The sequence below is a fragment of the Coffea arabica genome, chromosome 2e (genome assembly GCF_036785885.1).
Source record: "Coffea arabica cultivar ET-39 chromosome 2e, Coffea Arabica ET-39 HiFi, whole genome shotgun sequence".
Taxonomy (NCBI): domain Eukaryota; kingdom Viridiplantae; phylum Streptophyta; class Magnoliopsida; order Gentianales; family Rubiaceae; genus Coffea; species Coffea arabica.
Window position 1 is genome coordinate 24,608,111 of NC_092313.1, and position 70,224 is coordinate 24,678,334.

Consider the following 70,224-nt stretch of genomic DNA (forward strand, 5'->3'; position numbering starts at 1 on the left):
AGTTAGAGTAGGAGTAGGAGCAGAGTAGATGGTGACAATTGACCCACAAAAAAACTACTATTAGTGAATGCCGACCTACTATTACTGCTTTTGCCTTCACATCATTTTGCTAGGGCTTGATTTTTACTCTAAAAAATTGTTGCTCACTAAGATTTGGACTAAGGGATAGTGATGATGGATCAGTCCTCAACGCTTGAGGCTAAGTAAGAGATCTGTATGGGAAGGGGTGTGAATTTTTGAGATATGAGAGCCTCAAAGAGAGAAAAGGCGGCAAAGAACGAGAAGGAGAGGCGACGAAGAGTGTGATTGCGAAAAGTTGCTGCAAAAGAAAAGAGGAAGAATAGACTAGAACATCAGGTTTCTTGACTTGTCCACTATAATGTGTTAGGAGAGGAATAGATTGGATGGTTCGGAAGAAAGGAATGTGAGCGAAAGATCATAAGTTCGAACTCTCCCACTTACACTAAAATTTAAAAAATAATTGTTAATATATAAAATGATATATACTCCCGCATCACGTCTTATTTTAACCTGAGGGAAAAAAATTCCCCCCTCCCCGATTTCCACCCTTGCCTCGCATTTCCTCCAATCCTATTACTCATACCTGCTTCAGTGCCATCTCTATTAATGTACGTTAAAAACACCCTTTTTGGAAAATTGAAAATGTGCCAATATAAAATAAAATAAATAATATGAGTGCCATCTTTTTCTTAGTACACTTGATTGCATCTCCAAGCTCACTAAGTAACAAAATACAACAAAGCCGTCTAAGTTACACTACTGTTGGTCTCTGCCACCTTTTTGATGCACTAAAAATAATGAAAATATCACCAATTTAGTCCCTAAACTTTTTCACTAACAACAATTTGATCCTTCAAAGTTTTTGCATATGTAATTGGTCCTTAAAGTAAAATGTCTATACTAATAAATAAAGGACCTTTTAGGTGGCGCACCCCAAACATCTTTTTCTCACTCGGACGGGCGGCTATTTAGGACATTTTTTGAAGAAGATATTGTGGCCTATCAATGATGAGATACTAGCAATAATAGTAATAAAAAAAAAGTACCATTAAACGATTCTTACTCTTTCGCTCTTTGCAGTCTCAGCCATGGTTCAAAGTCTCGGTTGAGTCGTCTCGTCACCGTCTCGGGCCTTCCGATACGATATCGGGACGATATGATTCCAAGATACTCGACTCGCTGAGACGTCACCGTGAAGGGTTAGAACGGCCGAGTCACACCTAATCACTCCGAGTCATCCCGAGTCAACTCGAATTTTTATTATTTTTACTAATTTTTTAATTATTTTTGTTTATTATATTTTTTACAAATTTTAGAATATTAAATATTTCAAAAATTTGCGTCTCGCCGAAACCACGATCGATATGCCGAGACGATATGGAACGGTCCGGACTGAGACTGCAACCGCTACGCGACTTTGAACCATGGTCTCAGCAGCTCCAAGCAGATCTCTTAGTAGCTCTAAGCAGATCTCATCATAGGTAAGGTTCCCAGTTCATTAGCTTTGTGTCGTTAAGGTGAGAGGTCAAACTCCCAAGGTCGCAAAGCAAGATAAGAAGAAGCCCTGCCGTCGTGCCTACAAACGTATGCAATACAACTGCTGCTTCGTCACTACCATTGTTGGCTTTACAGAGAAGACAGAGGGGGGCCAAACCCATCGCAAAAGTAAACATGAAGACAGATGTATGGTAGTTTTAGTAGGCGAAATTCTATTTTGAGCTTGTTGCATTGTTATGTTGATGACGTCATAGGTATTGGGAATCTTGAGTCCACTTACTGTCATGTTCTGTTCTCTAGGCCGGAGAATTGATTAGAGTCATCGGACTGGATGCTACAATTTTCCGTCGGTGCCTGTTTCCATTTGTCTTGTCCACCACTCAACTACAAGACTAATAAAATAAAATAGACCACTAGAAAGCTGTCATAATTCTTATCTTAAATCTTGAATTGGTAAAACAATGGAGAAGTATTCGTTTATCATCGTTGGTAACATTTCATAGCTCGGCAAGTCCTTTTTGAAATTAGAATCCATCCTTCAAAACCTGAAAGCCAAGTACGGTCCCCTCATCACTCTCAGAATCGGGTCTCCCCATTTCATATTCGTTGGAAGTTCCTTGGCCCATAGAGCCTTTGTCAAGAATGGCACCATCTTCTCCAACCACCCGAAAGCTCTTCACATAACCAAAATCTTCAACAGCAACCAGCATAACGTCAGCTCTCTTACAGCCCACTAGACATTTTCTCTATTTAATGGTGCTGTTTTTTTTTTTTTTTGGTATCTCGTTAGCAAAAGGGCCCCAATATCTTCTTCCTAAAATGCCCCTAAATGGCTGCCCGCCTAGGCGAGAAAAAAGATGTTTTGGGTGGCACAGCCTAATCGGTCATTTATTGGCACGACATTTTCATTTAAGGACCAATTGCGTATAAAAAAAGCTTTCAAGGATCAAATCGGTGTTAGTGAAAAAGTTTAGGGACTAAATTAGTGATTTTCCCAAAAGCAATTCTCCCTTATAGTATGCAAATTAACAGAAAGGGCCAACTGTCCTCTGGTGCCAATTTGAGACGACTTTAAGGTCACTTTTCATCAAGAATTCAATCTTCTCCCTCCAAATTCTCGTACAGTGCTTGGTAGAGACGGAATTAATGGGAGTGTTTGATCAGAAAGATTTCTTGGGATGCTGTGGAAGCACCAAATTTGCCAAAGAAATGGTCTTGTCCGGGCCTTTCTCCAATTATCAGCAAGCTGTTGAGGCTGCCAGAGACATCTGGTTCAACAAGGTCTCTCTTTCTCTTTTCCATATTCATATATATATATATATATATATATATTTTGTTGGGTATAATATGGGATACATGATAGAACATTTTTTCAGGTGGATGTAAATGGGTGGCTTGAAGCTTTTGCAGCTCATCCAAAAATTGGTGAAAGCCCTTCACACTCTCAGAAAACCAAAAGCAGTAGCAGTGCTCAGTCAGTTTTCCCACTCTCTCTCTCCCTCTTTTTCTTTTTGTATTTACATATTAAGTACTAATTACCATTACAGTGATGAATTTAGGTGAAATTATGTGAATGATTGCTAGGATATCAACAGATAGTAGGATTAAGTTCAGAACTACTGATTGATTGGATTTGGCCATGTTGGTTAGATAATACGCTATTCTTATGCGTATTACAAGAATAAGGGATAGTAGTTAAAGTGAACAATTTCATTTGAAGTTTCATATTTCGTACTATAAAGATTCGTTCTTTGTACTCATTGTAGCTCGGACTTTGGTTCTAGACTTTTAGGTGATTATCCAGTCCATTCTTGAAATGATTGTGGGTTGCCTTGGAGATTGAGATTTTAGAGGGGGTCGGGATCATTTAGCAAACTGGGATGGGATAGATGTTAGGCATCTAACTGGTACAATGTGCTTCCACGAAGTCTTCATAAATCGGTTCATGCCATGGATCGTTTTGCAACAGTTTATGGAGTATTAGAACTGGATCAATTTCATATGGTTAGTTACTTTATAATAGTTGCAGATTTGAGAGTTGCATAATAAGTTCCAGTTAGAAACACAAACTGATTTATGGATTTTCCCCCCCAATTTGTCTCAGAAATTAGGAAAGAAATGATGAAGAAATCTGTGTAGTTGACATTAAAAACAGAGTCAAAACTCGTTTGTATTCAATAAGAACAAGCCCTTTTGTCAGAAGTTAGGTAAATTCTGTTATGAGAAAAGAGAGAGGAGTGAAATCCATATATGTATATAATTTTTTTTGAGTGATTCTCACACTAGGAAATTATGGCTGAATTCAAAACTAAGAGAGAATGCTGCTACCTGTTACTGTGAATCAAAGAAGAGTTGGATGTACTAAAATGATCTTGTATTTTGTATTGCTTCATTACACATAGGCAGCTGCCTCATGTGATTCTAAGAAAGGTGAAACCCTCTTTTGTAGGTGGAGTGAGGGGGAACAATCAACAGCTTTAGCCAGTGCTACAGATTCTAGCTTCCAGGTGTTGGCATATCTCCAGACCACCTCTTCTATTTCAACCTGTCATGAAATCCCAACTTCTCTGCCAGAACATGGTTTGAGGAATACGACTTATTTTGATGGCCATTTGCTGCTTTTCAAGTGTTAAATATTGTCTCGATTAGAAGTCAGATTTTCAGTCAATCTTGTTGGCCACTGGCTGGCTGCTTGTTTTGCTGTAATAATTGTCTTAGGATGGAAGGCTTCACTGCACAAGTACATGATTAATGTTCTTTTGGGCTTGAGTACCATTATTTTGTGTTTATCTTATTTGTTTGTTTCTGTATTTTTCAGGAACTGATCGAGTGGAATGCTCGTTACCTGCAAAAGTTTGGCATTGTCTTTCTCATATTTGCATCTGGAAGGACTACACTGGAAATTCTTGCAGAAATGAAGGTGAAGTTTGAAAGTTACAAGGCCATAAGTTTTTGTAGCAGAGTCTATTTTCTCCTGCAGAACTTGCTGACTCAGTTGTCCTCCATTAATTGGAGAAATTTTTTGAATAATTTACTATGTGTTCGTGAGTTTAAGGGAAAAGCAAAGGGCAAAAAGTGTGATGGTGAGAAAAAAAAAGAAAGAAATTAATGAAGAGAACCATTTTTCATGCAATTTGCTAGCTTTAGAGTTAGAAGAAAAGAAAGGATTTATGTCTACATTACTCAGATACCTTTGTATATTAGATTTTTGGTGCATGTGAAATGGACAAAGCTGACATTCAGTAATTTGTTATTAACTACATCTGGTTTCTCAACACCTTCATTAAAGTTTTCAAGCCCATTAATGGCCATTTAGTGTAGGATTAAGTTTGAGCCAATATATTGATTTTATTGCTCATCTCTTCTCCTTGTTTGCAGAAACGCTATGTGAACAGGCCTATAGTTGAGCTCGAGATTGCTGCGCAGGAACAGATGAAAATAACTGAATTACGACTTTCCAAGCTATTTTCTCTTCAAAAAGATGCTTCTTCTGAAGCTAAGACAGACAATGCCACTGACATTGTTAACAAAGCAGGAGGTAATCTTGCATTCAACCACTGCTCAATGCATTAAGATCTATTTGTTACCCCTTATGTCTCTCTGGGTATTGCTACATTTCCTTAACATGTATGCATTTTGACTCCAAATTATAACTTCTTGTTTTACTTTCTATATTTTACATATTTGGTCAAAATTCTTTCTAGTGCAGTTTTTATCCTAGTTCAAGGAATAAGTTTGATGTCTTAGTTTAACTTATTAGGCTTTGGTACTTCAAAAAACTTGAACACTTCTGCTTCAAGCTATCTAAGTATAGATGGCTATTATTTTAATTAGTTACTTATTGGTATGTTTAGGTATTTAAGAGTTTGAAATTGGTTATTTTGTTACTAAATCAGGGCTTACACGTTGTCCGCATCACTTTAACAGTCATTTAACAAATAATGATCAGTACTCTGCTAATGAGGTATGGCTTAGCAGACTATTTTGCAAATATGGTGTGTACTCAGCGATTCTTTTTCCAAAGACACAAATCACAATATTACCGTCAGGTTTAGAGCTGCCCCTGAACCAAGACAAATTTGATTGCATTATTGAGCTCCAGTGTTCCAGTTAAATTCACATTCTGGACATTTGGTTTGTTGCTGACTTGACTTATGCTTGAATCCGGCTGAGCAGATAGGAAAGCTTGTGTATGTCGCTCCAATTTATACGTACATATGCATCTATTGTCCACACAATTACATGCCAATAGTGAACCCAGTAGATCAACAATTGTTCAATGATAAGGTTACAAAAAGTAAAAGGAGAACTATCAGACAGTCTTCTATCTTCTCTTGTACAACAGTCAATTTGAGGTCATTTCATACTCTCTGGATTTATCTGATGCGCACATTCCATTCCTTCTTTTCTGAATGACATTTGTCTTGCATGATTACTCTCATCTGTAACCCACCTCTGGTTTGTGGACTATCTGCTTGCAGATTGGGGATGAGTAAACAAAATAGTTCTAGCCAAAATCTGCACTGTCATCTGATATAGATATGGATTAAATTGTCATAGTTTCTGTGTTAATGCCTAGTTCTGACATAAACTGTGAGCCCGCTGTAGACTGTTACCGTGCTAGTTTTCTTCTACATCTTAAAGTTAAATTTGTGTTCTTGGATATATCAGTCTTGTGTGTTATAAATGACTACATTTCTTGAATTATAGAAGATCGAATAAGTGTTATTGGGGGACATTTAACTAGTGAAGCGTCCACTGGGAAACCTTCCCAAGCTACTACTAGGACTCGGCCTCCCATCACAACCCATGTCCTGGATGTTGCACAGGGCTCTCCAGCTGCCGGTATTGAAGTTCAATTGGAAATTTGGGAAGGCAATGAACCACCATCAGCTTTTACTCAGTCTCATACAGGTCACTGGATACTTCAAGGGACTTCAATGACAGATAAAGATGGAAGGAGTGGTCAGTTGATTAGTATGGTTGACAATCTCAACGCTGGGATCTATTGCATTAGCTTTAACACTGGCAAATATAATCCTGCTGGTTTTTTCCCCTATGTCTCAATTGTCTTTGAAGTCAGGGAGTCTCAGAAGTTGGAACACTTCCATGTTCCTCTGCTGCTCTCGCCTTTCTCTTTCTCCACTTATCGTGGCAGTTAGTTGTAGTGATTGCTTTGGCAAAAGGAAGACAACATAAAGCAATGAACCCTTGCTTATGAAATGTGACCTATACCAACTGTTCACTGATCATCCAACTCAGTTACCAAGTATAAGATTCTCTCTGTAAAGTTGGCATTTCTATGATCCTCATTTTACAGCTATTGCAGACTTCAGATCGTGTTGATATGACTTTGTGCGGGCATTATCAACAAGTAAAAAAATTCATATGTTTGTGGAACTAACTTGATATTAATGTAAACAATTGTATTCTTGGTTGTGAAATACCTGTTTGATTTTCTTGTATCTGTCATTTGGTGGATATCAGTCTAGGTAAGAGGTGCCTTACAATGTCTGTGGTCATGATTACAATGCAGTCCGGGCATTCTTCAAGGACAAATTTTTCTCTGCGAGACAATGAATGAACAGTACAAATGAAACATTGACTTGGTTTTGGGGAAAAGCATTCTTTTGTGCCAATTTCTGTTACAAGAATCTGTTAAACAAAAAAGGGCTATTAAGTTTGATGGAAAAATCTTATTTGGGCTGGGGCTTTGGTCATAAATTACAGAAACTTGTGATTTCCCCAAAAAATTGCTCCTAGGTTCTGCCGGTAAATCTCTACTGGAGTACCTATGCATGAAAGTTCAAATCCAGATGTGGCTCTTAATTATGGGGAATCTAAATTGGGCTGGCTCTTAGGTCTACCACAGGATCTACTCATGAAAGTTCTGGTTGATCCAAAAAATTGGTCCTTAAACAAATTTGTTACTTTATTTTGTCTTAATTAGGCCGGAATGCATTAGTTTCACATGAATGACTCTAAAAAGCTTCAAAATATTCCAAGTAAAGTAAAAAATTTTTGCACAGTTAACTTTCAAGTTTCAAGAAGTGGTTATAGATGGACTAGTTTAATAGGAAATGGATCAAATAGTGCAGCAATCCATCTACAGTTTCACCCTCTCTTGTATACGTATATATATATGTATATGTGTGTGTGTGTAAGGCCCGAAAACAACTTAAGAGGGGGTGAATTAGGTTGATTATAAAACTAATCAAATTATGGGTACTTTTTGCTCAATATGAAATTTTTCTTCTTTTTTAAGTGATCACACAATGAATCAATCAATGAATGAATAATATCACTTGAGAGAAATAGAAAATATAAGCAATTTAAAGATCACAAGATAACAATAAATAAATAAGAAGGGAAGAATTGCAAACCAATTGACTACCAAACTTCTCTTGAACTTGTAAATCAATTCAAACAAATTTCTTCAAATTGATGAAATACAACCAATCTTATGTACAAAGGAAGGCTCACTTCCTCCTTGCCCCAATCTCCACTTGGTCAAGTTAGGAAGTTTTACTATCTCTCAGGACAACCCTCACAGAGTTACACTATTGAAATATTCATTCACAAATGAAAAGTTTACAATGAATTTCACACCACTAAAACTACAAATCTTCTTTGGAGTGTGTTTTCTCACTAAAACTACTCTATATCTTTTGTATCTTTAGTGTGCAAAAGTTATTTGAAATTTCTGACCATACTCTATTTATAGGAGACCAAAAAAGTGCTTCATTAATGCTTCCAACGGATAGAAAGTAACTGAAAAATCAACTAACCGTTGGGAGTATCGGACGTTCGGTACATCCGAAGCATGCGTCCGACAGCAGGCAGTGAGTTTGAAAAATCTTCTTCAATTCTACCGGACGTCCGGTGCTTGCATTCGAAAGCAGACGATGAGTTAGAAGGAATATCTCAATTCTATCGGACGTCCGGTATTGTCTTTGTGAGCGTCCGACAGCTATCGTCGAGTTTGAAGGATCTTATCGGAAGTCCGATACTTGCGTCTGATCGAGGTCAGTGAGTTAGGGGAAATGTCTTATTTCCTTCGGACGTCCGGTGATGGAGTTTTTCATGCATCCGAAGTTGCGCAATAATTATCGGACGTCTGATCCAGTCTTCACGAGTGTCCGACAGCTTTCAACACTCTTTGTCTCTTTCAATTGTATTTAATTTTTGAACCTGATTTGTTTCATTGCTGAAAAGATTTTTGAGGAGATATTAGTACTATCCATTTGTTTGTGAATATCAAAAGACAGGGATCAAGATCAACATTCTTCCCCTTTTTGATAATGACAAAACAATGGATGGAAGGAAGGAAAATGAGTAGAAACTCCCCCTTACTCATAGCATCCAAAACTATTAAGTACCATCATATAATATTATCAAATGAACTCCCCCTTACTCATAACATCCCAAACCAGCATCCATTTTGTAATTTCTCCCTCTTTTTGTCATCATAAAAGTAGAGAATAATTACCATAAAAAAAAATAGTAGTGGCAACCATCATCAGCCAATGACAGAAGAATAACATCAAAAGACACCAAAAATTATTAATGAACATCAATGAGACAAACATTCATATCAACCAACATTCATTAGTCATTTAAAAACTATCAAAGGAAACTTAGTTCAGGACATCAGAAATATCAAAAGCATTACAAAATACTTGTAGCGATCATACCTCTGTATTTCTTCTCATCAATTTTCGTACCTTCTTGAGTTTGAAGCACTTGGAATCCAAGGGAGAAATTCAAATTCCCATCATATTCATCTCAAACTCATTCAACATAATAGTGGAAAAAAATTCTTGCACAAACACTCATTAATAGCATCAAAGATAATATCATTCACATATATATGTACAAATAGAAGATCATTTGAACATTGTTTAGAAAAAAGAGTGGTATCCACAATGCCCCTTTTAAAAACATTCTCAACCAAGAGATTTGGATTTTTGAGAGTTAGCATCATATCTAATTATCCACATGCATTTCATGCCTCTTCTCATGTTTTTCCTCACATAGCAATCACTTTTCATGTGACCTTTTTAACAACAAAAATTACATATAACCAAAGAGTTATTTGCAAAATCAGGTTTAATAAATCTTACAAAATCATTTGCACCAGAATTTAATTTCTTCTCATGAGTGCCAAAATGAGTTTTTGTTCCATTTCCTTGAAAATGGTTTTGTTTCTTATGTTGGAGCAATTCATTTAAATTATTCATTTTTCTTTTCAAATCACCTTACTCCTTTTTGAACATTTCACAAAGACTTATTTTTCTATCAAACTTATTTTGTAAATCAATCTCATTTTTTTTCAAGAAATCATTTTCAGTTTTCAGCTTCTTGTTTTCTTGAAAAAGGCGTGTGTTATCCTGAAGAAGAAAACTAATTTTGTGTTTCAATTCCTTGTTTCTAACAATTCTTTCAAACTATCATGCAATTTTTTAATAAAAGATTCAAGATCATTATCAGTTTCATCATCATTATCAAATTGAGAGTTACAAGTTGTTACCTCATTATCTTTAATGGTCATAAAAGCCAATTGACTAGATTCTTCTTCCTCTTCAATTTTACTATCGGAATTGCACTCATTCCAAGTGAATTGGAAGTTGTTGAGTCTTGATTTTCTTCCTTCTTTCTTCTTCTTCATTGGACACTCACTCATGTAGTGTCCAAATTGACCGCATTCATAGCATTTGTCACCTTGCTTTTTGTTGGCCCTATACTTTCCTTTGTTTCTTACAATGTTGAATTGATTAGAATCTGAATTGGTAGGTCCTCCTTTTGTGAATCTCTTTTTGTTGAGGATTCTCTTGAAACTTTGTATGATGAGAGTAAGATCATTGTCATCAACATCCAAATCTTCTCTATCCAATGAAACCGAATCATCTACATCTTGAGATGCTTTTAGAATAATGCTCTTTCTTACCTTTGCATCTTCTTCTTCTTGTACCTTAGTCTTAAACTTCAGCTCATAAGAGATTAGAGAATTAATAAGAGATTCAATAGGTATAGAATTCAAATCTTTTGCCTCTTCAATAGCAGTCACTTTACTTTCCCAATCATTAGACAAAGCATTTAAGATTTTTCTGTTTTTCTCTCCTAAGGTATATTCTTTTTCCAAAACCTCTAAATTCTTAATAAAATTATTAAATTTACAATACATTTTATCAATATCTTCATGAGATTCCATCTTAAAAGACTCATATTTAGTAACTAAAATAGATTTCTTTTGTTCTCTAACATTCTCATTACCTTCATGAATTTCTCGCAGTTTGTCCCAAATTTCTTTAGTTAACTTACATCCCTTGACTCTAATAGATTCATTTGAATCTAAAGTACAATATAACACATTCATAACGTTTGCATTTAAGGTGAGATGCTTTCTATCCTCTGCAGTCAATTCATTTCTTATTTTTGGTTTAGATCTATGAGTATTTTCATCTACTACAGAGGTATCATATGGACCTTCATTAACAATAAATCACAATTCAATATCAATCGATTGCAATAAGATAATCATTTTTTCTTTCCAACTCACATAATTTGATCCATTAAATATTGGAGGTCAAATCATAGATTGTCCTTCAAAAAATATGGCATTGTTGGTTGTCATCTTTACTCCTAAGCCGTTTGAGTTTAATCTCTAGGAGACCAAATTCTGATACCAATTGTAAGGTCCGAAAACAACCTAAGAGGGGGGTGAATTAGGTTGATTATAATACTAATCAAATTATGGGCACTTTTTGTTCAATATGAAATTTACCCTCTTTTCTAAGTGATCACACAATGAATCAATCAATGAATGAACAATATCACTTGAGAGAAGTTGAAGATATAAGCAATTTAAAGATCACAAGATAACAATAAATAAATAAGAAGGGAAGAATTACAAACCAATTGACTACCAAGTTCCTCTTGAACTTGTAGATCAATTCAAACAAGTTTCTTCAAATTGATGAAATACAACCAATGTTGTGTACAAAGGAAGGCTCACTTCCTCCTTACCCCAATTTTCACTTGGTCAAGTTAGGAAGTTTTACTATCTCTCAGGACAACCCTCACAGAGCTATACTATTGAAGTATTCACTCACAAATGAAAAATTTACAATGAACTTCACACCACTAAAACTACAAATCTTCCTTGGAGAGTGTTTTCTCACTAAAACTACTCTATATCTTTTGTATCTTTAGTGTGCAAAAGTTATTTGAAATTTCTGACCATGCTCTATTTATAGGAGACCAAAAAAGTGCTTCATTAATTCTTCCAATGAATAGAAAGTAACTGAAAAGTCAACTAGCCGTTGGGAGTATCGGACGTTCGGTACATCCGAAGTATGCGTCCGACAGTAGGTAGTGAGTTTGAAAAATCTTCTTCAATTCTATCGGACGTCCGGTGCTTGCGTCCAAAACCAGACGATGAGTTAGAAGAAATATCTCAATTCTATCGGACGTCCGATGCTTGCGTCCGGTCGAAGTCAGTGAGTTAGGGGGAATGTCTTATTTCCTTCGGACGTCTGGTGATGGAGTTCTTCATGCGTCCGAAGTTGCGCAATGATTATCGGACGTCCGATCCAATCTTCACGAGCGTCCGACAGCTTTCAGCACTTTTTGTCTCTTTCAATTGTACTTAATCTTTAAACCTGATTTGTTTCATTGCTAAAAGGATCTTTGCGGAGATATTAGTACTATCCATTTGTTTTGTAAATATCAAAAGACAGGGATCAAGATCAACAATATGTACTAGAGGTACCTTAGCTAGGCCCCTAGTAGCTTAATTGAACATATAGCAACATATTTTTTAGTATACAATGAACAAAATACAGGAGAAAAATTAAGTATCAAAATAATTAAAATTTGCTATGAAAAGAAATTCCATCTATGAAATTAACCACCTACCCCTCCCCCGATTTTATAAGGAATGAAATTAGCCCCCTAATTATTGTGATTTGGAAAAAGAATTTTGAACCTATATTACGTTACATGATGATATCAAAAAGGAGAGAAAGTAAATACACTATGAATGCATTATCAATTCAATAGCAACATAGCTTTAATTGTAATTAAACCAAAAGTTGTCAATTGAGTCTACAATTTCTCTTAAGCGAAAGTAAATAACCATATTATGATTATGGGAAATACGTAAAAAAAATCTATGAAATCCATCACTATCTTGAGGTTAATGAAGGAAGGCAATAAAGCAAGTGCACGGTTAAGTACAATTGGAAAGAAAAAAAGTTGATTTTCTATACAAGTTTGAGAAATGAGTTATGGTACAATAGGAAAAGACACTTTAATGGATCATATAAAGGAGTTATTTAAATATAAGAATTGGGCGAGCTACTAATTAAACATAATTAATCAATATCCAAGAACTAAAAGTTTTTCATTAATTTGTAAAACTTGATCCTATGGTCATAAATCAACACATAAAAAGCGTAGAAATCCATATAGTTAAGCAAAATGACCTACAGTGAAAATCTTTTGTCTTAACCTATACAGTAGATCTTCTGTTTTGGCCCATCAAGGAAGAAGTGGGGAAATAAAAAATGATAAAAAAAATCACAACTTCCTCAAAGGAGAGCTATGCCACTTGTTAAAAAATTGGGGTGATACAATAAACTCCCATGTTTTCTTATATATATATATATATATATATATATATATATATATATATATATATATATATATATATATATATAATAGATAGAAAATCCATTGGGTTCAGAAAGTATAACATAAGCGTCAGACTTGTTTGGTTTGGCATGAACAAAGGGACAAAAAAAAAATGAAATGCAAGGGGTAAGAAATATTAGAGTCATACCACTTGTCAAGTTTTTAGGAAATCATGTGGCAAGAATGGAGGCAAACAACTAAACCCCTTTTTTCTTATATATAAGATATATAAAATAGATAGAAAACCCACTGGGTTCAAAAAGGATAACATAAGCGTCATACTTGTTTGGTTTGGCATGAACAAAGGGACAAAAAAAAAATGATATGCAATGGATAAGAAATATTATAGTCATGCCACTTGTCAAGCTATTAGGAAATCATGTGGCAAGAAAGGAGGCAAACAACTAAACCCCCTTTTTTCTTGTATACAAGATAGATGTGTGTGTGTATATATATATATATATACTAGTTGAGATTGATTGTGCAGTGCCCACCCAAAACCTTTCAATTGCAATCATAATTTTGGAAAAATATAATGAATTGTTTGTACTTATTTATTTTAATATGTAGTCTTTGTTTAATTTTTGAGCTAACAATCATCAAAATGTTTCTTTTTTATTTTTCTTCTCTACCTATATATAGTTGGGTAATTGCAGACAACTTTAGTATTTCTAACTAACAATTATGAAAATCAACCAACGTCCAAGCAAGATAAAGTAGTAAGAAAGACTAACAGGGAAAAAGTAAGTTAAATAGCCCTCCAAGATTTCCTTCAATTTAATCATTAAACTTAATAGTCAAAAGTGTTGGAAACATATATAATGATACTTGTTAAAGCTTGTACCTCATTTTTCAGTTATGGTCCAACTGTTTGCAAGAAAGTTATCAAATTATAGCTGATTAACTGATAAGGAACTCCACCGAAAATAACTGCCTAAGTAACATTTAATCAAGCAATAAAGGCAAGTTTTTAGTAGCATGATAAACCTGGCTAAAAGCAATTAGAAAACTCAATGTGGCCGAAACTAACCTAAATTCTAGAAAATAGAGGCATCAGACATTTCAGAAAACATTCTCTTAGCATGCTAACAAACGGGTGAATAAGTATAGTAACAAAAAGCAATTCAAAGAAAATCTTACGAAGCAAGAAAAGGATGAGGAACTTCAGAGCTATTCATTTCTATTCTATGGAAATGAGAAGAAGAAAAGTAAGAAAAGCTTTTAAGCTTAATCTAGTTTATATGTTTCCTATTATAAAGATTTACATCTAAAAAAAGAGTCAATGATAAGTAAATTAACCCATTGCTTTGTGCTCTAATATAATGGTGGAGGTATGATAAAAGCACAGCTAATAGCTGATCAAATGGCAAGTATTTTTTAAAAGTACAATGTAACTTCAAGGGAAAAAGCAAACATTCAATCACATTAGGTAATTCAAGGTAGTAGAACAGTAAAACATGATCAGTATTATCATCCTATGCAAAAAGAAAAGAAAGTCCAAGGACAACGTTTGCAAAGTGATGGTCAAAGGTTTTAAACTTTAGCAAAGTGCACCATAAAGCTGTGTGTTAACTTTACAATCGAATGGTAACTAAGAACATAACAGGTGATCAATGAAAATCCACCAATAAAGAAAAATTAATTTTATAAAATAAATAGAAAAATAAAAGGGTTCTTTTTCTTTTATACATTTTTTTCAACACTAAAATATAACTTTTATTAGATTTTTTCTCAAAGACAGAATATAGTTATAGTTACTCTCTAAATAAATAAGGTTGCATTTATAATTTTAATTTAATAATATACACAAATTATAAATAAAGCTACGTTTACACTAAGACTCGCTAATTTTTTCTTTGATCATGAGAGCGTAAAATGAATTTTGTTTAATGCGCCTTTTCTCTCATCGCAAAAATATAAATTTTGACTGTTTCTTTAACACTGGATTTACGGTCGTAGTTGTTAGCCCTTCGCTTCAATCCACTTATAATACTACGAAATAAATTATCTTAATGTAGGATCTATTCTATGATTACAAAGATATAATTTCCCGGTGCTTCTTTTTTCTCTAAATCTCAAACAACAAAAAATCTACAAAAGTTAAAAAACTAAAGCACAAATTCTCACAATGATACCCTCATATTTCTTTTTAAATAAATAACCTTGCATTTACATTTAGAGTTGTTAGGCTCCGTATTTAATTTCAATGCTCTACACTAATTATATAAATAAATTTCATCCATTTATTTATACGCACAAACCAATACACAAACCGGAAAAACAATAAATTAGTGCTACAATTTGTCGGATTTACTGTTCTTTTTTCCTTCATAGCATTTAGTTAGGCTGTCTTTTCTATCATCATACTTCATATCACATGATTATTCCATGACCCAAAATTTACAACCCACTTGAATCCCTACAATAAGAGAACAAAGATTAAGTAGCAAAAGAAATGCAAGCTTGAACTCCTAAAGCACCACGTGGCGGCATTTTGGGTAGCTACAGTAAGTTCTCATATTATTTTTAGATATATAGTCAAGGGAGGGAAAAAAAAAAAAGAAGAAAAAGGAAAGTAAGGTTAAGCAAAGCAGACTTGTGAGGGGGAACAAAAATGCGTATGAAAGCAATCAGTTAACATGGCCCCCGTCATCTACCTTGGGGAGCTGCCCATGGATGATATAGAAAACCATTGAGACAAAAAGAAAACAAGAGAGAGAGAGAGAGTGGGAGGTGGTAAATATAGTAGTTTAGGTAAAAAGTATGTTTCCAAAAGCAAAGAAATAGTTCTTACCAATTGGTTCAAGACGAAGGTATAGGTTTGTGCAAAAGGTGACGCTGGCAGGTGGAGTTGGTGTGACCCGATCATCTAATTGAGAGTAATTATGCATATACAGTTTCTTGAGTTTGATGAACAAGAAACTATTTTGGTTACAAATAGTCAAAAACAAGTATTTAGCTCAATCGAATTGCACTGTGTATAAACTAGTCTACGGCCACCAATGAAAGTAGAAATTGACTCGAAGAAATCCTGTTGTCAAGACTTGATCGATTTGTACCCCAGGTATTAAAGAACTACACCAGAGAGCCAAGAAAGTTGATTGCAAAAGGAACTTTAAATTTTTTTTTTTCAGTAGTAATCACCTAAACAAATCAAGTTTTGGGCCGAAACACTCCAGCAAATTATGCCCCACTCTTTGAAATTTGGATATTCATAACAATACTACTATTACTATAAGAGTTCGTCCTATTTTGGTTTTTGTATCAAGTAATCTTGTTCATGTTTGTCATAGTCTCCTTTTCATAAGTGAACTTAGGTAAGAAATTAGACGATAATACACACTTTTTTTTGGCTAAAATTTCTAAATGCAAGTGAACTAATTTCATCAATTCCCACCAACCAGTTGCCTTGAAAAATACGTCAGCTAATGGATGCCTAGAATGGAACTACATTTCATTTCTACATTTCTCTAGTTTAACTTCCAATTAGTACTTAGTGATGAATTGTTCTCCTCAAATGGCCATTTCTAATTATGTCTGACATGTAATGAGTCCTGTTCTCAAGTGGGATTGTCTTCAGTTAATTACTTTCCAAAGTTCGTAGCAATTGTTGAAAATCTCATACATAGTTTTAGCAATTATGTCGAAAGAAGAAAAGAAAGAGAAAGAGAAAGGGAAAGAGAAAGAGAAAGAAATTGAAGTGATTACTGCAAAGAAAGAGAAAGAGAAAGAGAAAGGGAAAGAGAAAGAGAAAGAAATTGAAGTGATTACGAAAGAAATTGAAGTGATTACTGCAGTTTACAGAATTAATCTGCATTGTCCCAAGTGTGCTCATGATATCCGGAGACCCCTCTTGAGGATCTCAGGTATGACTAGCATATCCATTTGTAAATTCAGTATATAGGAAAACTGTAGATCTTGCTTTTCCACACACAAAAAGAAATGAAAATGTTGCTTTATTCTAAACTAGAGAAAGCTAATCTGCAAGAAACTGATCGAAAAATGTAAGAACAAAATTTGATCGTTACTAATCCACTGGTGCATGCTATAATTTCATTAATTTTCAGATGGCCTGTGTACTAGGATGGATTCAACATTCTAAGGTGTTACTAGGATGGATTCAAATTTTGGTTGGGATGTCCGAGAAAATCTTCTGGCTAGAAAAGATGGAATTGGTTTTTCATAGGCAGTAAATCGAAGATGGTTTCAAGAACTGTGGCTTAATTTTTTTCTTTTTAATTTTTTGTAATAATATGTCATCCTAGATAGCCAAAACTTTTGATTTTGTTCTTTCTTTTTGGATTTTATCTTCTTTTATTTCTTTTCCATTTATCTTCAGCAACTATTGGAGGCATCTGTGTAACATCATCACTTTATGCTGGTGCTCCCAGGTGTTCACAGCGTAGACGTAAAACATGAGAAGAATGAGGTGACAATAAAAGGAGCCATCGTAGCAAAGAAGATACATGAAAGGCTACAAAAATGGAGCAAGAAGAAAGTTGAGCTAATATCCGAAACCAAGGTCAAGGAAGCAGAAAAAGGAGCTAAAGAAACCAAAAAGGTAATATCGCTTATTCAAGTATTTATACATATCAAACGTCAAACCATTCCTTAAAATGACAAAGCATCCTACTTGAACAGACTGCTAAATGAAGACAATATCAAACATCATAAATTGTTATAGCCTTTAATCGAAAATTTTGTTCTTGACCTGTTATTGCAGGAGCACCCAAAGATCTATTTACTTAGAGAGGTGTAACAAAGTTATAAGAAATGACATTTGCCATTTTCAGCACATTATTGAAGTTGAACTTGATAAAAGTAAAAATTAGTAGTCAAATTGCACATTCCTTTGTTATCTTGACAAATTTTCTCAAAGATCTCTCGTGGGTTATTGATTTTCATGTATTGAAAGGTAAGATAGAAAGAGCAATGTTGCTGTTTTACCATCTAGTGTTTATATCACTGTGGATCATGTTTACTAATTATGCTTTCATTTTTTTGTGAAGGAAACTATCAAGACAATATTAATAAAGTCTTACATGCATTGTGCCGAATGTGAGCGTGAAATAAGAAAGAGATTACTAAAGCACAAAGGTATTAACATATTTTTATGAAACTTTTTATGGGATTATTAATTACTTTATTTTTTCAATGTTTTCTGGTTCTGAAATATGAAGCTGACATACTGCTAATGCAGGCATTCATAATGTCAAAACAGACATTAAAGCTCAAACCATATCTATTGAAGGAGTCATCGAGGTTGAAAAACTCCTTACGTACATGCGGAAAAAAGTCCACAAATATGCAGAGATCATTCCTCCAAAAGCGAAAGAGAAAGAAAAAGAGAAAAAGGACGAAAAGAAAGAAAAAGAAAAAATTGAAGTAAAAATTGTTGAGTTTAAAGAAGTAGAGAAAGTAGCAGCAAAAACTAAGGAAGGCGACACTCCATATTTTGTTCATTACGTATACGCCCCTCAATTGTTTAGTGATGAAAATCCTAACGCTTGCTCCATAATGTAGCTTATTCTGTAATGTAGCTGAACTTAAATTGGTTAGGGAGGATGGTCATCTTCACAACTTTATTGTGTGAAAATTAAGGCCATGCTACCCCAAAGATAAGGGACGAAATTTATTTTGGTGGGCAAGTTGATAGTTTGTCCTGGTAGGTATGTAGTATATCCTTAGTCATAAATCACATTGATTTGGCCATCTTTTAATACAAAAGAAGCCAATCCAATACTTTATATAGTTGAATTTCTCACCAAATCTTGATCATTAAAATGGTCCAAAAAATATGTATATCATAGTACTTGTCAATTGCCTTTTGAGTATGTTGGTGGAATTACCTTAACTAACCGTGTGTATTTGCCGCTTAAATTGACAAAAAAGAACAAATGGAGAGGTGCAATCTGTGAGTGGGTCTTAGTTAAGGCTTAGCAGTAACTCCTGTGTAGTCCCTTTCCCGTTCTCACATCGATTCTGAGAGGTGTGTGTGTGTGGTACTTAAGGTCCATGGACATACTCGAAAGTCAACAATTGCCTTTTGAATATGTTGGTGGAATTACCTTAGGTAACCGTGTGTATTTGCCGCTTAAATTGACAAAAAAAAAAAAGTACTTGTGTTAAAAGAATTAATTACATTTGAACTTTGAAAAAACAAAATGAGGCCTTATTGAAAATGTACACATATAGGATGTTTATTGGTGATTATGTCAACAATTAACTAGTGAAACAGATTTTAAGATCTCTTCTGTGGAAGTTGTTCCTTTTCATTGTCTTTATTTTTTGGAGATAATTTAATATTGTCATGGATTCATTAGCCAAAAAATAGCTTTAAACAAATCAAGTATGTCAATTTATAGTACCACTTTTTGTGTCAAGTACATCACGATTTTGTGTTAATACTTGATGCTGAGGATTATCATGAAAAGAAAGAAACTGTAATTGATTATGGACCGAATCAAGAAATATATCTATGCAAGAAAGTGATTATGCATAGGCATTTATTTAAGGTCCCTTAATTTGTATCGTTACATCGATTCAAGCTATGGTTTAATCAAAGGTGGGCATTTCTTTTTTGAGAGATTCAATTCTTGCAGAGATTTATTGTCTTTGCTGTTTGAGCACATTCATCATTTCAGCGAACTCCGTTTGGCCAAAATATATATATTCAAGGCTTTGACCTGCCAAAATATGATAAAGGATTGCTAATGGTTTATTCCATTAGCTTCTTGAGTTGTACTACCAAAGAACAATTTCAATGGCCCATGATTTTTTTGTAATTTAATGAATCTCCATTTAGAGAAAAAAAATCAAATGTAGGGTCCGTTTGTTTCGGGTGAAAATGTTTTCCAGGAAAATATTTTCCTAATTTCCCGTATTTGGTTGCACAAAAGTTACTGAAAACATTTTCCTATGTAAAATATTTTCACTCATCTTATGGAAAACAACTTCCCTTCCAAACTTACTGAAATTGTTTTTCGAAATGCATGCATCCCGCCTGTAGTATGTTCCAAACTTACTGAAAACATCTTGTAGTATGTTTTTCTTTTTTTTTTTTAGTGTAAACAGGAGGACTCGAACCCAAGACCTCTTCCTTACACTCCCTCCCCCTAGTATATTCAAAATAAAAAACAAAACCTCATCCTGCTCATCCTATGCTAGTAATTAATTATGTATAATAGGGACATTCTTTTCTAGAGAAACTTTCAGCAGTGAGAGTGCAAGATATATGTCACAATAAGCATTGCATGTGATTGATATTTGACACTAAATGGCCAGCAATTTGTTTATTGCTTAAGGAGATATTTTTTATTCATATATACATTTCTCCAAGATTTTTTAAAGTTAAATAATGAGATAAATTTTCTTATTTTGCATGGGAAGAAATATGTAGTTATAATGTGTAGAAAGTAAAAATAGAGATAAAAGTGAAAATATTTCAAAAGTTAAACAAACACCAGAAAAATGAAGTAAGAAAATATTTTCAATAAACTAACCAAACACCTGAAAATGATGAAAGGGAAATGATTTTCATGGAAAATTACTTCCACGGAAAATATTTTCTCAAGGAAAACATTTTACTTCCAACCAAACAGACCCGTAATGCGGAGTAATTTTGGAGAGGTTCATTGGTATATATATCGACAACACAAATATCTTCTCACCGAGGAATTGAGTTGATGATTGAAAATTCTAATTTCATTTTTAACATTCTTTTTAAATGTTTATCAAACCACTTTCCTTGGGATGGGATTGGATGTGATGGACTTGTGGTTGATAATTTATGTGTTGAAAAATATTTAATTTGCAGTAGTTTCAGTTACAATTAGATTTTCAGTCTATATAATTAACAAATACTTTTTATATTTGAGTGAAATACGTTTTTTGGTCACCTTTTTAAGCTAGAGAAAATGACGGTGAATTCGGTTGTGATTTTAATTGCATCTTTAGCTTTTGTTATCATTGGGTAGCATGCATCAACTTCAGTAGCCATATAATATTGGTATTCCTTTCCTTGTTTTGGAGGGGAGAAAAAAGGAATAGTTAGAGTTTCTTGGGCGATAAAAAGAATTCTAAAAGTTGCAAGTGCTTAAAAATTCATATTTCTATTTGCTTACTACTTGCGCGAGTTTAGTTAACTTGTACCCATACGTACATATAATTGATTCAATTATGTGATAAACACAGAAAGTTAGCCTTAATACAGCCACCGTTAAATATGCTTATGCATCTTGGTGAATATTGATATTAGAATCTAATCCTTCATAGATTCCAATATCTTGTGTTTAAGTACGTAATTTTATCTAAATGCTGCTAACCAATAGATTGGTTATTCCAAGTGATATATAAGTTAAAATTAAGAGTCACTCTCTAAAAGATAATATAATATTTTTATTAGTTTTTTCACTTTGACATTTAAAAAGGTTGCTTTAATTTTCCCACCTATCAATATATATTTTTCATACTTTTAAGTTTTGAATTTGAGGATTGTATTGTAAAATCACCCAAATCCAATTTATCCAAACAAAACCATGATTAGTTGTTCACTCAATTTTTTGGATAGATGAAATATTTCACATAATATTTCGCTTGTATCATAAATAAATTTTCCAACATGCCATTTTATATTTCTAACTATCTTTTTATCTCACATACATCATATCACATCACATCTTAAAAAGTATTACAATAATTATTCTAAATAATATTTCGAATATTACTTTATCCAGACACATTAAGTCCTCAAATTGTGGGACGGAAGGAGTATTTATTAACTAAAAGTATTGCCTTATAGAAATGAACTACAAAAGAACCTTCCAAAGTGCAATATGAAGAAAACATACGAAAAAGGGCTTGATGATACGAAATCTAAAAGCATATTGCTGCTTGTTGAATTCAAGCAGCTTGAGAAATTGAGAAACTAACATTACGAAAAAGGACTGCAAATCTAAAGAATTACATGCAAAATCTAAAGAATATTGTTTGTAGGAGGACCCCCAGCCGTGTTAGTTGGATAGCCAGTTCCTATAGCAGCAGTGTTGGAGGCAAGATTGCCAGTTCCTGTGGCAGCAGCGTTGGAGGCAAGTTTGCTGGTGGTGCCATGACCAGTATATGGACCTTGGCAGTCCTCCCCACATGTCTGGTGAGGAGTGGAGTAGCCCTCATTGCCCAGGCTAGCACCATAATCAGGATCTATTATAGCATCAGTTGGGAGTTGGTTAGCATTCTTGCTGTGTGAATACTTGGCCTCTTGCTGTGCCACCTTTTCTGCAGCTTTGTTCACATGTAGATCCATTGCAGCTTCTGCCTCCCTTGCCAGTCTTACCTCTTTTGCAACTTGAATTCTTGTTTTAGCCAAATCTACCTCTTCCTGTAATAATTTGATGAAAATTAATGGTTGCACATAACATGAAAATTGTACACACCGATGAACTTTACCTTTATTTAATTTTTTTTGTTTCATCTTTACTTACCTTTTCCTCCTCCTTTGCCTGAGCCTTGGCCTTGCGCATATGACTCATGTCATTCAACTTTTCTTTGATAGTCTGCATGTTTCTAGTCTTCCTATATCCTTCAGTGTTGTTTTATTCAATGATGATTGTTTGTTCATTTACGATTACAACCCAAACTGCTGCCCAGCTTATATAGCGTCACAAACTAGATCAAGGACACAGTCAAATAGATCTGATTTGTAGCATAAACGGCTAATTAATATGCCATGACATGCGTAAACTGTAAACTATATATGGAGCTTTTATTGGAATACGCTTTCATTTGAACGATTCTTTTAAATATGAGTGGCTACAAGTAATTAGCTTAGACTTGAATTATTCAATCCCACAAATATATCTCTGGTCAATAAGGAACTAAATTCTAAAGATATATCTGTGGTCAATAGAAAACTATAGATTTGATGAACTCACATGGTATATTAACTCGATCCTTGACTTATATAGTTTGCTATTTCTTTGAAATGTAATATTGGATAAAACCATGTAACTTTTCTCTTATTGTTAAAAAAATATGCATGGATCATGAAGAGCTAATCGAATTGTTCTCTCCTATTTGATCAAGGATCGAGTCTTTTTTTTTTTTTAGAAAAATGTCTTTTTTATTTTATTAATGGAAGAGATATACAATATATTCCTCTTACAGACGTCTAATTTTCCGAACTGAAGGCAAACCTAACTTGTTTAGACGAATTGCCCCACGAGCTTCCCTTGGGAATATACTAAAGCTGTCATAAACCTTGAGTTGTTGGTGTTATACAAGGATCGAGTCTTGATTGAACAATAACAATAAGTTCAGAATCATTGTTGTTATCTTCATAAATGTTTGTTTTATTTATAGATTTCTCTAGGTTTCATGTTTTTCTTCTTCTTCTTCTTCCTTTTTTTTTTTTGGCCAATTTACCGGCAATATAGATAACTTTGACATTAAACAGATTGAATTTATCTTTCTCCTTTTGAAACTTTAAGTGGGTACATATATGAATTTGTGGATATTCAGTAGTGTATGAGTTATAACTGAAAATTATTTACCGTATGTTGTGTCTTTGATCTTCAAATTTACATTTTCATACTGTTAATTATCTAGGAATTGAAAAGTAAATTTTTAAAGAAAAATTGTGACATATTAAATTTACGTGTCTTTATGAAGAATAATAAGTTACTAAATTTATTTTAAAATAGTGACTTATTAATTTTATGTTAGTCATTTAATATTACAATTTTTTTCCCGTTACGAGGAAGTAAAGACAAGAAGTCATTCACATTTTCTCTCTCTACATTTGACTTTCGTCCTTAATAAGACTTTTCTTGTCATCCATGTGTATACTCTTCTAGCGCTGAAGCATAATTAATTTAAAGATAAGATTATATCTTTAGTGAACATATATAAATCTAAACAAATATCTATATGCAATAATGGCAAAGAGCCACATATATTCCAACAAAGTATAGTACTAGAACTTTTATGTACTTATACAACAAGAAAATAATTTCTAATTTTATGTGCTATTGATCAATCTAATTCATTTTGTATAACCTAAGGTTTCATTTGAAATCTATCCAAAAGGAAATCAATCAAGTATTTATCATTTTAATTTATACGAAACGACCTAGCATAGGATAATTCTATACTCGTTTGGCTTTTTAATTTCTTGAGAAAAGCTTAATAAAATAAATATTTTAACATTGTTGATAATCATAAAATAGACTTAAATTACAATCTAAACTTCTTGCACTAGTGAATTGGCTTTTGTTTTAAAATTTATTTACACTCCTAGTATGCCTTACTTGTTTCTTCTAGAACTTAAAGCAGTATTTTTTTGATACCACGCTAATATAATACTTTCATTAGCTTTTTTTTAATACTTTCGTTATTTTACCAGCTCATAAAAACTTTCATTCCTCTAACTTCTGTTTAAATAATTTATCGATAAAAATAAAAAAAAGGTACATTAACAATACATAATGAGATATTGCAACTTTGATATATTTATTTGAATGTTAAGATGCTCAATTCACAACATACCCAATCAACTTTACGAAGAGTTATGAACTACGTACTTGCATGACTTATAAGCAACACCAAGCATTCAACAAAATAAAAATAAAAATATACTTTAGAATCCCATTAATTTATTCTAGAAAAAGGCAATATATCCTTGGGAATTATTCATCAAATATTTACTTAAGCAATGATATTAATCATATGAAAAAGTGATATCAATTTATGTCTAAACAATGTATTTCCTAGTACAACTGCCATAGACAACATGTTATAAAACTTGTTATGGGGCTTCTCAAACCAAAAAAAATCTAATTTAGCAGACAATCATGAAGGATAAACAAGATATTATATATGTCTATTTTTGTCTTTTTATCTTTTATTATGCTTTTCATAAATAAATAGTAAGCCTACAATACTTTTTGTTTATCATTTGGGAAAACAAAATTATGGAACAATATATCAAAATTGTTAATAAACATATAACTCAAATCATATGCAGACATATACTTATATATAAAACCAACTATTGTTATATTTCTATCAAGAAAAAATAGAGAAAGAAATGTTTTTAGTTGAGACATTTACTAATTGTTGAGTTATTTGACCAGTAATTAATTGCAAGACTATCTTTAAATATCAAGCTTTTGAATTATCAAAATTTTTGGATAAATATTCCGCTCAACAACTTGATTCATCATGGTCATGATTTGTGAAATGATACAAAATTGCAATTCATAGTAATAATAAAAAGGAATACAAAAGCAAGATTTCATTATGGGTAAATATTATGGGTCGTCAAAGAAGATAACCCTAACTAGCTAGAGTAAATTAAAGTATTTTGTAGCCATGAGGTCCAATTGTTTATAGAAGCATATAGATATATTTGCCATATATACAAAAACTTAAGCGAAGAAATATGAAAAACAACAAAAAAAAATGAACCTACCCTAAATTGGGGCAAATTGTGGCTATGAATGGGGAGTCAAACAAGGGCAAGGGTATCATGCCCTCTTAATCACTGATTATTATATTCTGTTGGAAAAAAGATATTTCAAAAGATTTTTTCTTATGTTTGTTAGTAATCGGATAAGAGTTTTATCCGATAAAACTTTCATCAGAAATGTTTTGTTCCTATTATTGAGGGAGAAAATTTCAAAGTTAATTTTTGATAAAGGACTAAAAGACAAATTCATGAAGTCCAATTGTATGGCATCTTGATAAGATCGGTCAAAACAAAAAAAGCCTTCCTGATGGTCTGACCCATTCCAACTACTGCCAACAGAAGATAGACTAGTATGACTACTTCAGCCTTAAGTTGCGCAACAGTTTTGCACGCCCATTCGTGCGGAAAATCAGCCTTTTACCTTCTATCCGATTCCGTATCCTATACCGTGAAAGCCTATAAATAGAACCATTTGTCAGGTTCATTGACACACCGAGAAACGAAGTCTACACTTCGCAAATTCTCTCCTCCCTTTCTCCATCTGCTCTTCTTAATATTCTTATTTCACCTGCTGGTTTTGTTTAATATTTTGCTGGTTCTACATCCCTCTTACAAAATAGAGGAAGACTTGTTTAATCCTGGGGAAACGTTTCAATACTCTGAAATAGTTTCTTAGGACAGTGCTTTCTAGCACGACTCAAGTATCCACGTGTTGACATTGTTCGGGCCGCTTACTCCAACAATCTAAGAAACTATGGCATCTGACAATGTTAGCACCCCGCAGCCTTCATCAGCAACTGTTGCAGTGGCACTACCATTCGCCAAGCCCTTTCCAGATGTATCCAAAATTGAAATTTTCGCCAATGAAAATTTTAAAAGATGGCAAGAACGTGTGCACTCTCTACTTGACATTCATGGAGTAGCTTATGCGCTCACTGAATCTCAACCTTCCGCAACTGCGGATGCCAAGACTCAAGAAGCATGGCAATATGCCAATAAGGTATGTCGGCACACTATCCTTCAAACACTCTCTAATGAATTATTTGATGTCTATTGTAGCAGCAAAGAAGCCAAGGCAATTTGGGAAGCCTTGGTAACAAAGTTTACTGCCGAAGATGCAACCAAGCAAAAATTCGTCGTAGGAAAATACAACCAATGGCAAATGACTGATGACAAGGAGATGAAAATCCAAATCACTGAATATCAAATGCTGCTAGAGGACTTGAAAAATGAAGACATCAATCTTCCTGAAAAATTCGCTGCTGGCATGCTGATTGAAAAGCTACCTGAGTCATGGGCCGACTATAAAAACAACTTGAAACACAAGGAGAAAAATTATACCATGGATGAGCTCGTGAAGCACATCCTCATTGAGGATTCAAACAAAAGGGAGTTGAGAGCTACCAAGGCAAAGGAGATGGCTTACAAAGCCAATCTGGTGCAAAGCAATAATAAAAGGTACGCCAATAAATCCCAGAATTACAAGCCCAAAAATTTTAATGTCAAGCCTAACAATCCCAACTTTAAGAAGAAGAAAGGCAATTGTTTTTATTGTGGAAAACCAGGACATTATGCAGTCCAATGCAGACATAATAAAGGTGACAGAGCAAATGGTAACCCTCCTAAGGTGCACTTAACCGAAGGAGATGATATAATTGCTGCTGTCATCTCCCAAGTGAACATTGCAGCCAATGTCAAAGAGTGGGTGGTAGACTCTGGGGCTACTCGGCACATATGTGCAAATCGAGAAGCATTTTCCTCCTACACTCCTATAGGGGATGATGAAGAAGTGGTCTACCTTGGTGACTCACGAACGGCTAATGTTCTGGGTAAGGGCAAAGTATTCTTGAAACTCACTTCAGGAAAAACTTTGGCTCTCAATGATGTGCTGCATGTGCCCAACATTCGGGCAAATCTGGTTTCCGTAGGATTGCTAGGAAAAGTTGGAGTGAAAGTGTCATTTGAATCTGGAAAGATCATAATGACCAAAAATAATGTATTTGTGGGCAAGGGCTATTGTAATCAGGGACTTTTTGTACTTAATATTTCCAATGTGATCAATGAAAATGCATCTTCTTCTGCTTATATTGTTGATTCCATTTCTTTATGGCATGCTAGATTGGGACATGTTAATATTGGTTATATAAAGAAAATGCAATCATGTGGTCTAATTTCTGGTATTAATGATAATATGGACAAATGTGAAATATGTGCGGAAGCTAAAATAACAAAGAAAAGTTGTATAACTGTCCATAGAGAAACTGAATTATTAAATTTAATTCATACTGATTTAGGTGATTTAAAACAAACAATGACTAGAGGTGGGAAAAGGTATTATGTCACATTTATAGATGACTATTCTAGATATACCAAAGTTTATTTACTTAGAAATAAAGATGATACTTATAATGCTTTTTTATCCTATAAGTCTGAAGTAGAAAATCAACTTAATAAAAGGATAAAAAGAATTAGATCAGATAGGGGTGGAGAATATTTAACTTTAGATAACCTTTGTGAACAGGAAGGCATAATACATGAAATAACTCCACCTTATTCTCCAGAATCTAATGGAGTAGCTGAAAGGAAAAATAGAACGTTAAAAGAAATGATGAACTCTATGTTAATTAGTTCTCATGCTCCAGATAATTTATGGGGAGAAGCTATATTATCTGCATGTCACTTACAAAATAGAATCCCACATAAAAAGACTGGCAAAACACCTTATGAGTTATGGAAAAATTATAAACCAAATTTGAAATATTTAAAAGTTTGGGGGTGTCTTGCTAAAGTCTTGTTGCCTGAACCTAAGAAAAGGAAAATAGGTTCTAAAACTTCTGATTGTATGTTTATTGGATATGCTGAACATAGTGCTGCATATAGATTTCTTGTGTTAAGAAGTGATATACTTGATTGTAATACAATTATTGAGACAAAGAATGCTGATTTTTTCGAACATATTTTTCCACTGTCTAGTAAAATTTCTCATGCACCTGTTGAAATAAATAAGGAAATTATTCCAATTGAGGAATTAAGAAGGAGCAAAAGGCCAAGAAAAGAATTTTCATTTGGAAATGAATTCCAAACCTTTCTTGTTGATAATGATCCTTTAACATACTCCGATGCTATTTCTTCTCCTGAGTGTAAATTTTGGAAAGAAGCAATTAAATCTGAAATTGATTCTATCTTGTCAAATAAAACTTGGATTTTGGTAGACTTACCTCCTGATGCAAAACCTATTGGTTGCAAATGGATTTTTAAAAGAAAATATAACTCTGATGGCTCTATAGAAAAGTACAAAGCTCGTTTAGTAGCAAAAGGATTTTCTCAAAAACAAAATATTGATTATTTTGATACATTTGCACCAGTAACTAGAATTGCGTCTATTCGAGTTTTATTTGCTTTAGCTTCTATCCATAAACTTGTTATTCATCAAATGGATGTCAAAACAGCCTTTTTAAATGGTGATTTAGAAGAAGAAATTTATATGTTTCAACCTGAGGGATGTATTGTACCTGGACAAGGAAATAAGGTTTGTAAACTAATTAAATCTCTTTATGGCCTAAAACAAGCTCCTAAACAGTGGCATGAGAAATTTGATCAAGTATTGATGAAAGATGGATTTTCATCTGTAGAAGTGGATAAATGTGTATATGTCAAAATTATAAATGATCAATATGTGATAATCAGTTTATATGTGGATGACATGCTTATATTTGGTACTAGTCTAGATATTGTAAATAGTACTAAATATTTTTTGTCTTCTAATTTTGATATGAAAGATTTGGGTGAAGCCAAAATAATATTGGGTGTTAAAATCATAAGGAAAGGTGATGGTATAATGTTGTCACAAGAACATTATACAGAGAGACTTCTTAGGAAGTTTGAAAATTATGATGTGACACCTGTGAGTACTCCTTATGATGCTAACACTCAATTAAAGAAAAATAATGGTGACCCAATTGCTCAGTCTAAATATGCTCAGATTATTGGGAGTCTGATGCATCTGATGAATTTCACTAGACCTGATATAGCTTATGCTGTATGTCGACTGAGTAGATATACTCATAATCCCAACCGTGAGCATTGGTTTGCATTAGTCAGACTAATGAAATATTTGAGAGGTACCATGAATTTTGGTATCCTGTATAGTGGATTTTTCCCACTGTATTAGAAGGTTACAGTGATGCTAATTGGATCTCTGATTCAAATGATACGAAATCCACTAGTGGTTATGTGTTCACCCTTGGTGGTGGTGCAATAGCATGGAAATCTGCTAGACAGACAATCATTGCTAGATCAACAATGGAGTCAGAGTTTGTAGCTCTGGAACTGACAGGGACTGAGGCCGAGTGGTTGAGAAATTTCTTAGCTAATATTCCTTCAACTAAGGATTTGTTGCCTCCTGTGTCCATACATTGTGACTGTCAAGCAGCGATTGCCATAGCTAAAAATAAATCGTATAATTGTAAAAGTCGACACATGAGATTGAGACATGATGTCGTAAAGCAGCTGCTTAGAGATGGAATTATTTCCATTGATTTTGTGAAATCAGAGTTGAATTTGGCCGATCCTCTGACTAAACCTGTAGGAAGAAAATTAATTCTTCAAACTACAAGGGAGATGGGACTTAGGCCAACAGTTGTCAATAGAGATGGTAACCCAACCTATGTGACTGGTGATCCCATGAAATAGGTTCATATGGGTAATAACAAGTCGATATTGACTGTAAAAGCACTTGAAATTTAAGTCCCTTCAAAATTAAGTGCTTTGACTGCCAGTAATTGTGAGGCTGAGTTTAATACTCTTAATGAGTTTATATCCCTTTAGGGAGGTGTATTTAGGGCAGTATACACTTGATAAATTCACCTATATGTGAGTGGAGTGGGGCCGCTCCTATAAGATTTTTTGGCCGAATCTTTAGAGCTCTCATGAACAACCAGGCAGGCGCAAGGCCTAAATGCGTAAAACTGCATTGAACAGCAAAATTATGGGTTATAATGTGATTGATAAGATCTCTGTCATACAATAAGAATTATTGGTTCATAGAAAGATATTTTTCACCAATAATTCTGTAAGACATATTTCATCAATTTAAGTTTGGTTCATAGTTCAAAAGACACCAAACTGAATACATTGAGCTCAAACAAATCCAGCAGATGTTCATACTCTTTTGTTTAAAATCTTTTGAAATAGGTGGGAGATTGTTGGAAAAAAGATATTTCAAAAGATTTTTTCTTATGTTTGTTAGTAATCGGATAAGAGTTTTATCCGATAAAACTTTCATCAGAAATGTTTTGTTCCTATTATTGAGGGAGAAAATTTCAAAGTTAATTTTTGATAAAGGACTAAAAGACAAATTCATGAAGTCCAATTGTATGGCATCTTGATAAGATCGGTCAAAACAAAAAAAGCCTTCCTGATGGTCTGACCCATTCCAACTACTGCCAACAGAAGATAGACTAGTATGACTACTTCAGCCTTAAGTTGCGCAACAGTTTTGCACGCCCATTCGTGCGGAAAATCAGCCTTTTACCTTCTATCCGATTCCGTATCCTATACCGTGAAAGCCTATAAATAGAACCATTTGTCAGGTTCATTGACACACCGAGAAACGAAGTCTACACTTCGCAAATTCTCTCCTCCCTTTCTCCATCTGCTCTTCTTAATATTCTTATTTCACCTGCTGGTTTTGTTTAATATTTTGCTGGTTCTACATCCCTCTTACAAAATAGAGGAAGACTTGTTTAATCCTGGGGAAACGTTTCAATACTCTGAAATAGTGTCTTAGGACAGTGCTTTCTAGCACGACTCAAGTATCCACGTGTTGACATTGTTCGGGCCGCTTACTCCAACATATTCATGGCATGAATTGCTACAAGTTCGAAAAAACTTCGGGCCGAGATTCGTCCTTAGTATTGAGAAGAGTTTGCTTTTCAAGATTTCTTACCCTGTAGGGTTGTACAAGATGAAAGCGGATGATGAGACACCAAACGGATCTAGTCTGAGGTTAAAAAATAATAATAATAACATTTTATTGTATATTTTTATTGAGTTTTTAACATAAAGGTATTGCCATCTAGAACTGCTTGTTTTGGACATGGACTATATTCTTCCTTAAACTTGATGATAAATCTTAAGAACTTCAGTTTTCTTACTCAAGAATAGTTAGAAATGAAATTCGATTCCACTTGATACATAGAAAAAAAATAGTTAATTTTACGAACACCAAAATTACAGTCCTAAGAGTAAGAAAATTGATTTAATTTTTTTTTTTGGTAAATGGCAATATGAAGGTTGAGTCTAGCTAGATTCTCAGACTACAGGTACTATTATTACTAATCGCCCTACATATATACCTGCAATCGTGTACAGCATGGTAAGTTGCTTAGGGCCATCCAACCCATAATTAATTTGAGCCTCTACATCGATAGTGTATTAGTCCTACTTTTAAGTTCTAACAACTACAATTAATTAACAATCAAATGTTGCTTCAAGAAATTATATGGATTTTTTCCCCTCCTTCTAGGTGTAGGTAATTTAATTTGTTTGTCCAAGAGAGCAAAGTCAACAAACTATTGAGATATTTAATGTCGAGCATGCAAATTTTCAACCAATTATTTAATGTCGATAACATGTAAAAAGATGCATTTTATTGAGATATTTATTGTTGTTTGGGTTATTAAATTTCACCATAATACAAGATTATGTTGAACAATAGATCCAATGCGTGGCACACTTCAAGGTGTAATATTTAAATGAATGTTCCATTTGCAAGATTTACTTATTTTGATTATAAAACGGTAAAAATCGATTGTTCTACATAAAAGAAGATTAAAAGAACTACATTATTATTTAAGCAAATATCATTGATTAATCATGTCAACCACAATGATTCTGAAAGCAACACTAGGAAGACATTTTTTTTTTTTTTTGACACTTGCAAAGCATCATTCGACCTGAAAATAAACTAGGAAAGCATCATATGACTTGAACATAGACATCTTTTCTTTTTTTTTGATAATTTGAACATAGACATCTTAAGTAACAATTCTTGCTAGACCCAATACTAATATCATTGACTGAAACTTTTTAAGGAGCACGATTGCTAGGTCCAGCACCATTGTTGTTGATGGGTTCAAAGATAGAGTCATTCCACACAAAATCACTAAGCCAAGGTTGAACATTTAGCATATCCATGTCCACTGCATAGTTTTGCAACTCATCCCTAGCCATTAATTCAGGAGCCACCATATGAGCCTTGTTAGCAGACCATGCGGGATTTGGCATCTCACTCATAGGCATTTCAGGAGCCACCATGGAAGCTTTGTTAGCAGACCATGTGATGTTTTGCATCTCTTTCGTTACGATATCAGGAGTCAACATGGAAGCATTGTTGGTGGACCAAGCCCAATTTTGCATGTCACTCACAAGCATTTCTGGAACCACCATGGAAGAAATGTTGGTAGACCAGGTAGGACGTTGCATCTCGCTCATAGGGAATTCAGGAGCCACCATGGAAGAATTGTAGGTGGACCAGGTTGAATTTTGCATTTCAGGGGCCGCAATGGAAGCATTGTTGGTGAACCGGGTTGGATTTTGCATTTCAGGAGCCACCATGGGAGCATCATTGGTGAACCAAGTCGGGTTCTGCATCAAACCCATAGGCATTTCAGGAACCACCATGGAACCGTTGTTGGAAAACCACTTGAAATTCTCCATCTGATTGCCTACTGCTGAAGTTGTAGTAGTAGCAGGCCATGTGAGATTTTGGATCTCACTGGAAGGCATTTCAGGAGCTACCATGCGAGCATTGGTCAAGAGCCATGTGAGATTTTGCATATCACCAAATGGCATTTCAGGAGCCACCACGGAAGCATTGAGAGAGGGCCATGTGAACTCCCGCATCTCATTCACAGGCAATTCAGGAGCAACCATGCCTTCATCGTTACCTCCGTCGCCACCTGTTTCCAGAGGCGCCTCAGGTGCAGATGGTTGAGGCACGGTTTCCTTAAGAAGTGATATCCTTCTGGAAACTTCTCTCAGGTTTCGACCGACCATCCACTCCAGCTCATTGAGATCAGCCCAGCGGAGGTTTTGTACCTCCTCACCACGCAAGCACCTGTACATGATGTTGGTGACCTCGTTCTCTCGGATGCCGTTGTGTTTTTTCCTGATTTGCTCGTGAACCTTGTCCACCCTTGATCGGGTGTAGCTTTGTTGGTTCTCCAGCCTCTTGAATCTCTCTGGAAGAGATTTATACCTTTCAAGCAGATCTAGCACAGCAGGTGGGGATGGAGGCCAAGTCTCAGGTTCCTGATCATGAGGGCCATAGATGATGGCACATGCATCAATGCCACACAGGGTGCTTAACTCTTGCACCTTTTTGATCAAGCCATTCTTTCTCTTTTTGAAGCAGGTTTTTCTTTCGGTTTCATTTCGAATGAAGGCTAACTTAATTTTTTTTCTGGTCATGGTTGTTGGCAAGGGAGTGAAAGAGCTAGGAAGGTAAAAAGGAAAAGGGTGAATTAGAAGCTTATACAAGGAAGAAAAGTTATGAAGCTTAGATGTTTGGGATGCTTAGCTTGATCTCTCTGCTTGTATTTATAATGAAATTTGGGTTACGAAAATCTGTGAAATTTAATTGGAGCGGTTAGTTGGTTTTTGCTTCAATTACTATTGCAATAAAATTCTTTGTTTTTTGCTAACAAAAGGAATTAATGCCAGAGATTTATCTTTAACCCGGGTTGCAGTCTGCTCTATTTTGCTCATGACAAATGTAATCACAATTTCATAACAGACGAGCGTCCTTGGCTTTTTGTTCTGGTCAGTGGTAAGTAAAGTGGAGTACAACAAGGCTGGGTCCAATTTGATATGGACAACAGATCATATTAAGAAAAATTAAGTGAAATCGAAAATAAATCATCTCAATGTTAACTTTTTATCAGAAAATAAACTATGCCAAAGAAACAAGAAAGAATATAATTAAACTGTATTAGAAAAGGAAATAACAAGTACTTAGACAGTAGTGTTACAGTATAATTAAAGCCATGGTTGTGGACTCGAAAGTAAAGAAATTTCTTGCGGCAGTGTTTCCTATAAAGTACAAGTCGACCTAAGTTTTTTATTTACTTTTCTTGGTGACATATTGGACCTGAATTTTTGGACAATCCTAAGTAATTTTAGAGGATAATTTTTTTTTAATCTTATTAACATACTTTCGTTTTGTTTGTCTTTTGTAGGGGGTGGATGTGGATAATGGTTGCTGTACATGGATCTCACGAACTTGGGTTCTTCAAATTGTTGTGGAGTTTGGACTAAAGTAATTAAACAGTAAATTTTGGCAAATGAACTAAAGCACGGAAGTTAGTAGCAAACGTGAGTTTGGTATCTTAGTAATAATTAAAGTGACATGAATCTAGGCTTTACATATGAAAAAAGAAAAAAGGAAAAATCAAGTCCGTTGATAACAATAGAGTTAATTTCGTGTATTTACCATAGTTTTATCCTAACATTTGTATAAATTAACCGCCAGTAGCTGATTCTTTTATTGATAATATGTGATCAAATATATCACCCTACTTAAAAATGTTTTCCTCTAATAAGAGAATTATCCATATGTGATACGGGCTATCAATCCTTACTGCAATTACTTCTAAAGACTTTTAGATGTGTTTTTACTGAATGAAGCATTGGTGTAATTTCCATGACTAAATTATAAAGAAATTATAGAATCAAAACACTTATTCAGAGCTACAAAAAGGTTAGAAAAAAAAAAAGGTCCATCAATATCACCACACTAAATTAATCATATTTTTTTGGGGGGAGGGGGGGGTTAAAAATGAAAAAGTAAATGATTCTCGGGTATGAACTTAAATCAACGCCAAAAGAAACCACATTTGGATGCTTCAGTGAATCTCAACTGCTATTTGACATTGGCCATATGATCAGAGTCCCTAATTAATCAAATTGGCCCCAATTAACACCCTTTACGTTTCAGTCCTAATTTAAGGTAAGTAACATGTGAAGATAGCGTGTTTGGATTGAGATGATTTGAAAAAAAAAAAAAATTTGTTTCACAAATTTCAGTAATCTTTTTATCTTCTAAATCATTTTTTTATCTCACATACATCGCATCACAAAAAGTGCTACAGTAATTATCTCAAATAAATCATCCAAATAAACTCCTATCCAAACAAGTGTTTTATCTCTTGCTCATCCTGGCCTCATCTATAGAAGCTTGCCAAGACCTTTCTTTTTTCCTTTTTTTTTTTGGGTTATGATGTTTATGACAGTTTATCCCAGCCTTATCTTTAGCAGCTTGGCAAACCCTTTGTTCTTTTGTTTTTTGGGGTTTTTTGGGGGTTGGAGGGGAGGGGTAATGGGGTTATGACACGTGTCTGTTTTATTTTTCTTTTACGACATGTGTCTATTGACTCAGTGACTTGAGTTCGTAAACGTTATTACATATGTCTGCAGACGGATTATGTTTACCTGGACATGACACTCTGTTTATTGCATGTAAGGCCATCATCAATTGTGAAATAACACAAAATGGATTCTGAGATATTCTTCTCTAGGAAGCATACGGTTTGGAAAAAACTATGGAATTTGAATATTAAGATGAAACTGAAACACTTCCTATGGAGATGCCTACACAATGCATTGCCTGCCAGTGAAACACTCTTCAAGAGGATTGGGAAGGGAAGCAACTTTTGTGTCTGCTGTGGTGAGAAGACTGAAACGATCGAGCATTTGCTATTTTTTTGCCCAACTGCTCAAGAGGTATGGAAGCTCGCTCCAGTGAAATGGGAAGGGATAGCCGAACTGCAATGCAACTTTTGGAGATGGTGGGATGCCATGATGCAATCAGCAAGGGAGGCGCAGGGCCTGGACAGAATCCAGCTCACGGTGAACATATTGTGGCAAGTGTGGAAAGCTAGAAACAAAACGTATTTCCAGGCTGAGAGGGGGGGATGCAAAACTGATTGTCGATAAAGCACAGAGAGAATGGCTCGAGTATGAAGCTGAAAATGGAACCACTGCAAGGCCAACTACAACAGAAGGAGAGAATGGACATTCACAGCACAAATGGGAACCACCTAAGGAAGGCGTGATAAGGATAAACACAGATGCGGCACTCTCAGCTAAGATGGTCTGGACAGGCTTGGGGATAATTGCGCGGAATTGGCGTGGAGAGATAGTGAAAGCCAAAGGTATTGTGGCAAGGAGGAGAGGAGAACCAACAATAGAGGAAGCATTGGCACTAAGGAGTGCGTTGGAAATGGCCACAACTGCAGGGTGGACTACAATAGAGGTCCAATCTGATTGCAAATTTGTGGTGAGCCTAATCAACTCAAGCAATGTGCAGGATTGTAAGATACAAACGATCCTGGAAGACATTGAAGACCTGAAGAAGAACTTTGAAAGCTGTGTGGTTTTGTTTGTTCCCAGAACTGCTAATAATTGTAGCCATGCTATGGCTCAATTTGCAGTTAAGTCAGTTAGGATGATTGAATGGGAGGGAACATTCCCTTTTTGGTTATCAGAACTAGCTAGAAAGGATATGGGGGTAGTTACCCCTTTTTGTAATTAACTTTTGTAATATCAAGTGTAAATATTTATAACATTGGTATCGTTTGTAAAAAAAAAAAAAAAAAAAAGTAGTAACCAGATACTGTTCTTTTTCCTCCTATAAAGAGCCTTATTTGAGGTCCAGATTATTTTGACATCCACGTACCATATCAAACTGAACATATGCACTAGTTCTCAAGGACGTAGATAAATTAAGCTTAGAAATTCCTGAAAAATTAGTGTTACGAGGTGGAAAAGACGCACTTAATTCCAATTAAAATGATTACAAACACGAATGGTTTACTGTTTAATTAGGTTTTGAATTTTTCGGACGGACGGTTTTGACTCTTTCTTTATTTCTGGTTGAAGGCTAAAGGGGCAATATGTCCTAGGCAGGACTATTGTTGTTGGACGTGATCAGGTCGTTCAGTACATCAAAGAAGTTGCACTTTCAATTTTTGGGTTAAAATCTTTTGCCTGCAATCCCAATTTATGTCGACCAGAGAACACTTTTCTTTGCAAACCAAAAGGGCCTTGCTTCTTGATCGATCCGGACCACAAAACTGTGCTTGTTATAAGAGAATTGGATACATTAGGCGTCAAGGAGAATTGGGTAGAAAGTATAGTACAATCGTTTATATTTGACCAAACTGTGCAAGACCAAGGAACAAGGTTGGCAGTTAATACAGATCCAAACATCCTGTACTCAGGTTCTAAACTTGATAAGGAGACAAGCCCCAAGAGACATAGGCTTTGCAGCACACCTAGAGGATATCAGAGACTTTAGCTCAATGTTTAGGAAATGCTCATTTGATAGGTTGTCTGGTGACCTTAACAGGCTAAGTGTAAGACTGAGTGAACTTGCAACACATATGCTTTTTGATGAGGAATTTCTAGATCTTCAGTGTCTTAGTACACTTTTTGTATAGTTCAAGATGAGCCCTTGTTCACATAGTGTAATGCTTTTTTACTACCAATAAATCTCTCTATCGTTTCTGGAAAAAAAAAGAGCAGGTTTCCAGTTAAGTTGATTCGGAATTCGTTCAAGTACATAAGCTTGAAGCCCAAATTTATTTGGCAAACTGGCAAGTAAATCTTATATTCTTTGGAATTGACCAAAAAGAAAATGAAAAAAAATAGCGAAAGGGTCCAGCCTAACAATGTTGGAGGAGTAAGACATGTTCAAGTACAGTTTCAGAAGACGAGGGTGGTTCCAAGTTCTTGACAAAGACATCCAAAACCTAATTCACATGCAAGTTAAACAAAGCCCTGAAAGAAATACAAGAACTGATTTTGCAGCTTAGAACTTTCTTTTTCTGCTAGAATACCATATGGATATTGGACTGCATAACATGTTAGAACTTGCTTATCATTGGAAAGGGTGCTGTTCAATTAATGAGCTCTATTCTAGTTCCATACAAGAATTATATAGCTTGATTCTAGATTTGTTGCATGTTCTGGCTGAAGCCTGAATGCTACTGTAAAACTTACTAATTTCAAGAATTCATGTGCTGTATTCTAACAAAACAATGGTGAAAGAAAATGACGAGGCATCCTAATAGATACATGTTACATAAATAGCCATGAGCTAAAGAAGAACGTGGGAAAAAAATGAAGACATAATGACAAAATTCATCCCGACCTCATAGGGTAAACTTCAAAAGTTATTGAATCTTTCTACAAAATAGGGAATGCTGCCCTCCTAGTTTAATCAAATTATTAGCAATTATCCTTCCAACATGGATGTAGAGTCTTTGATGTGTAATAATACTATGCCCTTTTGGACCCAAAGGAAAAAGGGAAAAACTTTTGTACCCAAAAAGAAGAAGAAGAAGAAGATGGTAGAACACATTTGTGTTTACAATAGAAATGTGGACAGTAAAAATCTAAGCCACCTCTAAGTACATGTAAAACCTCATTCAAATCCTGAGCATTTTCAACACGCAAATAGGAGGAGTGAAATGTGATACATTATTGATACCTTACTACTCAAAATCCAAACGTCCTGGTGCATAAATTCAGATAACACTCGTGTAATTTCTACCTTGGCTAAATTGTTTTAGTCAAAGATCAAGTGGAGAACTGAAACTGCAGGTATCTCACGCTTCATTCCAGGAAACTTGCAAAGAAAATGTAAAAACAGTCTCGAAGCCAAAAATTGGTTTTAGAATTCACTATGAAGTATAGTTAGTTTACATGCAAAACATAAAATGTGTAGGCTTCTGAGTTTCACCACAGAATATGAGCATATATGAAGAGGGGAAATTAATAACATAGTATGCGAATAAAATGTCATTTGTGTATCATTTACGTAGATATCACATGCCCAAAATGAATACTAAGATCCCGCATACAACTCTTTTGTGTGATTTCGTCTTAAAGGGCATTGCCTATTTCATCTGAATAAAATGCAATTTAACGTTAATTTACTAAGTGAATTCCATCTACAGCTGCTTTAATTGAGTATAACTTGGTGCGTATCGAAACATAAAATTTTTTGTCTGAAGCCAGAAGAACAGAATAATGAATTGATTCCTCTTGCAGAGAAAAATTAAATGGCAAGTGTTGACATCTTCATTCAATCACCTATAGCAACAATATATGAGAACAGGAATAACATCCCAATTCATAGCTAAGAAAGAGCAACAGATTTCAATGGACGTCTACGTTTTGTTTTGTTTTTTTTTGGGCAAAACTGGCAAAATAGGACTTTTAACGTAAGTTTCCAAAGCTGGAATCCATGATTATGGCTGACTAATTTGATGTAAGCTACCAGTTGGAACTCGAACAATAGGAATCATCAGTTGGTTGGCATTTGGAACAAAATGGTCAACCACCTGAATAAGAAATTGGTAACTGTATTATGTTTTAAGCAAGAAAATGTTTGGTACGATTATTGGTGTAAGGAATCTTTTTGGTACTATTGAAAATTTCTTCGAATTGGATTAGATCCATATGCTGGTTCTGCAACTCACGTACTTTGTATGTCCGACAACAAGCAAGGTCTAAAGAAATGAAAGCTTTTGGCAATTGATAGCCTAGATGATAAATTTGTGTGTTGTTTCCCTTATTTGTAGAAGCTTATTGGATTGAGCAAAGATCTCTTTGACCACATATATCTTCAACTAATACAAGAAAAACACAGGCTGGAGGAGGAAGGCCGAGAGAGGAATAGCCTCCTTGAAGTGCATCCATATGTATTCATCTATAATCAAACTCGGGAAGGTAGCAACAACTTTTGAGGAAAGCAAAAATGTATATGAGAAAAATTGACAGCAACAAAATGACCCTTGTCCTATATTCTGCTCATATTCTATGATACCTCTAGAGCATAGTATTTTAATTTCAGAGAAAAGACATCCATTAATTAGCACATTCCATTCTATATATATATATATATACACTACACAGCCAATTAAGTGGAGAATAATTCCTACGTGGAAAAACTTTGTAAATTCTTGGGTGAACCATAAGATAAGATAGAGATGAATTAAGCTATGGAGTAGTAACCAACTTTAGATTTTGCAAACACCAAATTTTTTATTAGTATGATTGAACAAGTTGAAGTAAAGAAATGGTGGTAGAATTAGTCTCCAAAGCTACACTCAACTTTGTCATCTAACAAGCACTTGAAAGTTCCATCCTTGAGGGTAACAAGAAACAACTAAAAGTAGAATTTTCACAAATCAAAATGCAAGGCACGTTAAAGGACAATTACAACTAAATGTACAACATGGATATGATTATGTTGCCGATCCATGGTTTTTCCCGTACCTTTTTATTGACCTAATACTGTGGCCGTCCCGTCGAGTTCCCTGTCCATCCTCCACCCTCCATTGGAAGCTGACTATTAGGCATATTTATCGGCAGATTGAAAAAGGGAAGCCCTAAAGATGGATCAGAAAATTGATTATTTGAGCCACCAGCACCAGCACCACTACCCCCACTGCCACCGCCACCACCGGAGGTCTGAGACGCCACAGGTGGCTGCATCTGAAGTGAGTGATCATCTTCATCCAAAGGCAGCCTTTCATAAGCTACGTTAGTGAAAGAAGAAGCAATAACAATCACAGGTCCAGAAGCAATCAAAGCTCCCACAACATTTCCTCCAACAACTTGACCTTGTCCACCAGCCAAATATATGGTCAAACTGGTGGCACCCGGTGGAGCTGGCGGTGGAAGGAAGGAGCCCGACAATGATAAAATCTCGAACCGGCCATGTAACGTCACGACTGAGCCCGCAGCAGCCGGTTGCCTCAAGCTCACATTGTTGACGGTGCCACTACCACTCAATATGCAAATACCTCTTTGCCTTTTTCTAGCATATGTTGCAACTGATTCAAACACATCACAGCCGCTGCTGACCTCTAATATATGTGCCCGGAGCGTGTTGGCGCTCTCTCGGGTGATTATCACCGGGGGTTTAGGCTTGTTTTTGGAGCCAGCTGGCCGGCCTCTTGGCCGCCGAGCCACAACATCGCCTGAGCTTGTGTTTGATGTGACCAGCTCTAGACCAGCTTGGTGAGATTCATCGTCGTTCTCGCCGGAAAATTGGTTCCGATTGCTGTCATCTTCGGAGTTGGCCACTGGTCTTTGAAGCTGGAGATCAGGCCTGTGAAGCTGAGTAACAAAGCGAGAAGCTGAGCCTAAGTCTAAACCAGCCATACACAAGAACAAAAGAGAACAGGAAAACAAAGTACTAATTAAGTAAAATAAAGTATGATTAAATTGGAAAATTATAAGTAACTAGTATAAAAACTAATTAGCGATTTTTTATGTGGCTATTAAAGAAGAATAAAGCACAGCAATTCAAACCCTAGAGCGAATAGAAAACAAAAGGAATCGAGTGGAGAGAAAGGAAGGTATGAATGAAGAGGGGAGAGAGAGAGAAAGTGGCAGATCGATGCAGCTATTGTCACAGCCAAAAGTATGCATTTGAGGATATAAAATATGTCGAAATGTTCATTTTTTAATTAAGAGGCACATTATTTCTTAATCCTGCTTTTTGTAAAAGGAGAATAATGTAATTTAAAATGAAGAAACTTACAAGGAGATGGTAGGTACATATAAATAAGGTCGTATGCAGGTAAGGTTTCGTGTACCGATACATATATAAAGATGTATAAATATGTATGAGCGTGCACACACACTCGCGTATCCTTGTTATTAGTAAAAGTCTAACGACGCGCATACCATTTATTAATTTTCCCTTTGTCGTAATTAACTTTGTAATGAGTATTTTTTTTTTCTTTTTTTTTCAACTTTGCAATAACTTAGAGTAGAAAACATAGTACTATATGATAATTCCTTTAAAGCAAGAAGTTTGATTATTTCCCTCTTAAACAACTTTATAGATTTTGGGTCCGGCTTCCCTAGGTATCATGGATAACATTCCTTGCAATTGTTTGATATTTATTCTTAATTCTAGGCATTTTATTTCGTCCTAGTGAGACTAAATATAGCTTTTCTCTTAGAGCATTAGTACAAGGACATTTTTGGTAAGCGATTAAAGAATTTGTGTCTACCCGGCCGATGGAAAGGTGTATGCAATGGAAAAGTTCATGAATCTAAAATATAGTAAGTATTTTCATCAATTGATTTTTCAAGAGGTGCAAAATCTAAGTTCTTGTAGGATGATTTTCACAATGCAGTAACTCTTAAATGCCCTTTGCATTTTGCAGTTAACATTTTCATCCATTGCAACAACTCATAGTGAAGGGTTATGACATGTAAAAGTGTCTAGAATTTTGTATATGAAGGCGAGCCTAAGTTTAACTTTTTTCTTATATATATATATATATATATATATATATATATATATATATATATATATATTTTGCGTTTTTTTAGTGGTTTTCTAGAGAAGTAACTAAGTGTCCGCGGTAGTTCAAGATGGCAGAGGACTTCTTAGTTCACACCATGAGTTAGAACATGCATGTTATTTTTACTGGAAACGAGGTCTTGGTAGTCAAAATAATTCCCACTTGTTTTTGGCTGTTGGAGCTAGCCTTCTCCAGTTGCTACTTTGCTTTTCCTGCCTTCAATATTCTTACTGGGTCAGTAGGAATAAAGTTGAGATCTAGTATTGGTATGGAGATCATCATGACAATTGAGTTCAGAATGTAGAAGATTATGGATGTAATCAAAATGAATGGGTGAGAAGTACATTTCGTACATTATTTAGGTCAAAGAAGGCTGCCTTTCACCTTAGTAGCCTTTGGTAAGGAACAATTGTACCCTTTTTTTTTTTTTTTGATACTTGTCTCTAGGAAAAGAGCAAACACCGTTGCAAATTATAACACAAAATTATTTAGTTTGATTGATATGAAGTTATGATAATATTTGTACCGTGTATTCTAGGAGTGCTACACCCTCAAACATTTCCTCGTCCTCCTCCTTTCTCCTCCTCTTCCTCTTTCAGCAAAAAGAAAAAAAGTTGTGATGGAATGAAAAGAATTCATAGTATAAAATATTTATTTTTAATTTTTTTAATGTAAGTGAAGGTCTCAAATCCGACATATTTCACTTACATTTCCTTCTTTGCTCATGGTATAAAATACAAATACACACTAGGTATTAAGGGGTAGAGCCATTTGGGGCCATAGAAGTAAACAATAACAAATGCAATTATTGTGAAATGAAAGGCAAGATTCTCCATCCCTTTTAGTCTTTTCATATGATCTCAGATTGAAAATTTTAATTTGAAGTATGAAATTTGTTCACTAATAGAATTAAGTCATGCATTGTAACTTACATTGTCACATCAACTTTGTAAACAAATGAAAATACTATGTTCACTATTTTTATATATGGCATTGTTTTGTCATTTAGGTACCAAAGCTTATTTATTTATCAGTAACAATAAACGCAGCGCAGCCAAGAATTCCATATTTTTGTTTTCCTTTAAGCTATAGCCTATAAGCTATCAATATGCTTACCTTGTACCTGATTGGAAGATTGATGAGGGGATAACTAAAATCTTCTTATAATTCATGGGGCTAAACAAAAATTGCCACAAATTTTCTATTAGGCCCCTCGAGATTTTGTTTATTAATTTCTTGCTGATTATTTCCATCCACAACATTTGGTGGACTGCTCATACAAAACAAATAACCTAAAAACTAGAAAAGGTTATTATTGCAGGCACAAAAACAGAAATGGTTAAAACAGAAAAGGTTATAATTGCAGGCACAAAAACATTTTTTTTTATTTAGCTGCCAACCCTCCATGGATAGTATACAAAATCTTTAAACTGTTTGGTTGGCAGGATATAACATTAATAAAGCTCTGAATCTGGTCAAAAATAAATAAACAAATAAAGCGCCGAATTAATAGAGTAGTTTTTCGTAATAAAAAATCCATTCTACAGAAAAAGATGGCATTGCAGCCAAGAAAAAAAAAAACATTTTGGAAAATGGAGGGGAGGCAGCCTAATATACCTATTCGGGAAAGAGTTGACAATTTTAAAAAAATAGTTAGAATTAGTGTTCAACCGTTGAGGAAAATTGTTTATATATTAGTATTACTTTGAGGCTAAGCTACGGCAGAATATTATTCAGACTCCCTAATGTATGAATTAGTCCTTGACAATTGAACTACCTTATACGATCATATATTAAGCAACTGAACTATAGAGACAAACTAAGCATGAAAAGTTTTTAGATTATTAGAGGGAACTAGTTTCAAATTAGGTTCTTATGTTTCATAAATGAAATGTATATGGGATTGGATACTATAGATCATCCCAAGTAGATGCAAGATTTACTTTTGGAACCTAGTTTGGAGTTAAAGAAAATGGAAGGTTTTTAATTGAATTTGCAAGTTAGGACAAGTCATAGGCTAGCCAATGATCTGTAGTCCTTGTGTACAAATTGTCTGCACCCTCAATTGGCTGAAATGATGAGTAAATTCCATCAGAAAGTTCATTGAAATCAATAAAATCACCAGAGAAAGCATCAGATAAGTTTCAATTGGCATTGTCTGAAGAGTTTTGATTAGCATAAAATCAAAGTCCACGGTCAAATCCTTTCATGGCAGACAATAATATGTTAGTGAAAATGATCATTTTGACACTCAGGCTCTTAATCTGAATATTATAACATCATATATACTTAGAATTGTCAAATCGAGTCCTCCAATGAAACCGCAAGCTTGAAGCAACATTTCCAAGAAAAAGTTTGTCACACATTATTTTATACATTGTCCATGTAAAGTTCTTTTACACGAGCATTTGCATATGTATATTACTTGTGTAAAAATTAAATTTCAAATTTAAAAATAAATTTCGTGATATACATCCAAAACTATTCGTGTATGCACCGACAATACATAACCCCTTATTTTATTGGTGAAACGATTAGTCTGAATGATGCAAATTGGTAAATTTCCATGGCAGTTAAAAATATAGCGGACCCAAAATATGGTAAAAACGCCGTTCCTACAACAAAACATTAATGAACATGATTTGTGGGGAGAAAATATTAACTTATTATGTTAGAGTACCAGTATCAAAACTAACGTATGAATCCTACCTTCATGAGGAAAGTAATGTCCAACATGTTTCATAGTATCTCAGGAATAATCTGCGGGTAGCATTCGAGCTTACATATTACTATGGTTTCTTAACTTAGGAAAAAAAATGTTAGACAAGAAACTGCCATCTTATCCATTTTCTATCTATAGGGGAAAGACCAAAATCATTATGTCTAAGAATGTTTGAGGACTTTATAGGTCTTTTTGATGTTTAAAGACTATCCAGGATCCACAACCTTTTACACAGGTTTCGATATAATTTACCCTTCTAATTTTTTGCATAATTACGTTATTCCGATTTGGAAGCAATAACAAAAGCTAGAAAAGGACCAAAAACCCCAAAAAATAAAAATAAAAGAAGAAGAAGAAGAAGAAAAGGAAATATACAAAAGCAGCAGATGGCAACATTTCAATCTAGACATAGTATTTGCCTAACGCGTTCGACATCATATTTTGAGTTGTTAAAGTGAAACCGTTAACAACTTTTCTCTTTTCATAATTACATGCAATCTTAGCAGAATTTCTTTACAAAGATCCCCATTGATCCAAGAGGTCCCTGGGAAGAAGTCTTGTCTGTGTGAAATTGGGGAACCCAAAAGTTTTTGCAAAACCTGGAGTGTAGGCGGAAGCTGTGGAACGGAATCCATCTCCACCGTCAATATATATAAGATTTAACTTATTTGTAAACATTTTTTTCACTTTTTTCTTTTCTTGGGTAATTATTTCAGGTCAATGTTGTTTAGCTTGAGTTTTTTGTACTTCCTCTTTACTTCCACACGTGCAAACCTCCAACTCCGTTGAATTTCTTGACTTCAATGTAGGAGTAAACTAGATCAATTACCCCAATGGACACAAGAGATGGCCAAAGTCTTCTTTTGCCATCCATTGAGCTTGAATATTTGTGTTGCATAGGTTGTTCATGGGTGATTTTCCTTCAACTTAAGATTATAAAAGGAGGTTATTCAGTAGCCATCGTAGCTTTAATTTATAAGCGTTTTGTGTATCACGGTCATTAGTCAAGTCATGACGGCTATGGACATGCTTTGAATTGTTCAAACATCCTTAGACAAATTTGGAAAGCATTCGATTTCTCAATCTGGTTAATGAAAATTGAAAAAGAAATCTTTGCGTCTCATGGGCAAACAATTAAGACCGAGAGAAAGATGAGAAAAGCAGAAAGAAAATGTAACAGAACTAGAAAGGAAAAGTAGGGAATTCGTCTTATACGAGATTATTTCCACCACTCGGGTCCATTCATGATACTCATGTCCAGCAAATCTAATGTCCATATAGCTAAATTCTACAAGATATGCACAGGACTTTTACTTAGGACGTCTGGAAGAACGTCTTTCCACTCCCACAATTCTCTTTAGATATGAGATTATTTGAAATATTTATTATAGTATTTTTTTTATGATGTGATATATGTGAAATAAAAAGATTGATTGAAAAATGTGCTTGTGATATAAGTAAATAATTTTTTGCAAATAATGTGATATCATAAACAAACCCACTATCACGAAAACAAGTGATGCAGTGCCACCTATTTTCTCTCACGAAAACACCAGTGGTATTAGTATATATGTATTAAAGCTCAAAATTATTCCAAATAATACTCCGTAATTAGGAAGATTAACATTTAGTTAAAATAAATTTAGACTTGGCGAGATTTGAATCTAAACTTCTACCATAGTTTCAACCACTTAACTAAAATGAAATGTTATTGACATACTTTAGCTATGATCAAAATTTCTATTCCCTCCGTCCCAATTATTTTGTCATATTTTGGAAATCCAGCTTTTTAAAAATAGTGATTTAGTTGTGATGTCTGTACTTCTCGTTCCAATCTTATTCTCACAAATTTAAAATTTGAAGTTAAATGATAATATGCGTATGATTAAAAGGAGAGACTATATTGAAAAGAAAAAGAGATTAAAAAGTGTTTTAACTTTCTCAATACAACAAATATTTTGAAACATTTTAAAATAAAAAATACGACACTTTCAATAGAACGGAGGGAGCATAAAATGTTATTACTATTTCACAAAATGAAAAGTACGGAACTTTCAAAATTACTATTTCGCAAAGTACATGAAACGTTATTGATTTACCCTAGCTATGATCAAAATTACTAATGTAATCTAGGAGATGACACTAAAAGTTAGGACAACCACGTGAGATGTCCAAGTCATAAGCAACCTAGTGGATGTTGGCCACGAGACAGCATTAGTAACTTTGATTAAGAGTTGGTCAAACTGAAAAGAGACGCCCGCGAAGACCGGCCTCGTGGATCATCTTTTCTACAAAGTCCATTCCATCATATAGATTAGACCGATATAATATCCCGTTTTGGTGCTCCTTTTCTTAACTTATTATTGCTGTCTTCTTTCTTACGTTTTTGGTGACAAAAAATGAGATGGAATATATATTTTCTCACACTTCTTCTTGAGAAGAACCACCATAAACATTTCTTTCATAACTTGAATTTTATTGGTAATCCTTTAAACAAGATTAAGAAAATCTATTACAAAGAGTTAGTAAATAAGCATGCGATTTAGCCATAAAGTTTTGTTTGACATGTATCTATAAGACTCGAATATGAAAACTTCCATTCCATGTATGGTGTTTTTTATTTCCTAGTACGTTACCTTGGTGCACTTAAACATCATTATCGACATCAAAAGTTGTTAACAAAAAGGGCCAAACTTTCCTTCAAGCTGCATGTCAGATCATGTGATGAGTCCTATTTGATCACATGAACCAAGTATCAAATCAATCTTTTGAGGTTTTAAGTACAGATTTCGATCAACATCTTGGCAAAACTTTATCTTGATTAAAGAGATCCGCCAAGAACATCTTGAAAGTGGGCTTAAAGGCAAAACCGTCTCCTAACTGCACTACCAATTAGTATTTTGGTATGAAAGATTGTGAATTGGTTTTACATAAATTGAGTGGGAATCTAGCAAAAGTAAAAAACCTAAAAAGCATCACATAGTGTTCCAATAAGATTGAAGTTGGATGCACCAAAAGTTAAACAAAGTAGCATTGAATTTGTGACGAGGATTCCTTTTAAACAAAACAGACCCAAAAACAAAAAGCATAAAATGAAGCTGAGCTAATATCGTTTATTGTACTACATCCATGCATTTTGTCGACTATATGGCTTCTCCAAAACTGAGGACTGAAAGGAGGGTATATAATGGCCATTTTCCTACTTCACATCTTCAAAAGTAAGTACTCTATTATGTTACTGCTATCTATCTTCTGAAGTCCGTTTTCACTATCTCAAAGTTCTTCTTGGTAAAATGAGGACTGAGGAGTACCAACTTATCGATGTCACGAAGACACCAACTGATGTCCCTTTGTTTTTGGGTGGATCTGGCCGTCTGCATGGTTGGTAAGGAATTGCAGTTCAGAAATTGGCAGGAGTTGGTGGAAGTGGAGTACTGTCGATCGAGTTTGCCTGAATTAGAGGAAGATAGATGAAGATAAAGCTGCTGGACCAGTCTCAGCTTCTCAGTTCTCAAGAATCAAATTATGCTACTAATTAAACAACATATTTCCCACCACCCCTTTATCCCCCAGAATTTTCGGGCACCAGGCCCTATGCCCCTATGACAAGTGGTGGTGGGGAAATGGTCATCAGAATCCAAGGGGTGGCAAGTGACACCTGACAAGAAGCCAGATCACTATTCATTAACTTCAAACCCCATTGGAAACAAAAATTTTAGTGTAATGACAGACTGAAATGCATTTGGTAATGAGCTGAGTTGAATCTAATCCAATCAGCAGAGAGTTAGGAGTGATTAAAAGATCTCTACCAGTCGTTTCTTCGCATCATCCCTGTCCGTGTCATATTTCAGCATCATCAGCACTACTCTCTGGCTGGGGTGGCACCAGTTTCTATATTCTCTGTGCTTTTTCCATGTGCCAAATTTGTAGTGGTATAGAGTATTTCAGTTTATATTTATATCAAACCCTTTTCACTTAGAAATCCTTTAGTATATCACATTGTATATTAGTGAAATTCTTAATATAGAACTCTTTTTCTTTTTTTTTTTTTTGGAAAATTTATATAGAACTCATATCATACACCAAAAGGTCTAGTAATGGTATAAATTCAACTTTTACATGAAATAAAGAAGTATATGCAATCTGTAAAAAGAAATTACCATATCGATTTGATGTAGATGAATCTGAGAAATTTGTGTATAATAAGGTTCAATTTGAACTTGCACTCAGGGATTGAATTACCTAAATCATCATACAAGCTAGACAAAGTTTTTAGGACTTGTTCTCATTTGCTATAGATTTTTGTAAAAGGTGACTAGAGAAAGTTGTCATGCAAAATATTCAAAATCGGCCGAAGTTACTCATGGTTAAATTCTAGATTATAAATTTTTTACCGTTAAAAATTGTAAGTATCTAAATATGAAAATATATCATAACATAAAAAAGAATTAATTATTTAAAATCAAAATCTAAAATCAAGTAAAAAATCAAACAAGAAGAAGCCCTGGGTTTCTCGCACAGATATCAAAGTTTCGTACTCGAACTTAAATGCCTCGCTTTCCCGAAGAGCTCTCTCTTATATATATATATATACTTATTTATTTATTTAAATATATATATTTATTTATTTATTTATTTGGAAAGACCATAACTCCTTTTCTTTTTCACTATATCTCCTCCCTACATATATCAATATACAGAAGGCCACATGCATACACACATACATGGTATATTTACATGTACATACTATTGGCAAGTTGATAAAGGTGCAAGCAAGTACTTTATGAATCAACTACAAAACTGGTATACCTAATTAGTTTACTCAACTTAACTTCTTTTTTTTTTTTTTCCCTAAGTGTCTCTAACATTAAATCGTCCTGCTATTGAAGCATTGATCCACTCCTTTTGAAATTTGATAATGAGTTAGAGCAAATGAGACCAATCCCATCTGTTTCATCTCCCATTTGCAAAATTCAGCTCCCCGATGAAGGCTAATGACTCGAGGTGGGGGTTTGTCGCCTTTCAGCATTATTCTTAAATTAATTAGCAACTTTTCTTGGTCATCTCAACAACAGAGCCACTATCCACCAATAAAACTGCGTCTACGGACTCACAAAGGTGATTAACTTCCCCCTAATCTATGCTTAAATCCGAGGTCCCCACCATGTTTGCTACCTAAACATTTTTTTAATGTGTATTAGTCTTTATTGAAAGATTGGGCAGTAGACATATTGGTTCCACCAAACTCTTAGGCTGATTTCAGGCAAGTCCAAGGTTTTGTCTATGTGAAAGCAATGATAACAACCAGCTGGCTGTGGACCTTCATTTTCATATTATAGAGCAATAGTGGGTCTTTTAAAAAAAAAAAAAAAATTTAGAAGGGGAAAGATAGTGCTAGGTCTGATTCCAGAAAATTGATCAACGAGAATAATAGGGTTTTTGACAACCCAATAAACACAATAATAAAGTAAATAAAATAAATAGAAAGACACAAAATTTTAAGTGATTCATTTTATGTCCACAGGCAAAGGGGTAGCGGATTTATTATAACAAAAAGGGAAAGGCTAGACAATTTACTATAACAAAAAAAGAGTATTGACCTATATCTACAGGCGAAGGGATAGCAAATTTACTATAACAAAAATTCCACAAGTTACTATCACAAAAACTCACGATCGAAGGGGTAGCATATTTATTATAAGAATACGAAAGAGAGAGTACAAAACCCTTGGAAATAATTTCGAGGTTCAAAAGCACATAAAACTGAAAACACAAAAGAGTCTAAATAACACAAAATCTTAACGGTCCAAAGGCCACAACTTGCTCTTTTGATTTCCTGCCTAACCAAAACTCCTTTCAAATTGGGGCGTGGTCAAACTCTTTGAGACTGGTGTATACGGCACTTGAATTGGTGCTTTAGCACACTTAAACTCAAGTAAATCCACTATATTTATAACCACCAAGAGTAAAGATTCTTTGTAAAACTTCTGATGTAGGATACAAAGACAGACTCAACACATAGGATTTGAGAGACTGGAAGGGAGTAGGGGATGAGAATCCGGACGTCTAATTCTTGGAATTTCAATTTTAATCATTAGACTAAAACCTCACTGGCTAAAGCAATAGTGGGTCTCTATGGCATACATACATACATACATATATATATATGTATGTATGTATTAATTAGTAACAAAAGAATAGATGATTAATGGAGAAATAATGAGATTTAACATAATCAATCTTGTCCAAGATTAAAATAGCTCGATAAAGTTTGCACGAACAATTTAACAGATGCGTGGATTATATTTAGTTGCATAGATGAAATAAGAGGTGGAGAATGCACTGTTGATGTGTGCTAGCCCCTTAATCATTAAATAAACAAAGATGCGACATATAATAAAACATAGGGATTCCTTGCAATTTTATAATGAGTACCATTTGGATAAAATTTTGTTTTATCATTTGGTTGAGAAGGATTGATATGATTGTACAGCATAGTGCTTAAAGTATGATTCTTCCCATAATCATTTGTTGATGAGCACATATTAAAGTGTTTACCTTAACTATGTTTTTATCATTATTATGGTTGTGAATTGTTTACTTAGATCTTCCAACAACAAAGAGTAAATTTTGATATCTTAGTTGCTAGGAACAAGAGTTACGTACTTAAAATAGAATATATGGCACCAAAGCCTAAATGTTAAAGTATTAATAAATAACAAACAATTCTTCAAAAACTTTTCGCATTGTTAGTACGATGTAGAAATTTTAAACAAGAAAATTGTTAATTTAAGTATCATTCTTGGGTCAAGTATTAAAAATGGCATAGCTTCCAAAAAAGATGTTAACCAAAAGAAATATGATCTGAAGGTTAAATGGTATATATTATTAATTACTGACCCTATGAAGCACGAGGATTACTATTTTTTCATTATCTCATTTCAGTCACAATTGACATGTCCCTTTTCTTTTATCATTACACATTGCAAGAAGGTTAACATCGTGATTTGAACATAAGTATACTACTAGTGACTTGTTAGTGGTAACTTTTACAAAGTAGATTATCAATGTCAAGTAGTCCTATTGATTTTTATAAGCTTGGAAATGGATTTGGGACATCACCAGCTAATTACGTGATCACTTATTAAATTTAACCACATTGATATTTCTTGCCTACTGGAGTATTTTGGTAATGCAGCTTCCAAATTTCACTGTTGAATTTGATGGCCAAGTTAAAGTGTATCATCATAAGGTTCCAAAGCAATAAGCAACATACCATATTAAGACTTTGGGTGCGTTTGATAAAACTGAAGTGTAAAAACTAAAATTTGAATTCATTAAATAATTGAATTGTTAAGTATTAAATCTAATATATTTGGTTGCATATTACATTTAGTGATAAGTGAATATCTTATCACTCAATTTTGGGAGCAAGTTTTGTCTAGGAAATTCAGATGTTTAATTTTTGGTTATTAAATAGTATGAATATATTATATCTGAATCTATTAAATTTAAGTGCTGAATTGAGTTATTAAACAGGACTTTTGTTTTCAAAGGTTTTTTTTTCCCTGTTTAAGGTAGCAATTTGTGTTTTCTACAAAGCAAAACATTTTTTCTTTTGAAGTTTCTACAACTATTTGACGGAGGATCCATTTACCAATCAAATTGATGATAGTGAAATCTACTAAATTATGGACATCCTGATCTAGAGGTTAAGGTTGAGTTTCAGGAGTCAAAGGTTCCAACTTCTTAATTCCCAATCTTCCACTGTTTAGAAAAAAAAATACTTTAAAAAAAAAAAGAAGCCTACTAAATCGAACTATCTTTTGGGCTGGATCTAGGACGAAATTTGGCTCCACAGCGTAGAAAAAAATTTAATTATCCCAAAAAAATGAAACGATTTTAAGTTTTTAAGTTTCTCTTCTTCTTGTAAAACACAAAAGGATGAAACGTGGTTTTCTTAACTGTTATTGATGCCAAAATGCAGCTCCGGGTGGCCCAAATCATAGGTTCATCAACAAGCGCGCAAGTCACATCATTGTGGTAGCTTTTTGAACCCATTAAATTCAACAATTGGCCCATAAATTGGGTATTCGATTAGACAGAAGGGCCCATAAAACATAGTTTCAGCCTGTTACCTACACCACAAATTTCATCCAATTGTATATAAATGGGCTTCGCTACGTAGGGGTGTAAACGAGGTTAATCAAAATAAATACCCTAATATTCAAACTTGTTCTATTATTTTAATGAATTTAAAATTTTGTTCAAGATTTATTTGTTTATTTACCGAATTTAGTTTGAATGAGTGTTTTTTTTATTAAATTTGAATGTTATCGAATATAAAATGTTATTCATTCTTGATTTGACTAGTTGATGAGTCAAATTTGAACGGATTCTTACCAAGTCGAACTCGATTTGAATATCAAATAATTAGTTCATCTTTCAGTCCTATGGCTAACAAGTGTTTAATGAGTGCTAAAAAGACTTTAAGTGTTAAATTTTACGTGAAAAAAGTTAATTTGAAAAAGCGTCTAGTATGTGTGTGTCTATATATATATATATATATATTATGTGGAATTTATGTGCAATAATGAGGATATCATTAGAAAAATCTAACTTTTTATAGCTATTATTTGGTCAACATACATGACCTCAAATTCTCACTGGTAGACCATAATAACTGGCTAAAATCACGTACTCTAAGTTATATTTCATCTACTTCAAAATGTAGAGTATCATAAAGATTTAGGCAATTAATAGGCAATCATGACTTTAAGTTGATCATCATGATTCATACTTTTCTGCTAATTGGGTTGTGCGCCTGCGTTGCACGAATTTGTCAAGAAGATTGTGATAATAATAACACTACTAGTTATGAACATAATCCAGCAATAATTTTCTTCCCCAGGTCTCTTCTCTTGTTTAGAAATCAATTGCTCAGGAAAGCTTATATTTATCTTGTTGCGCTTAGTTTCAAAATTCTTTAAATTCTTATATATTCAAGTTGTGATTTTTACTTTTCAAATACAATAGTCAATTTTTTAAAACAAAAATTTGCAAGGCCAATATGCCAGTAAATGGAAATTTCACAAAATTTATTGGTGCAAATATGAGACATATTGAAATTATTAAAAAAAAAAACTCGTAAGCCTAATTTTTTTAATGGATTAATGCATGTATGACATATAATTCGAATTTAAATTTGAAATCCAAAATTTGCATGTATGTCATGAATTTAATCGTGATAATATGTATACTGTGAAAGTGTATATAAGATTTACTCATTTTCAGTTCTGCTAAAAAACTTATGGGCTACCTAAAATCAAGAGCTTATGCCTCGAATCTATACTACCATCCAGGATAAAATAGGACAGAAGGAGAACATAAATGGGAACATAAATAAATGAAATAAAAAGATAAAGTCTTGCCTCTCCATTCCATTAGGGCAGATGACCCTAGTTTTTTGTGTAACATTGATCTTTCCTGAATGAATCATCTAAGCCAGTAATTGACAGGAAAAAAGTTCTGATCGAATCGGATTGAACATTAATCCTTGATAGATGTATGTAGAAGAGAATTCTTACAAACATATACTATATGCAACAATGGAGAACTGCCAGTATCTATACCCATTGCGCTGGAAAAACACGGGCTACAATCACAGTAATATCATCATTCTTGCCTCCAATCCACCCAATTTTTCCAGCCTTTTCACTCTCAACTGCAAAAGGAGTAACAGCCAAATTGTTCTCAGCCTGTTGAAGAGCGAAATCTGCTATCTTGCAAGCCAAAATCTCTGAACTGTCGAAATTTCTCTCTCCTTCCCTGACCAACTGCTCAAGTTCTTCATTATGCACGTTATCAAACAATCCATCCGTCCCTGCAACGATTATGTCTCCAGGAACGACATCCCTTTTGATCTCCTCAGCTACATCCAGATCATTCCTCTCCTTTCCTAGCTGGTAGGGACAATTAAACTCATGCTGCTGAATTCGCGACCGGTAAATAATTCGTCCATTCCTGATATGGACAAATCCACTGTCTCCAACATTCACAGCGTGCAAACAATCATTATGCAAGGCCAGGATGCAAGCCGTGGATGACCCTTTTGCTTTAGCTTTCGCGACAGCTTGATGTAAAGCCCTTTTAGGATCAACCGGACCAACCTGACTTTGTTGTTCGATGTATTTAACGGTGTTCTTCATTAGTTCTCTTGAATATTCTCCAGAATCGATGCCTTTCTTGGACCATCCACCAACCCCATCAGCCACCCCAAGAGCCTGCAACTTTGGCAGTATGAAGTGATCATCTTGGCCTTGGGGCTTCTCTGGATCATCTTTGGGTATGTACATTGATCCGGCTACAAACTTTAACGTGCCGGAACAAAGTTTTTCATTTTGGAAAGCCGTCCCGCCTGACATCTTCCTTTGTACCCTAGCCATCATGATGCCGTGAGCTATGAAGTAGAGGGAATAAAGAAAGCGAATCAAGTAGATCAAAGAAAATAAATCAAGGACAATCAACCAAACAAATATCCTGTATTTATATCTCCTAATTATACAAGGACTTTGGTTTACCCCAGCTTGTAGAAGAAAATATTCTTTTTCCAAAATTCCTAACGTAGCCAGGAAAAGGAAATAACCCCTAAGTTATCCAAGTATTAACTATTAACATTCATTTTATCGTTTTCGGGACACCTAACACAGAAAAAAGAAGGTGAACCATTATCAGACCTTTAAAAATATAAAATAATAGCAACACTTATTTCGAAAAGAATTTACTCATTGCATATAAAATAACACCGGACTCATTTCTTATTTGCTTTTCGAAGGACACTAAATAGCCAAACCCCTTGTTTTAATTCATTTACAAGAGTCTTTTGGTATGAGAGTTTCCTATAGTGTAAGGATATTGCTTTCTGAAGTTCTAGGAGTCAAGAAGACAGAAATGGTTAATTATGGCATGCAGCATAAAAGAATACTAGCAACTTTCATTTGTTTCATGCGAAAATCCACATTCCAGATGATTAAGCCTACGTTTGATTCTGTATTTTCTTTAGGATCAATTTTATATACACGACAAATATAAAAAAGTTTACTTAGATCCTTGTCTCATGTTGCAATAAGAACTCATACAAGTAAATATTTGTTCACGTTGGATCATCTTATATTCAGTTGCGTGTATACATCTCCTCACAATCAACACAGTAACATAAACCCTAAGGGTTAAATTTACATTCCTATTTATTTTACCGAATTCAATCCTAATTCAACACAAAAACGTTTCAGATCAAAGTGGAATAATTAATGCTTTTCCACACAAACACAGACAAAAATCATCCTCCGGTTAGCTTAGTGGCTGATGAATGTCAGCAACAACCACAGTTAATTATATCACCAATCTTGCCGCCAGTACGCCCAGCGTTTCCAGCCTTTTGGCTTTCCACTGCAAAAGGAGTAATTGCCGATTTACTTAAAAGACTTCCCTAAAGCAAACTCAGCAATTTTCATGGCCAAAAGACTCGGCAAGTCATGATCTTGCTTCCCTTTTCTCACCAGCTCTTCAAGTTCTCCATCATGCACGTTATCAAACAATCCATCTGTTCCTGCAACAATAACATCTTCTGGTTCCACATCCCTCTTAATCTCCTCAGCTAAGCGTATATCATACAACCCGCTTCCTAATTGATACGGAACATTAAATCTATGCTGCTGCACGGGCGATTTGTAGGAGATTTTTCCACCTCTTAATGTGAACAAATCCGCTGTCTCCCACATTTATCGCCTGCAATTTGTTACAACACTAGCTGTAGATGTACCTTTGGCATTGGTTTTGTAGAAAGCTTCGTTCAAAGCCTTTCTTGGATTAATGGGGTGCTTTTGGTTCATGATGGCAAAAATTGTGCTAGGCATTAGTTTTCTTGAATATTCTTCACCGGAATCAATACCCTTTCCAGCCCAACTCCCGACCCCATCAGCAACTCCAAAAGTCTGCCGTCTTGGCAAAACAAAGTTAGCATCTTCTCCTTGAGCCCGTAATGGATTATCCCTCGGTATGTAGAAGGATCCACTGGACATGATGGTGTTGCCATCAGTTGAATTCTTGCTCCTTCCGCTGAAAAACTTCTTCCAAAACGACGGGGAACCTTTCTTCTTGGGGTAGCCCTTCCAATGGTTTAGGGTTATTGATAAACATCTTCTTGATCAAGTACAAAAAACACAAAGTTGGAGAAATTAACAAGTGTGAATAAACAATCTAAAAAAAAAAAAACTGATGGACCTTTGTTGGTCGGGGTACTGAAATTGTAAGCAAATCCTAGTCCCTTTTGAATAAGAGTGAAGAATATACATAAATGATCCGTAAAAAGAATTTTGGCTACTTCTACAGCAAATCTCAGTCCTCACTGACAAAAGAATTTTCGATACTTCTAAAAATATAAACTATCTGCAACTGTGTGTTTGGATGGGGGAATTTGGATGGATTTGATTTCAATTCAATCCCTTCGCTCAAATCTCTTGGCTGTTTGGATAACCTTAAAAGGATTTGGATTTGAAATTCATCGAAATTTTTGTAGCTCAAAGCGATGGAATTCACTCAAAACACACGTCATTTCAAATTCCTCCGAACAACTTTTTTTTTATCTCTTTCTGAAAATGTTTCATTTTTTCGAAGCGTGAACCGAAGAATGGATCAAAACTACCTGTTGGTGTTCGTAGCATCCGGTTGAGAAAAAAGAAAACCCAGTTTATGTAAATCTGTGCACCGGAAGAAGGAGCAGTTGGCCGGTGAATTAATCGGAAAATAGTTACAGAAACCGAAGTGATGCCTCTATAGCATAGCATTATGGCTTCAAACCTTCGATTGGAGAAGAAAACGAAGAATGGAAAATTCAACTTCAACCCCTAAACATTTTTATTGTTTAGTTTTTGCCCCATGTTAATATCAAATGTCAATTTCTTTCATCATATAACAACCTTTAGCGAAACATAATAATGTATTTGGACTAGACATGAATTTTAAATTTACTCATTTCAAATGCTGCATCGATATCAAAGTCCTCATTGAATTCAAATCCCTCAATCTTAAGTCATGAAGTCTTCTGAAAATTGTGTTGCTAAGTGGCATTCCATTACTTAAAGAGAACATTTCCAATTCATTCTATAAATATATTTATAAATTTTTCTTTTTTAGAAAAAAAAATATTATATGACCAAAGTAGCTTTTCAGAATGATCATAAATTAACTCTTATCTAAACTTTTAGATAACGCAAAATGATCATTACATTTGTATTATTTCCACCTTCAGCGTTATCTAAACTTACATATGCAATGAAATCACAAATACATGAAACTATCATATTTTACAGTAGTCCCACATCTTGGCAACAGATATTCAATATGCAACTTTGTACTAAATAATGTTTGGCGCTGTGTCTGATGCAAAAAAGGAAAGGAAAATGCAAAAGAGCAAGTAAATGTAAATATCTTTAGTATGAAAAAGAAAAGAAATAGAAGCAAAAAAAAAAGAAAAAGAAAAGTAGACATAGAAATCTTAGACGTAAAAACAGTAAAAAGCCAGAGTATGATGGAATTCTAGTCAAGGAATGTTATTAAATGGGGGTAAAGTCAGAAAGTTGAGGGGAGCAAAGTACAACTTTCTCCAAAGTTCGTGGAGGTCTAATGCAATTTAATTACACTTTTGCGTTTTCAACGCTACTTTTACAGTTGCATAGGGTTTTGGTAAACTGCAAACAAACTCTTTCAGATTCAACCTCAAATATTCTTATTCGGGTCAAAAAATTGTGTCACCCTGGATTCTACAAATGGTTATTAAAGAAGGGGATAGACTGCTTGGACTTGGACATTGGTTGAAACCTGAAAGAACTCCTCCACTTGTTCGGGTCCTATTCTCATGTTCTGAGTGGGTATGTTCAATCTTTATCATTTTCAGAAGATAGAAAACAAAGCTCTCCAACTCAAAAGACTCCACAACGATGGCTATATTCATCCCCAGGAATGACCTGACAAAAATGTAATATCACAACCATTCTTGAGGGAGACCCAAATTTAAGTACGTACCTTCAATGTACCTTCTGATGAAGACAAATGTGATAGAAGAAATCATTAGCAAAAGAGGCATTACTGATCTTGCCTTGCCAAATGATTAAATTGGAGATCTAGCCAGTAAACCAGTTAATGAATCTATCTCTGAGAAACCTTGCGCTTCTTGGCTACTTAGTATCATGATGTTTACAAGACTAGGGTAACCCACCAGCCTGCCAACTTTGTTCCTGACAACCGGTGCCACAGTTGACAAAGAACCAAGAAGGCTGTCCTAGGATCGATGAAACTGAGACTATCTTGAGAAATCTTGTGCTTCTTGACTACATTATTCCCATGATGCTCAGAAGACCAGATGAACCGACTAACCTGCAAACCTTATTCCAGAAAACTGGTGCTAGAGTTGACAAACAAGGCTGTCCTACACTTGACAAATGAGATTTCATGTGCAAGCGGAAAAAGGAATGGTGACATTGTTTTCGCCTCAGCTTTACGCGGTGCTCCTCCAGAAATGTATCATCTGGAGGGAATAGGAGGAACATGTATATTTAACTTCACAGTTCTCGGTGTTTCACGCAATAATGTGATCAATGAACAGGAAAGGGCACAGGAAGTTGATATGAATATGATGGTGAACTTTCAGTTTTAGAAACTTCTTGAAACTTTTCTTATCTGATGTCTCTTGAATGAGCTTTAGATTTAACTAATCTTAAACAAAAAAGATTTTTGAATATGTGTATCGACAACTTTTCCCTAATTGAATCATCCATAAGAAAAACTTGAATTTCTGATTCTCAAGCAGTTTATGTTCAATTCATTCTACAAAAACACTAGCTAGAAAGGAAGTTAGAAAAGTATTGACTAACAAAGTTCTCTGACTCCATCTGTATCCTTTTAGCTAGGCAGTCTTAATTGTGATGACCCAATATCCCAACCATCTTCCATTGAATCAAAACTTCAATTTCCTTGAGGTCTCATATGCGATAACAATCATGGAATTCTGAAATGAGGCTTAGATTTTAACTAACCTATATGATAAAGTTTTCCGAAAATGCATCTTGGTATGTCTGTCTCAATATTTTAATCATTCATAAAATCTCTTGTTTCTAATTATCTGAAAAATCTTGCTTTTCAGGCTTAACCAAAAAAAAATTCAAATACATGTAGATATTTCTAGTATTAACACTGTCAGGTAATAGCTGGCTATACTTGTAATACGCCATCCCTTTTCTTTTTCTTTTTCTTTTCCTGAAAGTGTAATACTGACATTCTACGTTTTGAGGACTATAGATTAGTTTTGATAGAGAGATCTCCACTTTAATTTTCCCAATACAACTCAAAATGTAGATCAGAGGTTAAACAATAGGGAGCAGAGAATTTTTTTTTTTCCAGGAATTGATGATACAATGAACGTTAGTGTTCTTTCATAGGTTTAGAGTTCTTTCCCATGCTTTATAAGTACAGAAACAAATACACTAGTGTTATCTGAGAATGACTAAACAACAGTAAGGGAATACCTGCTATACACGATTTATGTATCTTGTCACCCACCTGGAGATGACGTGAGAGAAGAAATAGACACCCAAACAACATTTCAAAGTTTCTGAAATTAAACTGCATCATCAGATCTTCTGATTATTTTGTTCATAGTGAGGCAAGCAGACAGGGTCCAGAAGATATAATGGATAAGGTTTTTACAAGAGAGGATAAGGAAGTCAAGGCCACATTCAGCAATTCTTGTGAGCAACCTGGTTTCACAACTTTTTCCACCTGTGACAAGAAAACTTGCTAGACTAAGATTCAGATATGATAGCAAAGACGTAAAACATAATTTGCTTCAAGCCTTCCACAGAATTCAATATGGATTGATATGATTCCTAGTTCTGAATTAAGATCATCTTGACCCTACTTTCTTGTTCATTCCATCATCATAAATGACCAAAAGTCTGTTGTGACCGGAATTGGAGGATATAGTTGGATATTAATGCACATAAAACTGCACCTTTGTAAACATGGCATTCATTTGAGAGGAGCAGATCACCGCAGAATTACAAGGATTGGGTGAATACTCCACATACTGAATGGAAAAATTAAGACCCTTACTGGAATACAGTATTCATACCGTGTCCAGATAAAACTGCAACTCCTTTATCTTCCCAATGCATTCCTGATCATGAAAATTCAAATGATGCTCATCTGACTGGAGACCTTCGTCATCCACCAAAAAATCATCTTTCAAGACATTCTCATGAACTGCCTTCCACATACTGTATCCAACACCAAAGAATATAGTGTGCAGTCGATGCGCAGTATGAATATAAATGATTCAACTCAGTACACCAGATACCTAAGGAACATAAACTTTGGCTTTAGAAAAAACAAGAGGAACAGTGATGGCGAATTCAAGTCAAGCAACTCTTCTTTTTGCGTTTGAAGCATGCATACGTAGAACAATTGAGCCTTGGGCTATATAGTGAAGGAGGGTGGTGAATGTCTAAGCCAAATAAGCAGATAAACAGAACCAAATTAGAACTAGATTTTGATTATTATGAGGATCGACCGAATGAAACCGGAGACTATTGCTACTTCAATCATCTCAATGTCACTTTGTAAAAGATGATTTTTAGCATGGGTTATGCTAGAGCCAGTAGCTCATGTCGTATACAATCCTTGATCGGGATTGTACAGTGTCTCTATGTGAGAAAACTGATGAGTGCAAATTTTAGTCTTTCACAGACCTATCTTTACGCCTGTTAATTGCTCATAACACTAGCTAAGAGTCCATTTCATATGCACGGTGCATTTAACAAACACCTTACACTTACTTTTTCTTTTTCTCAACAAATAATCAGAATTGCTTCACCCAAGATTTTCATTAAAAGATATCACAAAATTTCTCTAACAAGTCATGAAAGAAAATTTGCAATTGAATGAATCTTTTATGTTACCAAACAAGCTTCCATTTTACATCAATAAAACACCACAAAATAAACAATTAATTGAAGATGCATAAATTTTTTCTATTCAGAAATCAAAGCTTCTTTATGGCTTCTCTCATCTTGTTTAGATACTAGAGAAGACAGATCTAAACTTCAGTACAATTTCCATGGCACAAACTAAAATCACAGTGAGATACAAAGCAGATAATTTATAAGTAACCAGGACAAAACTAACTTGCGTCTAACATGAACAGCAGTAAGTAATTTGCCACAATTAAGCTTATGGACACAAAGAAAGGAAAAGAAATCCCTTTCCAGAAATTAACATATGGAACTAAAGAACACTTTGAAGTGTAGAAAATATTTGTAATTTTCAATTAATTGCATAACTAATATAAACCACCACTTAGGACTTCCAAAATGAAATATTCATGAATGCATAGGGCACAACAGAGATCTAGTTTATCACCAATCATCACACCATCAAGTTTTCTTCTGCAGACATTGCCTTTTCCTGATTAGGTCTACAAGCTGTGAAAGCACAAATGCAAAATGTTTCCTGGTACACATAACTAACATATCTATTGACAAGACAAATATATAACCGAGGACCCTTATACGTTCATTGAAGTGAACCAAACCGGCTGTGAAGCTGTTTCCTCTACAGCTACAATTTGCTAGCCAAGAGTATAAAACAACCAAAAAATTTAATACTTGAAACAAAAAAGGAGGAAAAATTTTTTTTTGGGGATTTGTGTTGGGGGGGTGGTTAACACTGAAAATTAACTGCATGAAAAATTTTAAAAATCCCAAAAAATAAAAAGATAATCAAGAGAATGAAACATTTTATATGCCGTGCTCATCGAGAGCTCAGATGGCACAGAGGAGGTAAAAGTGTTGAAGCACAACACACAAGGAGTGCTCGGTTTTGTTTGAAGTGCATCTCCCAATTCATAATGCAATGAAAGCAAATGGAAATTGAATATAATACAAACATTTTTTCCTTTTCCCAACTAAACACTAGCATTTTAAGATATTTCCAACATTATAGTTCCAAACAGATTTATGTAGTCTACTTGACCTCTATATCTGAAACGACCGAATCATGGTCTATCAAGCTAAGATAAGCAAAACCCAGTTGGAAAATTGATCATTTGCCGACAACAAAAGATAACAACCACAAAAACCTCAACTTTCAAGATACCAGAAAAAGAATTTCCTACCCACGGACAGCAAAAGATCAACAGAATCTTGTATGAAGGTTTCAATCACATGATTATGTAATTAATGTGAATCTATTTAAATTCTCCCAGCTAATGTTACAGAAACCATGCCCAAGATTCATAGAATCTCCCATTCATGTCAAGGTGAAATTCATGTATAGCAGAACAGAATCTTCAAAGATAAACAAATACTAGTGGTAGCAGCGGGGATAACAGAAGAAGACTAAAAAAAACTAGCAGACAAGGTCACCTGATTCTTCAGGACCTGGAAATCTAGCTAAATCTTCAGTCGACAGACGATGCAAGAGGGAGATTCCAGATTCCCGAGCTTGGTATTTTCAAGTCTTCCTCTTTCCCCCTTTTTTCTACATTATTTTTTGGGATTGATGCACCTATATTTCAATATGCACCTTGCTTTGCCCACTGTTACACTTATGTCCTCTCAAGTCTCAATCTCATTTTTGCTATTTTGTAGGTAAAATTACAATTTTGGTCGTTGGATATCTATCTCTCGATTTGGTGCATGTCATCCTTACACAGGGCCATGCTCATCTTCTTTGTATCATTCCAATTTGTATTGTTCCAATTTTATCGGATATGTACCTTGTATCCCTTTGTTTAGTTTTATTTTTTATAGATAAAAAGTTTGAGTGAATTAATTCCAGCCAACGCCATCGATTAGAGTATGTTTTCGAGACTGTAGGTGGTTTATATCGTTCACCAATACAACTCTCACATTAACAATAAAATTTAAACACTTATTGGTTATTTGTTGGAGTTATAATTAACTCTTATGTCAATTGCAATGAAATAATGATCTTTTACGGCTTCCTTAAAATTATTTCCGATTAGAAATGCTTGATAATCTCAAAATTGGTTAGAAATTTTTTTGTATAAATTTAACGAAATATAGAAAATGCTCCGTTAAACAAATTGTAAATATTGGAATTGTAATTAGTAATGTGCAAAAACCAAAGGTGATTAATGATTGGTACGACTTGCAACTATAAAAAAAAAAAAACAATTGTAGATTGCAAAGACATTGGAAAATAAGTGCAAAAATGAATAGGATAAAGCCATGGACGCTTGAACGGGACTTATGAACAGTGCAAGTCATTGACATGAATTTTGGGTATTAATAATTGTTTATTGTTTTACATAATTGTGTTTGGATAGAGTTTTATTTGAAATATTTGAAATAATTACTATAGTATCTTTTGTGATGTGATATATGTAAAATAAAAAGATATTTAAGAATATAAAAATGTTGATTGAAAAATATGTTTATGATATAAGCGAAATATTATTTGAAAAAATTTAACTATCCAAACACATTTTGATCTCAAATATTGTTTGAAATCGTGTTTTGATTTCAAAGCCGCAATCAACATATTTCCCTCCATGCTTCTTGAGAAGATTTAATTGATATATTTGGTTTTGTTTTTACAACTGTTTGGGTGCGTTTTGGACTTGTACTAATAAGTTCAGAACTAAGATCGATCGTCAAAAAAGTCATTAATTGGTGGGTGATCGCCTGTTCGGCACGGAACAATCGGCACGGAACAACCACTTGCAAAGATTGTTTCGTCCACATTCTTCGTCCCCTCTATCAAAATGATAAAAAAGAAAGGCAATGAAAGATTTTGAACTGAAAGTTCTTACTTACATTCCCTCATCCTTTATTATCCAATTCATCCCTCTCGCCCAATAACCCAATAAGAAGCGAGCTTACTTCTTCGTTTTCCTGTGTTTGATTTCTTCCATTTCTGCCACGAACACTATAGAGAATGAAGAGAGGACACAAATAGATTCCTCTCATTGACGCTTTTCAAGGCTTTACCTCTCCCTCCTAAATAAGTAACGGAAGCCTATTTCTTGGGTTCTTTGGTACATTATATGCTACTAGTTTTTTTGGCCCTTGTGTTGTGCACGAGAGTGCCCAAGATCTTCTTAAATCAGTTTAAATCAAAAGTTAAACAAAGCATGTAATATTAGCAAAACAACGGTTATAAACTCATTAAAATGATTATATTCAGAATTTATTAAACAAATCTAACTAAAATTATTATTAGGAAGAACATGAGTAGTCATCTTATCAACCACTTGGTCAAGGTTCAAACTTGAATACTAATCAATTCCTGCAGTCAAGTAATTAAGTATCAAATTAACCCTACACGAGGACATGCAACAAAGGCATTCAGATGAATCACAGAATCATCTTAAATCTCCTAAACTAAGTACACACAATATAGCAATGAAGTCTTCCAATGAAAATTTGGGTAAAAAAGCAAATTTCAAGTGATACTTCATCATCATTCCACCAATCATGCTCCACACATCAGCAGATAATTAGCAAGTATATAATCCTGGGATAACCACATAGAAATGCTGCCTATCAGTGCTAATAATGGTTGGTGGACATTGGTGCTGCAGCAATGCAGAATTGCTTGGCTTGACTATTTTGTAGTGGTTCAAACTTCTGTGTGGTACTTGGCATTCATAGAATTGCTGGGAAAGTACTATACTTCATTTGTGGTTGTTAAGAGAATATAAGTATTTTTATAGATAATAAATTAGTAAGGGTATTCTTGTAAATAGTTTGTTAGATTTGTACTCCTATAAATACTAGTTGGTCACGCATAATACAGTGACTAGATGTTTTCCTCCCAAAATGTCTATTCTCATGGAATCAGAGTAAAAGTCCTAGGGTTAGGATTAAACATCTAACAAAAGTCTTGTTCACGTGATATTGGTTATCGCGTGCTGTTCATGCGATACTGTTCATCGGGGGGGTACTGTTCACGCGTTACTGTTCAAAGATATTGTTCATCGCAAATTTTGACTGCTTTTTTGTTTGAAGTGCTATTCGTTATGGCTAAAAATTTTGCTAATGCGATTATCACTGACCAAACTGAATCAAGTTCTTCAGCACATGTGTCCCAGAAAACTTTTACTATATCCGAAAAAGATTATATTAAATTCCTACAGTACCAAACTACAAATCACGCATCTCTTCCCTCTACTTCTTTAGCACAAAAAGGTAATGCTATGGCTTATTTCTCCACATCCTTTAATTTTAACTCATGGATTATTGATTCCGAAGCTACTGATCATATGTCAGGTACCTCTAAAAACTTTTCTAATTTTCAAGAGTCTATTTCCTTTTCTCATGTTACTTTAACTGATGGATCTATCACTAAAGTTAAAGGACTAGGCACTGTAGAAATTAATCCATCTCTTCCGATGTCTTTTGTTCTTTACGTACTCAATTTGCCCTTTAATCTAATGTCTATTAGTAAACTCACTAAATCTCTACAGTGTTCAGTTACTTTTTTTTCTGATTTTGCTGTCATTCAGGATTTGAAGACAAAGAAGATGATTAGTGGAGGGCATGAGCATAATAGTCTTTATTTTCTCAACTCCAATGGTCCGATTGCATGTTCTGCTACTGTTTCTCCTCTTGAAATTCACTGTCGTTTGGGTCATCCGTCTTTACAAAATTTAAAAAAGTTGGTTCCTACTTTGAATCAGTTGTCTTCTTTAGAATGTGAGTCTTGTCAGTTAAGAAAACATCATTTGTTTCTTTTGCTCCTAGAATCAATAAACGGGTTTCTGAACCCTTTTTGTTAGTTCATTCTGATATTAGGGTTCTAATCGAGTCACTTCAAAGTTAGATTTTAAATATTTTATAATCTTTATTGATGATTTTTTCAGAGTTACATGAATTTATTTAATGAAAGATTGTTCAGAACTATATTCCATTTTTTGTGTATTTATTACAGAAATAAAGAATCAATTTGGTGTGCCTATACATATATTTCGCAGTGATAACGTGAAAGAATATTTTTCTACTCCTTTTAATATCTTTATGACTATGTCCGATATTATTCATCAGTTCTCTTGTTCTCACACTCCACAACAGAATGGAGTTGTTGAAAGAAAAATTGGACATTTAATCAAGGTTGCTCGAATACTTTTGTTGCACATAAATGTGCCCAAATAATTTTGAAGTGATGCAGTTCTAACTGCATGTTATTTAATTAATCGCATGCCATCTAATATTTTTGGAGGTCAATTACCTCACTCCATTCTGTTTTCTCATGAACCTGTGTTTAAATTACCTTCTCGTATTTTTTGATATGTGTGTTTTGTTCATTAACTTGCTCTTGGGGTGGATAAATTAGATCATCGTACTATTAAGTGTATTTTCTTAGTATACGCATGAACGCAAAAAGGGTATAGATGTTACAATCCAATTTTAAATCGATTTTTTACTTGTGTTGATGTTGTTTTCTTTAAATCTACTCCATATTTTGTGACACACGGTATGCCTTGTGAGTTAAACCAGTGTCCCTCTTCTTCCTCTCCTATTTTACCAGTCTCTTTCTCTTTATTACCTGAGTTATTTAGTCCACCAGATTCCATAGCTCGATTATCTCGTCCTAATTTTTAAGTTTATTCTCGTCGTTCCATGGTTGAGAAAGCTCCTGATATGCCACGCACTTCACCAATTAACTCTCAATCTTCAAATCCAGGCATGACGCCCTCCTCTAAGTTAGATCTTCCTATTGCTTTACGTAAAGGTAAGAGGCATTGTACTTCTCATCATATTTCTAATTTTGTTTCTTATTTTCGTCTCTCTATGTCATATTTTTCTTTTGTTGTTTCACTTGATTCTGTCTCCATTCCTAAGTCTATTATGCATGCTCTTAATCATTCTGGTTGAAGATTAGTTATGCAAGAAGAGATGTCTGCTTTGGAACAAAATGGTACTTGGGATCTTGTCTCTCTTTCCTCTGGTAAGCCTGTTGTTGGTTGTAAATGGGTGTACACTATAAAAGTACAGTCTAATGGTTCTATTGATCGATTGAAAGCTCGTCTGGTAGCTAAAGAATTTACTCAGGTGTATGGAATAGATTACTTAGAAATATTTTCTTCTGTTGCAAAGATTATCTCAATTCGTCTTCTTATCTCTTTGACAGTAACTTATAATTGGCCATTGCATCAGTTGGATGTAAAAAAATACATTTTTACATAGAGATTTGGACCAAGAGGTATATATGGAACAACCTCCTGGCTTTGTTGTTCAGGGGGAGAATTCGCGATTAGTCTGTCGTCTGAAAAAATCCTTATATGGATTGAAACAATCTCCTAGGGATTGGTTTGGTCGATTTAATAGTGTTGTCATGGAGTTCGGTCTGACAAGATGTGGAGCAGATCACTCTGTATTTTATCGGCATTCTAATATTGGTAAAATTTTATTAGTTGTTTATGTGGATGATATTGTGATTACAGGTGATGATATTGTGAGGATCCAGAAACTTAAATCCAATCTGCAGGCAAACTTTCAGACAAAGGATTTAGATCATTTACCGTATTTTCTGGGTATTGAGGTAGCTCGATCTAAATATGAGATTTATTTATGTCAAAGAAAATATGTACTCGATATGCTGAGTGAAGTTGGAATGTTAGGTTGCCGACCTGTGGATACTCCTATGGATCCTAATATGAAATTAGTAGAAGATCAAGGTGCATTATTATATGATTCTAGGTAATATCGAAAACTTGTGAAAAAATTAAATTGTCTCACTGTAACGAGACCTAACATTTCATTTGCAGTGAGTCAATTTCTTGAGACCTCTCATACTAGTCATTGGGATGTTGTTATATGGATTCTCAGGTATTTTAAGAGTGCTCCTGAAAAAGGGTTGCTGTATCAAAATCATGGACACACTGATATTAAAGAATACAGTGATGCCGATCGGGCTGGTTCTACCTCAGATAAAAAATCGACCACAGGATATTGTGTGTTTGTTGGTGGTAATTTAGTGTCGTGAAAGAGTAAGAATCAAACAGTTGTCTCCAAATCAAGTGCAGAATCTGAATACCGCGCTATGACTCACACTGTGTGTGAGTTGGTTTGGTTGAATAGCATGTTAGTAGAAATTGGGTTTGAGCATAAACAGCCTATGAATTTAGTGTGTGATAATCAAGCGGCTGTTTATATTGCGTCTAATCCAGTGTTTCATGAAAGGACAAAACATATTGAAGTTAATTGTCATTTCATTCAAGAGAAATTGCTTGATGGAGTCATCAAGACATCTCATGTATCGTCTGTAGATCAACTGGTTGATTTGTTTACCAAGAGTTTAGGGGCCTCTAGGGTGAAATACATTTGTAACAAGTTGGGTGCTTATGATATGTATGC

General features: G+C 34.5%; 9 protein-coding genes, 2 long non-coding RNA genes and 1 other non-coding gene across 14 annotated transcripts; 4 read left to right on the forward strand and 8 right to left on the reverse strand.

Moving 5' to 3' along the window:
* The first annotated feature begins 1,769 nt into the window (after positions 1–1,769).
* LOC113732098 (uric acid degradation bifunctional protein TTL-like) lies at positions 1,770–6,962 on the forward strand. Of its 2 annotated transcripts, none has more exons than XM_027257717.2 (6): positions 1,770–2,799; positions 2,895–2,992; positions 3,968–4,025; positions 4,337–4,438; positions 4,897–5,056; positions 6,232–6,962. In XM_027257717.2, exons 1-6 carry the CDS (start codon positions 2,665–2,667, stop codon positions 6,678–6,680), a joined length of 1,002 nt encoding a protein of 333 aa, XP_027113518.1. In that variant the 5' UTR covers positions 1,770–2,664; the 3' UTR covers positions 6,681–6,962. The 2 variants fall into 2 exon arrangements, with proteins under 2 accessions (XP_027113518.1, XP_027113517.1); XM_027257716.2 differs by having other exon boundaries at positions 1,774–2,799; positions 6,229–6,962.
* Positions 6,963–16,740: 9,778 nt separating this feature from the next.
* Positions 16,741–18,959, forward strand: LOC113728798 (heavy metal-associated isoprenylated plant protein 4-like). Its single transcript, XM_072081430.1, has 4 exons — positions 16,741–17,078; positions 17,604–17,773; positions 18,222–18,309; positions 18,413–18,959. The coding sequence occupies exons 1-4, from the start codon at positions 16,853–16,855 to the stop codon at positions 18,733–18,735; spliced, it is 807 nt and encodes a 268-aa protein (XP_071937531.1). The 5' UTR covers positions 16,741–16,852; the 3' UTR covers positions 18,736–18,959.
* Positions 18,960–22,086: 3,127 nt separating this feature from the next.
* On the reverse strand, positions 22,087–22,799 carry LOC113729770 (uncharacterized). The gene is made up of 2 exons (XM_027254003.2): positions 22,692–22,799; positions 22,087–22,588 (listed from the first exon to the last, which is right to left on the reverse strand). The coding sequence occupies exons 1-2, from the start codon at positions 22,767–22,769 to the stop codon at positions 22,187–22,189; spliced, it is 480 nt and encodes a 159-aa protein (XP_027109804.1). The 5' UTR covers positions 22,770–22,799; the 3' UTR covers positions 22,087–22,186.
* A 3,630-nt stretch (positions 22,800–26,429) lies between these two features.
* On the forward strand, positions 26,430–30,367 carry LOC140036166 (uncharacterized). The gene is made up of 3 exons (XM_072077468.1): positions 26,430–27,852; positions 29,455–29,714; positions 29,825–30,367. The coding sequence occupies exons 1-3, from the start codon at positions 26,430–26,432 to the stop codon at positions 30,365–30,367; spliced, it is 2,226 nt and encodes a 741-aa protein (XP_071933569.1).
* Positions 30,368–32,579: 2,212 nt separating this feature from the next.
* Positions 32,580–34,233, reverse strand: LOC140037245 (uncharacterized). The gene has a single exon (XM_072081431.1). The coding sequence runs from the start codon at positions 34,145–34,147 to the stop codon at positions 32,765–32,767; it is 1,383 nt and encodes a 460-aa protein (XP_071937532.1). The 5' UTR covers positions 34,148–34,233; the 3' UTR covers positions 32,580–32,764.
* Positions 34,234–36,226: 1,993 nt separating this feature from the next.
* Positions 36,227–38,175, forward strand: LOC140036167 (uncharacterized). Its single transcript, XM_072077469.1, has 3 exons — positions 36,227–36,457; positions 36,603–37,244; positions 37,957–38,175. Exons 1-3 carry the CDS (start codon positions 36,227–36,229, stop codon positions 38,173–38,175), a joined length of 1,092 nt encoding a protein of 363 aa, XP_071933570.1.
* A 2,591-nt stretch (positions 38,176–40,766) lies between these two features.
* On the reverse strand, positions 40,767–42,156 carry LOC113729708 (AT-hook motif nuclear-localized protein 23-like). The gene has a single exon (XM_072080100.1). The coding sequence runs from the start codon at positions 41,909–41,911 to the stop codon at positions 41,033–41,035; it is 879 nt and encodes a 292-aa protein (XP_071936201.1). The 5' UTR covers positions 41,912–42,156; the 3' UTR covers positions 40,767–41,032.
* Positions 42,157–48,878: 6,722 nt separating this feature from the next.
* LOC140037246 (uncharacterized) lies at positions 48,879–49,702 on the reverse strand. Its single transcript, XR_011841164.1, has 2 exons — positions 49,600–49,702; positions 48,879–49,448 (listed from the first exon to the last, which is right to left on the reverse strand). It is a non-coding gene; the product is annotated as an uncharacterized lncRNA (long non-coding RNA).
* Positions 49,703–55,416: 5,714 nt separating this feature from the next.
* LOC140036168 (probable protein phosphatase 2C 55) lies at positions 55,417–56,235 on the reverse strand. Its single transcript, XM_072077470.1, has one exon. The coding sequence runs from the start codon at positions 56,233–56,235 to the stop codon at positions 55,417–55,419; it is 819 nt and encodes a 272-aa protein (XP_071933571.1).
* A 946-nt stretch (positions 56,236–57,181) lies between these two features.
* Positions 57,182–57,870, reverse strand: LOC113724129 (probable protein phosphatase 2C 55). The gene is made up of 3 exons (XM_027247067.1): positions 57,612–57,870; positions 57,349–57,473; positions 57,182–57,238 (listed from the first exon to the last, which is right to left on the reverse strand). Exons 1-3 carry the CDS (start codon positions 57,868–57,870, stop codon positions 57,182–57,184), a joined length of 441 nt encoding a protein of 146 aa, XP_027102868.1.
* A 1,506-nt stretch (positions 57,871–59,376) lies between these two features.
* On the reverse strand, positions 59,377–64,557 carry LOC113727013 (uncharacterized). 2 transcript variants are annotated; one of them, XR_003457675.2, is made up of 4 exons: positions 64,267–64,557; positions 61,977–62,201; positions 61,372–61,624; positions 59,377–60,374 (listed from the first exon to the last, which is right to left on the reverse strand). It is a non-coding gene; the product is annotated as an uncharacterized lncRNA (long non-coding RNA). The 2 variants fall into 2 exon arrangements; XR_003457674.2 differs by lacking the exon at positions 59,377–60,374 and having other exon boundaries at positions 61,210–61,624; positions 64,267–64,496.
* LOC113733561 (U6 spliceosomal RNA) lies at positions 64,512–64,612 on the reverse strand. Its single transcript, XR_011841332.1, has one exon. It is a non-coding gene; the product is annotated as a U6 spliceosomal RNA (small nuclear RNA).
* Positions 64,613–70,224: the final 5,612 nt, after the last annotated feature.

Coding starts and splice junctions, on each gene's coding strand:
- LOC113732098 (XM_027257716.2), top strand. CDS start 2,665: ATGGGAGTGTTTGATCAGAAAGATTTCTTGGGATGCTGTGGAAGCACC. Junction 2,800..2,894: donor GAGACATCTGGTTCAACAAG/GTCTCTCTTTCT, acceptor ACATTTTTTCAG/GTGGATGTAAATGGGTGGCT. Junction 2,993..3,967: donor AAAAGCAGTAGCAGTGCTCA/GTCAGTTTTCCC, acceptor CCTCTTTTGTAG/GTGGAGTGAGGGGGAACAAT.
- LOC113728798 (XM_072081430.1), top strand. CDS start 16,853: ATGTCGAAAGAAGAAAAGAAAGAGAAAGAGAAAGGGAAAGAGAAAGAG. Junction 17,079..17,603: donor ACCCCTCTTGAGGATCTCAG/GTATGACTAGCA, acceptor TGGTGCTCCCAG/GTGTTCACAGCGTAGACGTA. Junction 18,310..18,412: donor GAGATTACTAAAGCACAAAG/GTATTAACATAT, acceptor CTGCTAATGCAG/GCATTCATAATGTCAAAACA.
- LOC113729770 (XM_027254003.2), bottom strand. CDS start 22,769: ATGCAGACTATCAAAGAAAAGTTGAATGACATGAGTCATATGCGCAAG. Junction 22,589..22,691: donor AGGCAAAGGAGGAGGAAAAG/GTAAGTAAAGAT, acceptor AAATTATTACAG/GAAGAGGTAGATTTGGCTAA.
- LOC140036166 (XM_072077468.1), top strand. CDS start 26,430: ATGGCATCTGACAATGTTAGCACCCCGCAGCCTTCATCAGCAACTGTT. Junction 27,853..29,454: donor ATCATGTGGTCTAATTTCTG/GTATTAATGATA, acceptor TTGATATGAAAG/ATTTGGGTGAAGCCAAAATA. Junction 29,715..29,824: donor GACCTGATATAGCTTATGCT/GTATGTCGACTG, acceptor TATCCTGTATAG/TGGATTTTTCCCACTGTATT.
- LOC140037245 (XM_072081431.1), bottom strand. CDS start 34,147: ATGACCAGAAAAAAAATTAAGTTAGCCTTCATTCGAAATGAAACCGAA.
- LOC140036167 (XM_072077469.1), top strand. CDS start 36,227: ATGGATTCTGAGATATTCTTCTCTAGGAAGCATACGGTTTGGAAAAAA. Junction 36,458..36,602: donor TTTGCCCAACTGCTCAAGAG/GTATGGAAGCTC, acceptor TATTGTGGCAAG/TGTGGAAAGCTAGAAACAAA. Junction 37,245..37,956: donor TAGCTAGAAAGGATATGGGG/GTAGTTACCCCT, acceptor TCCTGTACTCAG/GTTCTAAACTTGATAAGGAG.
- LOC113729708 (XM_072080100.1), bottom strand. CDS start 41,911: ATGGCTGGTTTAGACTTAGGCTCAGCTTCTCGCTTTGTTACTCAGCTT.
- LOC140036168 (XM_072077470.1), bottom strand. CDS start 56,235: ATGGCTAGGGTACAAAGGAAGATGTCAGGCGGGACGGCTTTCCAAAAT.
- LOC113724129 (XM_027247067.1), bottom strand. CDS start 57,870: ATGTCCAGTGGATCCTTCTACATACCGAGGGATAATCCATTACGGGCT. Junction 57,474..57,611: donor CTACAAAACCAATGCCAAAG/GTACATCTACAG, acceptor CGTATCAATTAG/GAAGCGGGTTGTATGATATA. Junction 57,239..57,348: donor ATGGAGAACTTGAAGAGCTG/GTGAGAAAAGGG, acceptor CTCCTTTTGCAG/TGGAAAGCCAAAAGGCTGGA.